This window comes from Mirounga angustirostris, unplaced genomic scaffold (assembly GCF_029215605.1).
Source record: "Mirounga angustirostris isolate CCGP_5_RB_7025 unplaced genomic scaffold, mMirAng1.0.hap1 SCAF_8, whole genome shotgun sequence".
NCBI classification, from domain to species: Eukaryota; Metazoa; Chordata; class Mammalia; order Carnivora; family Phocidae; genus Mirounga; species Mirounga angustirostris.
In genome coordinates this window covers 137,873,972-137,931,704 of record NW_026991716.1, presented here as the reverse complement: position 1 = coordinate 137,931,704, position 57,733 = coordinate 137,873,972, and the positions used below count along the sequence as shown (strand labels likewise).

The 57,733-nt window shown below is 45.5% G+C and overlaps 1 protein-coding gene across 4 annotated transcripts; it reads right to left on the bottom strand.

Annotated features, from left to right (window-relative positions):
• Positions 1 to 22,685: 22,685 nt before the first annotated feature.
• MAS1 (MAS1 proto-oncogene, G protein-coupled receptor) lies at positions 22,686 to 57,271 on the bottom strand. 4 transcript variants are annotated; one of them, XM_064598316.1, is made up of 7 exons: positions 56,307 to 57,271; positions 53,624 to 56,162; positions 33,669 to 34,978; positions 31,945 to 32,254; positions 27,187 to 27,891; positions 24,944 to 25,290; positions 22,686 to 23,794 (listed from the first exon to the last, which is right to left on the bottom strand). In XM_064598316.1, exon 3 carries the CDS (start codon positions 34,940 to 34,942, stop codon positions 33,965 to 33,967), a length of 978 nt encoding a protein of 325 aa, XP_064454386.1. In that variant the 5' UTR covers positions 34,943 to 34,978; positions 53,624 to 56,162; positions 56,307 to 57,271; the 3' UTR covers positions 22,686 to 23,794; positions 24,944 to 25,290; positions 27,187 to 27,891; positions 31,945 to 32,254; positions 33,669 to 33,964. The 4 variants fall into 4 exon arrangements, with proteins under 4 accessions (XP_064454386.1, XP_064454384.1, XP_064454388.1 ...); XM_064598314.1 differs by having other exon boundaries at positions 31,945 to 34,978; XM_064598318.1 differs by lacking the exon at positions 31,945 to 32,254.
• Between the last annotated feature and the right edge of the window lie 462 nt (positions 57,272 to 57,733).

Here is a 57,733-nt window from a genome sequence, read left to right as displayed (position 1 = left end):
TTCCCGCTGAGTAGGGAGCCCAATGTGGGAGCTCAATCCCAGGACCCTGAGATCATGACCTGAGCCAAGGGCAGATGCTTAACGACTGAGCCACCCAGGCACCCCTCAACATCATTAGTCATCAGGGACATGCAAATCGAAACCATCACCAGATACCACTTCACACTTGATAGAATGGCTAAAATTCAAAACTGAGATAACAACAAGGGTTGACAAGGATGTGGAGAAATTGGAAGCCTCACACACTTCCTGGTGGAAATGTAACATGGCACAGCCACTTTGGAAGTTGGCAGTTTCTCAAATGATTACCATATGACCCAGCAATTTCACTCATGGTATATGCCCAAAAGAAATGAAAACATCTCTTCATACAAAACTTGTGTTTGTAACAGTATTACTCATAATATCCAAATGGTGGAAACAACCCAAATGTCCACCAACTAACAAATGGGTAAATAAAATGTGGTATACCCACACAATGGAATATTATTTAGTCATAAAACAAATGAAGTACTGATATATGCTACAATTTGGATGAACCTCAAAAACATCAGGCTAAAGCAAAAGAAACCAGACACAAAAGGCCACATATCATATAACTCCATTTATATGAAATGTCCAAAAAGTGGAAATCTATACAGAAAGTAGATCAATGGTTGCTTAGGGATGGAGAGAGGAATGGTGGGGGGATTGGGGGTTGGTAGCTAAAGGATATGGGGTTTCTTTTTGAGGTGATGAAAATGTTCTAAAACTGACTGCGGTGATGGTGGCACAAATCTGCAAATATACTTTAAAAAAATTGAATTGGACACTTTAAATAGGCAAATTACATGTTATATAAATTATATCTCAATAAACCTGTTTAAATAATTGATTAAAAAAGACCAGGCACTTACAAAATAGAGTTAGAAAGGCTTTCTAACATACCTGTTCTGGATAAAGCAAGGTACCCTTGTATTGTGTCAATTGGAGTCATAGTCCCTTTAGGCCAGAAACACCTTCATCGCCGCAGCCTCTAGGTGACTAATGCAATGCTGTGCAGATAAGAAAAATTCAATAAAACAGTTGATAAATAAATGAACAAGAAAGTACCATTCCAATGAGTGAGGATTATTGTTCCTGAGCACAGAGTGAGAAAAGAGAGATAAATGCCAGGAGGAAGCTTTTAGTTTAGGTGTTTGGTAAAATGGCATAACATGAAGTGTGGGGCCAAACAGAAGAATAATCTGTTATGGTCTATTCATTACAAAATTGAAGTCATTCCAGCAAGTGGTTGGTGACTTTTCTCTGGCAAGAATTGGGAGATTCAAGCCACCATTTACTATCTCCAATCTTCTACCTTTCCTCAGCTATGGTAATCACCATGGAAAGTCAAAAGCATCAAAGAATCAACAGCCTAGTCAGGCAAAAATAACGCCCCCTGAGCAATTAAACACACCCAGCATATTATTACCATTCCCAAAATATTGGTATCTCCTGTTCAAATAGTCTTCCTCTTTCCTCTCTACACTTCTCTGCCCTTATTAATCAGGTGGTGTGGCATTTTAAGTGAATTAAAATTAATTTCATTTTGAGAATTTCATATCCCTGAGATAGAGACACCTTAAAAATTGGGGCTGGAAACTCTAAAACTGGGTGGGGTGTATGATAAACAGGGAAGGTCCATGATGAAAATGCCATAGTTTCCTTAATAGAATATGCTTTACTTACTAATGGAAAAGAAGTATTATACAAAGACAAGATAAAAACCCCATCGCTAATGTTGACAAGCATAAGATGTTAGTTCTGGAGTTGACCCAATTACTCCCTACCAGGCCTGTCGGGGCAAAAGCATCACATTTCTTTCTGTTCCTCTTCTTGTTAGCGAGACAGGAGAATCTCTACTCCCCACAGGCAGCACTTACGGGGACACTTGCAAGGGAGCACAGCTGTATCTCTGCTCTGAGTCCAAACCGTAGGCTAAGTGTTCAACTCCCACAGAACAGGAAACCAGACTCACTCTCTTGCAGCCTGAAGAACATTGCACCTGGAACACTTGGTGAAAGTTGGATAAATAGACCCCAAAAGGGTCCTGGATCTTGGGGCGCCTGGGTGGCTCAGTTGTTAAGTGTCTGCCTTCGGCTCAGGTTATGATCCCAGGGTCCTGGGATCGAGTCCTGCACCGGGCTCCCTGCTCCGCGGGAAGCCTGCTTCTCCCTCTCCCGCTCCCCCTGCTTGTGTTCCCTCTCTCGCTGTGTCTCTCTCTGTCAAATAAATAAATAAAATCTTAAAAAAAAAAAAAAAAAGCATCCTGGATCTATGAGGGGAGAAGCCCTGCTCCCAGAGGAGGGCTGCAGTGGTCACCAAGTCTCCCGATGCCAAGAGATGAGCTGGCAAGAAAAGGATTCATCCTACCAGCAGGGTAACTGATCCTGATCATCAGGAATGTCTGCCCTTTTGCAACGGGGTGAATAGATTTGCACACTGGTGGTGGTCCTCGAGGCTATCTCTGGGCATTCCCCTGCCCAACTCTGATGGTAATGGTAACTATCAACTCTGATGGTAATCTGATGGTAACGAGACATCAGGCAACAGCAACAGTCTGAGCAGGGCATGGTGACCAGGATTTCTAGCCCTTGGAGATGAACATCTGGGTCAGGCTACCAGGTAAGCTACCCAGACCAGGAGAGGGTAAGGGGAATCTAGAATGGATAGAAAAGGAGGGAAATGATGAACAGCCTGTGGCCTCAAGACTACCTGTGGCAAAGGAGACCAGTCTTACTCTTCCAAGTTTCCCCAAGAGACTAACGAGACTCCTAGAGCAGTTTCCAGATGAAGTCAAGTCACTAAATGAAGCAGTTGCCGAGAATGTGGGCTGAGGTGGATGATGATATGCTCTCCACATTCCCTGCTCACAGTCAAGGCCCTAACACATCTCCAGATGGAGGGAATGTTTTCTGCTGAAGGCTCACAACCAGGTGTGGTCCTTTGCTGAAGGAAGCTATCCCACCCGAGGCAACATCCCCTCCCCAGGGGCAGCCCGCATCCAAGGATGAGTTGAGGCAAAGATACAAAGGTTCCATCCTCTTACCTCATTAGGGACACACATGTGTATCCTAGTAAATATTTCACAACCGGTTCTCTAGGAAAAAAGCCCTGGCTTGTCATGTTGGGTGGTTTCCATGGTGTAAATACTCCCACTGTGGCCAATTTCAAGATCAAGCTGACATCACTGAGCGAGGAGCTGGAGGGGATGCACATAGTTGCTCCCACAAGCCAGGAGGAACCAGTTGGGTGCACCACTGCTCATCACTCAAAGGGCTCGTCTGGGTTTTAGAGCTGCCGTGGGTTGGGTTGAGACCCGGTGAAACCACATCGCATTCAACTTGTCCCTCCACCCAGTCCCGCATCCTCGTTCCCTCACAGGTGTTAGCTCTGAGACACTCCCCTGCACACCTGCTGGCGATTCTCCGTCACAGAGGGTATTTCCCAGGGAACCTGCGCTCCAATCATCCCTAGGACTTGGCCACTATGGGAGTCTGTCCTGGTCCTATTCTCTTCTCACTCCGTAGTCTTTCCCTGGGCAACTTCATGCTCTCCCACACTTGGCCATCACCTCTGAATCCGATGACACTACTCCACTCTGGACTCAGGAAAATAAATCTCCAGATCGCTATGGAAGCCAGACAGGTTTCACTGGTACTTAGCACTCAATGTACACAAAACAAACTCATTACCTTCCCCACCAACGTGCCTTTTCTTTGCACCCTCTCTTTCAGTAAATGATTCACCACCACCTTCCCAACAGCATACGATTTAAAAACAAAACAAAACAGGGGCACCTGGGTGGCTCAGTCGGTTAAGCGGCTGCCTTCAGCTCAGGTCATGATCCCAGGGTCGTGGGATTGAGCCCTGCATCGGGCTCCCTGCTCAGCAGAGAGCCTGCTTCTCCCTCTCCCTCTGCCTGCCGCTCTGCCTACTTGTGCTATCTCTCTGTCAAATAAATAAATTTTAAAAAAATCTTAAAAAAAATAAATAAAATAAAACAAAACAAAACAAAATCAACCTAGAACTGCCTTTAACAGCTCATTCACCCTAAACTCTTGCCAGTTCTCTGCTTGTCTCTGAAGGTCTGTCTCTGTACTCACATCCAGCCTCCACCTTACATAGGTCTGTATCCCCTTACCCCTCTTACTGCCCCGTCCTGATGGCTCCGAGGGTCTCTCTGATTCTCTTTGCTCGTCTCCCTGCCCACATGGTCTACACCAGCGACCTCCAAAGTGGGGTGCGCCTGTCAATCCAATGGAAAGCAAGGAGTACTCAGGCTTTTCTCTTTATTTTTTTCTGTTCCTTTTAACATGTGGCTTTTAATGTACATGCAATGCCTGTAAATGCTTATAATTTATAAATACTTTTACTGGAATACCTATTGTTCGATTCTTAGTGGTGCATGAAAGTTTATAGATCTCTCCATTCTTACTCCGGTGACCTTCTTACCACACCAATCCTCTCGTGTCCCACCCTGACTCAAAGATGTTTGGTGACTCCCTGGGCTCAAATGATCTCCCTCATTAGATCTTTCTCAATTTCCCATGCCATCATCCACTTCTTTCCCCGTTTATCCAGAGCTCCTAACACATATATATTTTTTTGCCTTATAATATAGAAATTGATGTGAAATGTCCTTATTCTCTGGCATAATTTAAGCTCATTGAGGATAGAGGCTATATTTATATTTTCCCCCCGGAACTTAGCACTTCTCCTTGCATATGGAAAATGAATGTTGGTTGAATGATTATCTTAAGTATCATATACCTCAAGGATTGATCCTAATAATATAGCTTACATCTAAATAATTGAGGTTTTTTTGGAGAGTGTAATGGTAGTAAATAAGACATCGTTCAGGTTTAAACACTCATCCTTTTTAGGAAAAGCCAAAGTGCTCTCTAGCAGTCGCTAGGCCACAGCAACAAAAAGAATTCACAGGAAGATGTTACCACAAGGTGGCAGAACAACATTACTCTTCAATATATGTATTTTCAGCTTGAATTCTCTTGGAAAATGTTATTAGTTTAGCAGTTAAGCTACCGTAGAACATGGCACATGTCCCCAGAAGAAAGTGCAGTAGGAGCTGAGGGGTCATCCACACCCCTTCCTGATGAGCCTTGACCTTTGCAAAAGGCATTAGATGACAGGAATGCCCATCTCCTGAGCCCATGAGATTCTGACTCAGAGGGTCTGGTCTCCTGCACGGACATGCCTAATGCATCCATCCCAGCATCAATACTTGTGGGGGTCAGGGGGCCAGGGAAGCTTCTAGTAACTTCCCTTCTGCACCAGGCACCTTCATAGACTCCAGAGGACCAAGCAGAAGCTGACATTTGATGATGTGATATGAGTACCCCCTGTATGACCCTGTATTTGTAAGCAACCCACATTCAGTCATCCAGGGTGCCCACCGTGTGGCTCATCACTAATGCTCTGTACCAAGCAGAATGCAGACAGCAAAGGAGTAAGTCTTTGGCTTTGACATTTGAGAGGCTGGTGGAGGTGTTCTTGGATTTTTTTGGAGGGGTTGGGGGTGTAGAATGCATGTGAGGAGTAGCAAGGCATTCTGCCCTTACCCTCTTTCCCCAGGACTAGGTTTCCCCCGGGCCTCTCCAGAGAGGGAAGCCCTGAGTAGATTATAGCGGAGCCCTGGGCTCTGCCCTCTCCATCCCTCAGAACCCCCAGATTGATTGGGGGAGATGAGATCAGAGAGGCCAAGAGCCACCTTTCTTGGTAGAGCCTGGAGGGACCAAGGGCCCCAGCAGAAGGACAGACAGGGCCCCCCACACTCCAGCATGACAAAACAAATGTCACCAAGGTCGAGGCACTGACTCATTGAATTTTCATGGCTACCCAATGAGCGAAATGATTTTAATCCCCGTTATTTTCAGGTGTGAAAACAAAGCTTCTGCCCTGGCTAGGAAATGGTGGGGCTGCGCTTCATGTCCAAGCAGTCTTCACTGCCTCCCTGAACGGGGTAGAAGGAAGCAAAGGAGGGTGGGGTCTGTAGGGAGCTGAGGTCACATGACCTGTGACTCAACTGTGAGTTGTATGGACCATCCCCCAAAGGCCAATCAAAACATCTGAACAACCCTAGCAAAGGTGAGACCCAGACCCTTCACCCCATCCATGCCCTACATAAACCTCAGTTACTCTGAGGAGAGGAACCAACCAAATGGATTGCTTTCTACTCTACAGGCCATGACACAAAGTAGAAATTAAATTCAGTACCAGGAAAGTAAAGAAAAAAGTCATTCCTATGTCTCTCACTCGGTAGACTAAGGAAAAGGAAGAAAACAAACACACCTCGAATACCAGCTCTAGCCCAGGTCCACCGATCCTCCCCACAGCAGCAAGGGTTAATAATCCCCCCTCCGTGTTGTGAACTGAGCACAGCCGGAGCAGAGGTCAAGGGCCGCAAAGGCAAAGGCCTTTACGCCAGAATCCAAACAAGATTTGTTCAGTGAAAGAATCACAGGGTATTTCCACTGAGCTTTGAAACACTGGGTATTAGAGGTCAAGCTGCCCAAGGCCACCATCTTAGAGATGAGGGCACTCAGCTCAGAGACGAAGTCCAGGCTGTTGGCTGCTGCGCATCCCCCCGCCCAGTGCCTCTGACCAACGGCTCCACAAAAGACTCAAGGCTCCAGAATCTCCTCTCATTCCGCACCAGTGACTCCTTCAGTTTGCAGCTTCTGGCACGGCCTTATCTCTGATTCTGATAAAGGGAGCTTTGCTGAAAACCTCTTGGCGGTTGTTCAGTAGAAGAATTTTTAAAATCTAGATAGCTTTATTGGGGTACCATTGGCATGCAGTAAATTACATATTGACATATAATAAACTGTCCGTTTAAAGCAATTCTTTCTCCATTGCATTGCCTTTGCCGCCGCCTTTTGTTTTTGCACTTTTGTCAAAAATCAGTTGTCGGTATACGCGTGAGTTTATTTCTGGACTCTATTCTTCTGATCTATTTGTCTATCATTATGCCAATACCACACTGTTGTGAGTACAACAATGCTTACTACTGTTTTGATTGCAGTAGTGGAATTTAAGGTGTGATGAGAAGCTTAAAAAAAAGGCCCCAAGGTCCACTCCATCCTAGAGAGTCTGCATCTCCCTCTTTCCTTCCCAGGACAAAGAGGAAACTTGCATTCTCTTCCCAGAGCTCAGCACAGTCCACCTTTTGCTTAAATGGTCTTAGAACAGCCACCACACACGTTGCAGCAGAGAATATTCTGGGCTAATGTAGAGAATATAAGTGGTGGGATCTCTGCAGAAAATTTACCTCCAAGAGAGGGAGAAGTGTTCTCCTATAGCAACAAGGACTGTTGGTGTTCCTAGCACCGTGTCACCCAGCTGGACACTTGCTAGCCATTTCTATAAAGATTGGCAGACAGGGAGACTGAAGTTAACCATTAAAATAAAATTTGAGAATTAAGAATTTATTGTACCTGCCGCCTTCTCTCCCCTTTCCTCTTCCAGCGTTACTCCTAATCTCTCTGCTTTGAAAATTTTGACCGAGTTATGCACTAAAAAGGAGGTAGAAGAAAGGACCTCTCTCTTCTTACACACTAGGAGCATGGTATTGAAAACTGTGGGGGCCTGGCAACAGCCACCGGAGAGTTTGAACAAAAAGTTAGGGAAATAGCGTGTATGGAATCTCTCTGTACTATCTTCACAAACTGTAAATATAAAACTATTCTAAAATTAAAATGTTATTTTTAAAAAGCCAGAGTAGCCATTTGAAAGAAAAGTTAGAGAAAGGGAAGGTTTACTAAAACTGCTTAAAAATAACACGGCAGTTCTAAAAAGTAATCATCCTCTTTGTTTATTATCTTCTCAACTGAAAAATGACCATTAACCTTCAACCTTCCAGATGCTCCTATTTGATTGGGTATTTATTTATTTCTTCAAGCTGTAAGATGGTCTTTAGATGCCCCCACGAAACAGCGTGAGAGTGTTTTGGTTTCTCCCCACCCTTCTGGGTGCAAACAGCCTTCCATCTGTTCCTTTTCTCCCCAACCCAGATTGCGTCATTTTTCCTGGTTTAATCAGAGATAAGAAGAATAGATGTTGAAAGTCTCCTCAAAGGAGAGTCCAGAGATGCTCTGCGCTGGTGGAAGGTATGAAACCATGGGAATTCAAAGATGAGAACTTCAGGCTGTCGTCATGTATCACCACTGTACTGACATAATAAAGATGGAGGACATATGAACATCCATTCCATGGCCTGGAAATCAGGGTCTCCTATTGACAAAGGCATTTCACTGAAGAGTATCCTACTAATGGGATAATCCCACATATGGATAAAGACAAAAACACAGGGATCTGTCACCCACTAACACCTGGATACAGCTTTGCCCAGGAGGGAGGCCATCCGGTAAACACAGGTGTCAAAATGAAAGCAAAAGCCTTGGAAACTGAACACAATAATGCCTACTACTGAGCGGAATTCCATTAATGTCAAGTCTATCTGAGATCTCATCATAGAAACCCATTACCAGTAAAAATCACAAGGAGCTAAAGATGAGATGATTGCATAGTGTGTAAAGGGTAGTGTTAGTCCAAGACTTTGAGGTACTTACCAGTACGATGGGGAAGGCATTAAATATTCACTCACAGGTCAGGTTAATCCTGACCCTTGGTGACCCCCATGGAAACCTACCTCCTGGGGTTCACATGTATGTGGGAGCAAGATTTTTTGTAGCCAAGAGATTATGGCAGAGGTGATGGGATATCACTCCATGATTAGGTTACCATATGTGTGTATAAGACTCTGTCTTGCTAGCAGACATGCTGGACTCTTCCTCACTGGTCTTGAAGAAGGCACCATGAAGTCAATGGCCATGGTGGACAAACCCATGTGGCAGAGAACCATGAGTAACCTCTATTTGCGGAGAGCAGCCTCAAGCAAGGAACTGAAGGCTTAGCTCTGTGACAAGAAATAAATCAATTCTGCCAACAACCAAAGGACTGTGGGGGCTGGCCCTTCTCCAACAGAGCCTCTGATGATCCTACAGCCTTGGCCAACACCTTAACTCTAGCCTGGTGAGATGCTGCAGCCTAGAACCCAGCTAAGCCATGACCAGACTCCTAACCCCCTGAAACTCTGAGATTATAAATAAATGTGTGTTGTTTTAAGCTGCTATGTGTGATGATTTGTGATGCACCAATAGCTACCTCATACACAGAGTAAGATATACTTTTATGTGTTAGTCACTTATACTTTAAAATATAAAAATTTTGTTTCCCTTCATGCTCTGAGAGGCATCTCTCCCCACTCTCACTGCCATAGAGGGGACCCTGAAATCCAAGCTTGTGATAGACCCCATCTGAAATACATGGTGGTAGAAAAGGTGTGGTTCCATTCAAAAAACAAAACAAAACAAAACAGGGTCCCATGACTAGAAGAAAAAGAAGGCAGGGAGTGAATACCATAAAAATAATAATTTCCCACCTGAGAGTCCAACCCATTTAATGTGACAGAGGAAGAAATAGGCCCAGAGAGGTGAATGGCTTCCAAAGTCACCACTCCACACAGGGTCAGAAGCAAAACTCTTCACCCATCCTTAATCCAGCACTCTCATCACTAGACCAAATTGTATGACGAATGTTCTGGATGATCTTATTTCTCTGTTCTTTTAAACTATTTAGGAATATTTATTCAGAAAGAAAGCATTAAAATCGAAGTGAAATAATTAGTGAAGATAAACAAAAGTTTTAAAAATCCAACCATGGAATCAAACTTGTTATTTGGAAGAGGAATTCCCATTTGGCTGCCCTTTTAAAACATTTCCAACTGGTTTGTGCATACTTAGGACTTTGAATTACTCCCACAATCAAGAACAACAGAATAGAAAACATGAACCTGTTAAAGAAAGAGAAAAAGAATTCAGTGTTTGGCTTCCACTCCCTACCTGCCCCCACTTTTTTCCTTACATGTATAAACTCTTGGAGGTCTTCTCATATAAAGAGATGGAAATGTAGGCTCTCTCACTGGAAGAAAGCTTTGAGCTTATAGAATCAACCGCTCTCCTTTCCTCACCAATGAACGAGTAGGTGGAGGGACCCGTTCTGGGGGGCTCCGGGGCTGGAACACGGGGCCAGGGGCTCTGTCATGCTTCCTTCCTTCGTCATGTGATGTCTGTCGGGCCCAACTGTGTTCCAGGAGTTCCGGGAGATTCCAAGGGCAGCGGTAGGTGTGTAAGTGGCTTCCTGAGGTCAGAACACAGCTGCTCAGTGACCCCACGGTGGCTCTGGTGCCCTCAAAGCAGCTGCATCATGGAAGGAGGCCCATACAAGTCCTAAATAGCATGTTGCTGGTCAGGGCCTCGGAAAATAGCTTCTGGCATTTGCTTCCTGCATTGCCTTCCCCTTTTTATTTCAGCAGGCAGGCTCTTAAGGATGGCGCCGATTCCACAAAGGCCAAGGGAGCAGAGGAGGACAGAGGTAGCCGACAGAGGAGAGAAAGTACAATGCCAAGTCTTGCTGTCTGGCTCAGAGCTGAGCAAACTCTGTGAGTCTCTGCTTCTCCCATAGACAGCTGAAGTGCCGATGGCTGCCAGCACACTCACCATGGGGAGCAAGTGGAAAGGCGTATGGGTGAGAGCGTGTCCAAGGTGTTCTGTAAATGCATGGGTGCTGGTTTGAGCCAATTCTACCTCCATAACCACTTCTCCCCTGCAGTTGAGGCCCCGAGGGCTTCGATGTCATAACAACTGGCCCCATACAGTGCTTGCCGTGTGTCACAGTCTAAGTGCTTGCCATAGGGTAGCACTTGATTCTCACAACCACATATGCGGTGAACACGATTATAATCCTCCCCGCTGTACGGCTGAGGAAACTGAGTCGTGGAAGGTGAGGCACCAGTTCAGAGTAACTAGCTGGTGTGATCGTAGAGTCAGAACACAGACTCAGGCAAAAGGTCTAGGGTGCATACGCCTCATTGCCACGTTCTCTCAGATCATTGACGTGTGCCAGAGGAAGGGACCAAGCAGCCCAGGGACCCATCCTCCCACTCTTCCTTCCTCCATTCTCCACTACTAGTCCCCCAGCCCTCTTCAGTTCTGGGACTCCTTTGTCTTACTCCCAGATTCCCGGACTCCAACCCTCCCTGAACCCCTTCCATCATCACCTCTGTTGGGTCACCTGCCTTCTTGGTGCCCACTGAGCACCTGTAGCCTTCTCTCAATTGGTCCCAGCCCCACCCAGCAGCCTGCAGATGCTCCACCTGGCCCAGAGCCTGTCTAGATGGGGAGGTGGGAAGATTGCAATTGTTGATCATTTGGCAGAGAAGGTTTCTTGGTGGCCCGTTGCAGCCAATATAGCATGATCAGACATAAAATACCTGACCATGCCAATGTCAGCGTGATGCTAGCCAACGATTGCATGGAACTTACCAAGAGATCTGCAACCCTGGTGGTGAGTTGCCTTTCAGGTAAGCCCCAGGAGGAAAAAGAGACACAGCACCAGAAAAAAATCATACTTGAGTTCTGACGAGCTGTAACAGATTCTGTAAAATGTTCTGATGAGACCGTGGGGGGAGAAGGAGCTGAGGAATGGAGCATTTCCTTTCCAGCATCTGTGAAAGCAGGATCTTTGGCATCAGGTCAAGCTGTGGGCTGCACAGTAGAACCACAGTGCACTCCCTCCAAATCACTTATAGGAACGCATTCTTCCTTTTGTTGAAACAGTCTTTTGAGTTCATGTGAACTCAAAAGACTGTTTTGGAAAAAAAAAAAGGACAATCTCTTTTTTTTCCAGTTTTCAGCCTCAGAGGTTTGGTGCATTTCCTATTGCTGTTCAATACATTTTGTAAGTGGAGATCTCTATTCCTTGCAGCAATGCTTGGAAATCCACATCTGATGTTCCAGTAGCAGTAGCTTCCAGCTCTGTCTGGAGATATTGGCCAGGACACGTCCTCATGGCCTGGCCACACAGCCTCTCCTCATTCCTAACCAGTGAGCCACCCACTGAGATGCTGTGGGTGCGGTTAAGTTTGGTTGTATCTGATGAAGTGGGACCAGAAGCAGCAAGAGATGTGTGTGACCTACACTGGCAAGTAGGGCTCAAGATGAGCCCTACCCCACCAAGTGATGGGGTCCTTGAGCCCCAGACCTAGCTGCCTGGGCCGTCTGGCTGGAGGAGCCACCATGTACTGCAAGGTCACCAGTTGGCTTCCAGTATGGCTGACCCAGCGGTGTCCCTTTCTCCTCCGTGTCCACGTGCATACCTGCAAAGGTATTTGCTTGACTGAAGGGCATGACCTTCTCAGAGAAGATCCCTTCTTGGATCAAGAATAACCTTCAGAGATACATATTGAAGTATCCATGGGGGACACAGTATGGGGATTTGCTTTAACATAAGTACAAACGATGACACTGAAATGAACTGACGTAAAGGAAGATGAGCCGCAGAATGTCGACAACTGTTGCAGCTAAGCATTGACTTCATGGGAATCCACGATACTGTTTTCTCAATGTTTGTCTATATTTGAAATTTCCCATAAGAAAACTTTTTTTTTTTTAAGTAGATGTCAAGTTCCCACATTGGTGTAAAAAGGTGGAGACACCTCTGAAGGACTGGGAGCCCAGCGTTTCCTGCTGACATGAGTAGAATATTGCAGGGAGTGTTCTCACACTACGTGGCATGGTGACTTATTTTTGCCTGAGTAGGTCAGTTGTTGGAGATAAGGATTCACGTTCATAACTTGATGTGGCCATGTAATACAGACAGACAGACCACAGACGGCGCTCGAATCTGGTGTTTTTTCACCCGTGCTCTGTGGAAGTCCAGGGCTTCTGAGGAGATGCTTCAGAAGCTCTGAACCAACCTGCCGTGAGCACCTGAGGCACAGCAGGGTGTGGCAGTGAAGGGGACGCTCTGATCCCTGTCCTCGTGCAGTCCACACCGTGGGAGGAGGTGGGGGTGGACAAAACAGATTCGGACATCCATGGTGACGTGGAGAAAACAAAGCAGGGAAGGGCGATGGGTTACACTAAGGCGAAGGGTCATACTGTCCCCAGCCTCCCTCTAGAGCCCCCCCAGCTCGCAGACCCTCAGAGGGAGCTACCAGCAAAGCAGTATGTGTTTGCAGAGCCCCCGCATCACACGGCTGAGAGCAGGAGGGGGTTGTTGACAGACAACAACGTAGTGATGCCCAGAGGGCTCCCTGTGACCCCTGTACTGGGGCTCACCCTGTTGAATGCATAAGACAAAATTTACTGTTTTTTTTTTAAAGATTTTATTTATTTATTTGACAAAGAGACACAGCGAGAGAGGGAACACAAGCAGGGGGAGTGGGAGAGGGAGAAGCAGGCTTCCCGCAAAGTAGGGAGCCCGATGTGGGACTTGATCCCAGGACCCTGGGACCATGACCTGAGCCGAAGGCAGATGCTTAACGACTGAGCCACCCAGGCGCCCCAAAATTTACTGTTTTAACCATTTTTCAGTGTACGTTCGGTGGCATTAAGAACATTCACAGTGCTGTACAAGCGTCACCCGCCATCCATCTCCAGAACTTCTTCATCTTCTCAAACCGAAACTGTGCCCACTAAGCAACGATTCCCCATCTCCCCCTACGCCCGGCCCCCGCCCCTGGCAACCACCATTCTACTTACAGCCTGTATGGATTTGACTATTCTAGGGACCTCATATACATGGAATCATATAGTATTTGTCCTTTTGTGTCTGGCTTATTTCACTTAGCAAAATGCTTCATAGTTCATCCAGATTGTAGCAGCTGTCAGAATTTCATTTCTGGGGCACCCAGGGTGGCTCAGTCGGTTAAGTGTCTGCCTTCAGCTCAGGTCGTGATCCCGGGGTCCTGGGATCGAGCCCCGCATCGGGCTCCCTGCTCTTCAGGGAGTCTGCTTCTCCCTCTCCCTCTGCCCCTCCACCCACTTGTTGTCTCTCTCTCAAATACATAAATAAATAAAATCTTTTTTTTTAAAGATTTTATTTATTTATATGACAGAGAGAGACAGCGAGAACAGGAACACAAGCAGGGGGAGTGGGAGAGGGAGAAGCAGGCTTCCCGCCGAGCAGGGAGCCCGATGTGGGACTCGATCCCGGGACTCCAGGATCATGACCTGAGCCGAAGGCAGACGCTTAACGACTGAGCCACCCAGGTGCCCCTAAATAAAATCTTTTTTAAAAAGATGGGGCACCTGGGTGGCTCAGTTGGTTAAGCAACTGCCTTCAGCTCAGGTCATGATCCCGGGGTCCCGGGATGGAGTCCCACATCGGGCTGCTTCTCCCTCTGCCTCTGCCTGCCACTCCCCCTGCTTGTGCTCTCTCTCTCTCTGTCAAATAAATAAAATAAAATCTTAAAAAAAATTTTTTTAATTAAATAAATAAATAAATAATTTAAAAAAAGAAATGACTAAAATTCCATTGTATGGATATACCACACTTTGTTTATCCATTCATCTCTTGTTGGACATTTGAGTTGTTTCTACTTTTTGGCTCTTGTGAAGAATGCTCTTATGAACTGAGTGTACAGATACTGTTTGAGTCCCTGCTTGCTCTCGTACTCAAATCCAATTGGGTCGGGGCCCCGCATCGGGCTCCCTGCTCCGCGGGGAGCCTGCTTCTCGCTCTCCCACTCCCCCTGCTTGTGTTCCTGCTCTCGCTATCTCTCTCTCTGTCAAAAGAAATAAATGAAATCTTAAAAAAAAAAATCGAGCTGGGTAGATACGTAGGAGTGGAGCTGTGGGATCCTATGCTAGGTCTAAGTTAACTCAGGAACCACCATGCTATTCTGCACAGTTGCTGTACCATGTTGCATTCCCACCACCAGTGCAGCAGGGACCTGAAGCCAGCATCCATCTCGTCAGTTCAGATGAAAGAATGAACGCTAGTGGTCCTATCGTCCCAAGCACAGCTGGACTGGGCAGGAAACATGCAGACCTAGGCCCAGGAGATAGGAATGCTTGCTAATCATTCAAAGGAACATGAAGGAACACAACCCCACTAGCTTATGCAAATACAAGTGGTCAGTTTAGGTACATACAAGCAGCTGACAAGCACTATCCTAACCACATAATCACCAGGTGTACCTAATGAAATCTCTAACATAGGAAATACAGATATTTTTCATATTCCAAGCGTCTTGACATAGAACAGAGCTCCATGGGACGAGACAGAGTGGCACCATAAGTAACTAAGTAACATCTGTTAACATGACTTCATGAGCCTCCAACCAATGGCACCCACCTTCTCTGGAGACCCCTCCCCCAGATTTTGCCCTTACTTGTAAGCCCTTGGGGAGTTCAGGACCTTGAGCATTAGCTCTCATTCTCCTGGGTGGCACCACACCAATAAATAGCCTTTCCTCACTGTAAAGCTCAGTGTCGGTCCTTTACCAGCTTGCTTCACATCGGGCAGACAAACTCTTGCTGGACTCATTCCAGTTCTAACTTCTCCACATCCCTGCCAACACCAGGTAGTTTCCATGTTTTTTACAACAGCCATCCTCGTGAGTGTGGAGTGACCCATCATGAATTTTGACGTGAGTTCAATGTGAAAACACATCTTCAAAGTGTTCTTGTCAAGATGGTGCCTCAGTTGTCACCCCCACAAGCTTCCGGTTGTCCCAGCTCTTCTCTCCTTTCCCAACCAGTTTGGTTTGTTGGCTTTGGCAGCTTTGGCATTTCTCAGAAGAGGGTTTGTACCTTCTTAGTAGAATGAGATCCACAAAACGTGAGATGAGAGATGAAGAAAGAAACGAAGAAAGCACTTTCTACCTTCTTCGATGTCTGCAAATATGAACGCTGACAGCAGAGAGAGCCCTTCCCAACCTCATCTGAGCCAACACTAGAGGGGCCCTGTAGTGACTGAACCTTGTCAGGAACCAACCTGAATGTCCAAAAATCAAATTGTGCTACAACCACAGAATATCATTTTATGCTGCCATTACAAATTATGCTTCTAAGACATATTTAATAACACAGGAAAATTGTATGATTTAATTTAAGGTGCAAGAAGGTGAATACAAAACAATAATGATGCTAAATATAAATATGCCTTAAAAAAGACTAAGAAGAAGTACATAAAAATGTTAATAGTTATTTCTGGTATGGGTCACTTTTAATTCTCTATATTTTTCTACTTCTCAGATCCTCTATAATAAGCATTTAATATCTTTTAATTAGAAAAAAAACATGATTAAGCAAACACACCAGTGGCTGCAGTAGATGCACCAAAGTGGCTGTTAGCCAAGGGGAGCACGTGGAACAGACTGGGATTTGGCCAGGGAAAAGTAAGGACATAGACAGCGGCTGAGAAGATGCAACTATTTTTGTTACTGTTGCCATGGTTACCTGAGCCCTTGTTTGGCTCTCTGGGCTGGTGTGGTGTGGACAGGCAAGGCAAGGAGAGTTTGCACGAAGACCCCCAGCTCACTGCCATCCTTAACAGAGAAGGCTCCAGAATTAGGAAAAGCAACATTAGCTATTAAGAGGTTTACTCATTAGGGACCCTCCTCTTTTCTCTCTGCAGTTGTCATATAAATGGGCCTAAAATGGTCCCTGTTTTGTTTTCTCCTTCACAGAAACCAGGACTGTTAGCTCAAAGCCCAAACTAAAATTCTTATACTCAGTTGCTTTGCATATAGTCCCAATAAACATTAGTTTTCACCATTCAGAGCCTACCCACTTGATATACTCTTTGAAACTGAACCCAGCATCTCCTAGCCATGGATAAGAAAACCATGTAGCTATAAAAGAACCTGCATCAGTCAAGGTTCTCCAGAGAAACAGAACTAATAAAAAGATTTTATTTATTTGTTTGTTTGTTTATTTAAAGGAATTGGTGCATGCAGTTATGGAGGCTGAGAAGTCCCGGACCTGCAGGTGGGAAGCTGGAAACCCAGGTCAGACAGTAGTGTAACTTATAGGTCAAGTGCAAGTCCAAAGGCAGGAGAAGACAATGTCCTAAGCTGAAGACAGGCAGAGAGCAAATTCTCCTCCAACAGATTGACTGAGGTCCACCCACATCAGGGAGGGCAATCTGCTTCACTCGGGCTATCGATTCAAATATTAATCTCATCCAGAAACATCCTCAGAGAAACTCCCAGAACCACATTTGGCCAAAAATCTGAACATCTTGCGATCCAGTCAAGTTGACATATATAATTAACTGTAAAGACCCCAAAATGCTATTGCCCTTGGAGGCTCTCCCACCCAGATTCTCCCCCACCCCTGCTGCTGAGTGATATTACCTGGGCATGTAAGTCCCCTCTCTGATTCCCCCTGCCCTGTGAGTTCCCAAGCCCTCTTCTGGGTGGTGACACAGTGCCTGCTGTCCCTGGAGGTTCTCCTGCCCAGAGGGACCACCCTGCAAGCAACCTGACCAAGTGCCACCCAGTAAAGCTAGTTGTGCAACACTGCCACCCAATGGTCCTGTCTCTTCCTTGATCAGCCTAGAATCCCTCAAGCTGACAATAATCATTGTATCGTGGAAGAACTTTTGTATGACCCTTCCTGCCCTTGTGCAAACTCTTGGGAAGAGTTTGACATCACCATGCTTTCCTGCATCAAATCTGTCACCATGTTCCTTGAATTTCTTATCCCTAGCCCAAGGAATTCTGAAGGGTGTGTTGGGGAGAAGCAGGCAAGTTGGATGAAGTATTCTGTCTCCACCTTCTTAGCTTCTCTCAATCAAATTCATAAAGTCAAAGCTTAAACTCAAACTACACTAAGACCTTTAGTGGCCCCCAGCACTGAGAAGGTTAATGTGCCCACCACCTGCCCTCTATGCACCTCAAAGTGAGAACAACACTAAACCATAAAACTCAAAACTTATATGTGAGCTGAAGTTAATAATTTCTAGATTTTTCTGACTTTTTTGCAAAATGCTAAATAATTTTATGAAAAATAAATGTTTTATTCAAAAAATATTTTGTTGGGGTGCCTGGCTACCTCAGTCTGTAGAGCACGCAACTCTTGATCTCAAGATTGTGAGTTCAAGCCACATGTTGGGCATGGAGCCTACTTTTTTTTTTTAAGATTTATTTATTTTATTTTAGAGAGAGAACACAGTAGAAAGGGGCAGAAAGAGAGGGAGAGAGTCTCAAGCAGACTCTACACTGCGTGCAGAGCCCAAAGCTGGGCTCGATCTCACCACCTGAGATCACGACCTGAACCGAAACCACCGAAACCGAGAATTGGGTGTGTAACTTACTACACCACCCAGGCGCCTGATGGAGCCTACTTTTAAATATATATATTTTTGGGACACCTGTGTGGCTCAGTCAGTTAAGTGTCTGCCTTCAGCTCAGGTCATGATCCCGGGGTCCTGGGATGGAGTCCCGCATCAGGCTCCCTGCTCAGCGGGGAGCCTGCTTCTCCCTCTGCCTCTCTCTTTCTCTCTGTCTCTCATGAATAAATAAATAAAATTTAAATATATACATTTTTTTGTTTTGCTTTGTTTTTGATTCCTGACTTATTGATACACTTAGCCTATGGAGAAATCTTGTACTGCTTACACTCGAGCATGATACAAAATGTAGACTCTCTGAGGCAAGACCATATTATTTATTTATGTTTACCATGGTACATGGTTTGTAGAAGATACTCAATAAATGTTTGAATTGATTTGAATAGATAAGGTAGAGAATTATAATGACCATTTTAAAACTACATACTATAGATGACTGTATTTTTCTTCCAACTGACCTCAAGAAATTGGAATAATATGGAGAGTATTGTACTCTACTCATTGTTGTATCTTTTTAATAAGAAAAAAATTATAAAAAATATCAGAAGGGAAAAATTCTTCTTGCACAATCCATGAAAGAAATGTTTGGTAAACTGGACATCATTAAAATTAAAACTTGCTTTGTGAAAGACAATGCCAAGAAAATGAGAAGACTAGCCCTAGAGTTGTGGAGGAAATATTTGCAAAAGATACTTCTGACAAAGAACTATTATCCAAAGTATAAAAAGAACTCTTAAAACTCAACAATAAGAAAACAGACAACTTGATTTAAAAATGGGCCAAAGACCTTACCAGACACCTCACTAAAGAAGATATGCAGATGGCAAACAAGTATATGAAAAGATGCTCTACATCATATGTCACCAAGGAAATGCAAACTAAAACAACAATGAGATGCCACAGCTATTAGAATGTCCAAAATCCAGAACACTGACCACACCAAATGCTGGTGAGAGTGTGGAGCAACAGGAACTCTCACTGATTGCTGGTGGGCATGCAAAAGAGTACAGCCACTTTGGAAGACAATTTAGCAGTTTCTTACAGAACTAAACATACTCTAACCATACAATCCAACAGTTGCACAACCGTGGTATTTACCCAAAGGAGTTAAAAACTTATGTCCACACAAAAATCTGCAGTATGTAGTTTTACTCATAATTTCCAAATCTTGGAAGCAACCAAGATGTCTTTTGGTAGGTGAATGGATAAATACATTATGGTACTTCCAGACAATAGAATATTATTCAGTACTAAAAAAAAAAAAAAAAAAAAAAAAGAGCTTTCAAGCCATGAAAAAACAGGTAACCTTAAATACAAATTACTAGGTGAAAGAATCCAATATAAAAAGGCTATATACAGTGTGATTGTGATGATACTACATTCTGGAAAAGGCAAAACTGTAGCTACAGCAGCAGAAGAAAAAATGGTGGCTGTCTGGGGCTTGGGGGAGGCAGGAAGAGGCAACACACAGAGGATTTTTAGGACAGTGAAAATACTCTGTATGATTCTATAATGATGGGTACGTCATTATGCATTTGCCTAAGCCCATAGAATGTACAACACCAAAACTGAGCTATAATGTAAACTTTAGACTGATTAGGATGTGTCAATCTAGGTTCATGAGCGCTAATCAATGTACCCTATGGTAGGGGATGTTGGTAATGGGGAAGCCTGTGCATGTGTGAAGCAGGGGGCATATAGGAAATCTCTGTACCTTCCCCTAAATTTTGTTGTGAACCTAAAACTACTCTAACAAAATAAAGTGCTAAAAAAAAAAGTCCTTCTTAACCAAACATTCAATATTTCTAAATTTAAAGAGTGAGATTTTTTTTTAAAGCTCAGATCTCTATTTGGTAAAAGGAGGCTGCACTATTATATAACACTTTCTGTTGCCAAAACCCAATGTAAGTTAACTACCAGGTCAGAATTGTACCTTTAAAATATCTGAAACAATTTTTGGATCAGTGAAAGGACAGAAGGCAACTGAACTCTAATCTTTCATTTGTCTTGTTATTTGGTAATTAACAAATATATTTAGAAATGCTCTTTCCTTCAGAAAAATATTATGCTAGAGGAAGAGTTAGTATTCCTCATAAAAAGATGACAAACAGAACTTGTAAAATCTATTTACAGCATTTTCAGCAGAAAACTAAAGAATAATTTATTTGGCTTATTAAGCCCAGCCTATCTCTGAAAGCCAACAAAACTCTAAACTCCTGAGTTTTTAAATGTCAGAACCCTGTGATGAAATGTCTTGATATCTACAATCTGTCTGAGGTTATTATCTGCAGAAATGTATTTGCTTCTGCCAAATATATTATTCCCTAAAACTCTGGGCGGTTGGGATTTTCTCTTTGTTGGAAGTGACACTAAAATAAGTTCTGATCTTGGGACTCCTGGAGGGGTACACCCTGGCAGGGGAGAGGAAACCTTCCAAAACTGCAGTTTAGTCTCAAATCAGCTCAATTCATGGTTGGATAAAGGTGATCAGATTTAACTCTATCTGCCTCACCAAAGTTTGCTGTGAACCCCCTCTGGAGGAAAATAACATCATCCAGAACTTCTATACTGTTCTTAACCTGGGGTCCATGGACCCCAAGATCCTTTGGGTTGCAATTAAATATAATTGATTTCTTTGTAATTCCATGCATGTTATTTTCCTCATTTAAAAATATTCTTCTAAGAAGGAGTCCACAGGCTTCACTAGACTAACAAAGGGGTCCTGAAACACAGTTCTCATGTACAATGTCCAGAACTCAGCCAAAAATTACCGGGCATACAAAAAAAAAAAGACCAAGAGTAAAATTCTGTTGCATTTTTATACACTAGCAATAGTTAGGAAGCAAAATTAAAACAAAACAAAACAAAAACCCCACCATTTATGAGAGCAATGAAAAATATAGTGTACCTAGAAATAAGTCTAATAAAATATGTTTAAGGGGCGCCTGGGTGGCTCAGTTGGTTAAGCGACTGCCTTCGGCTCAGGTCATGATCCTGGAGTCCCGGGATCGAGTCCCGCATCGGGCTCCCTGCTCGGCAGGGACTCTGCTTCTCCCTCTGACCCTCCTCCCTCTCATGCTCTCTGTCTCTCATTCTCTCTGTCTCAAATAAATAAATAAAATCTTTAAAAAATAAAAAAATAAAATAAAATAAAATATGTTTAAGATCATCACTCAGGAAATAATAAGACCTTTGTTGAAAGTTATTAAAGAAGACCTATAAGTGGGGATGTATTTCATATTCATGTGTAACAAAATATAATATCACAAGGGTATAGGTCTCCCCCAAATTTATTATATATTCTATACAATTCCAAACAAAATCTCAACAGAATTTTCATGTAACCTGAAAAGATATTCTAAATGTATGTGGAATACCAAAGTGTTAAAATAGTTCCCCAGAAGACTCTGAGACAGGGATACAGAGGGACGCATCTAAAAGTGACTTATTAGAAAGTGTTCCCAGGAAAAACTGGTAGTGAACTAGAGAATGTAAAGGAATCCAAAGGGGTGTGGGCAGATTGGCATCATTTGCTATATACCGTGCCCAAATAAAATGAATAGGGCAGGGGAATTTTCCTATTAGATATCAAGACTTATATAAGGCTATATAGTAATTAAAGACATTTAAGTAAGTAGGGCAAATTAAGACTTGCCAGAGAGATTTTTAAAAATTTAACCCATGGAAAAAATTCAAGGTGCTGGTAGTGCCGTGCTCCTCTGAAAGCTCTCTAGAAGAATCCTTCCTTGTCTCTTCCTAGCTTCTGGGTTTTGCTGGCAATCTCTAGCCTCCCTTTACTTGTAGACATATCTCCAATTTCGACTTCTGCCTTCACATGGCCATCTCTCCTCCATACATATCTGTTTTTTGCATGGCCCTCTTATAAGGACACGTCATTGGATTCGGGATTTATCCTAATCCACGATGACCTCATCGTAACTTAACTAATTACATCTACAAGTACCTCATTTTCAGAAATGGTCAAATTCTGAAGTTCTGAGTGGACACGAATTTGGGGAGAGGAGGGATGCAGCCTGAAGGGCCAAGAATCATAACAAGATGCTCATCCTCTTTAGCAACCTGGTAAGTGCAAATCAGGTCTACAACAATGTACCATCTAGACTGGTGAATACTGAGAAGTGTAGAGGGGGTCAGCTGTATCCAGGTATTTTGGAGGAGTGTGAATTGGCTCACTCCACCTGATCCAGCCAACTTCAGAAAACACTATGCCATTGTTTTGTAAATCTGACCCAGCAATCCTAATTCTAGGTACATACCCAAGAGAAATTTTTGCACAAGCATACGAGGAGATGTGTATAGAAGAGCTTCTAAACAGCAATGTTTTCAGTTTAAAAAAGCTAACAAGCTGGAAACAGTCCATTGACAAGAGAATAAGTAAAATGTGGTCTATTTGCCCATAGGCAAATATAGGACTATATTTCAGCAGTCAAAATAAATGGAGTACACTACACACAACAGCGTAGGTGAATTCCCTCAACATAATGCTGAGGGAAAAAATTTTGCAGGAAACCACATAGAATATGATATAATTTTTATACAAAAACACACCAAATAAACTATATATGATATAGTACACATATATTATGTAGCATGAGTGACAAAATATTAATTGCAAGAGTGTGGTAAAGTGAAAATGCAGGGTGGTGGCTGGTAGAGGTGTCAGTCGGTCAAAGGTGGATGTCATGGTTGCACCAAAGGAATTTTCAAAAGCAGAGAATCTGAGCACACAGAAGGGGAAAGAGTTTATTAGTTTTTTATCTGAAAGCTTTCTTTGTTCGTTCATCCAACAGTTCTTGAGGGACAAAAGCTGTTGAAGATGAGGCTTCGCCAGAGGCTTGAAGATAGAACAGTGGATGGGCCTGGTCTGGATCATTCTGGAAAAGGAAGGCACTCCAAAAACGGGGAAGAGAGATGGGGTCCATACATTTTTTTAATTTCATTTCAAATCATTTAAGCTTTTTGATGAAAGAAGATATAGATTCCTGCTAATTATTACAGAATTCATTTTTTTCATAACTTTGTGTACTGTTAATTCTTATCTTTCTCAAACCAATGTCCTTCTTCTTAGTTCATTGCTCAAGTATTTTGTCACGTCCTTTAGCCTTATGTTTTATGGTCTAATTTCTCCCCTACTCTCAAGATGCCATAGAACTGCCCTTCATGTTTCCAACCCCATCTGTCATATGTTTTCATGCTGTACCCTCCAACTTGTCAGGTTCTGCTCTGGAACATTTATGTCATTTGCTTCCTTCAAGGGACAGGACTATAGGACTCATTTTCAGGAGGAACAACCACCAGGTGAAAAATGACCCTCAAGCGGGAATTTCCAGATGCTCCCTAAAAACAGGATCCAGGTCCCAGCGTTATGTTCTCCACTCCTTGGGATCTTCTTGTCTTGTTTGTAGGCAGGGGCAGCTCAGTTTAACGCAGAACCCTCCTTTGAAACCTGAAATGGGAACATTGGCATGGTCCCAAGTTCATTTCTTCCATGAAGTTTAACTGTAACTACCGAGCTATGGCAGCTGGGCTGGAGGAGGAAGACAGGGATGATGAAGGAGCCAGAACACCGAGGTTTCATTTTCTTAACCCTAAACTCTGCACTACTTATCTCTGTGAGAGATATTAAGCTTGAAGGAACATCTTCATCTTTCCCCAGTGGTTCCTCATGTCATCCACATGACATATAAATTTCTCAACTTCCTCTTCAGGATTAACAGTGAAAGCAGGTCTTTGGTCAATATGAGAAATAATCGAATGTTTGAGTAACATGAAGGGTAGAGGCTCTGGGGTCAGACTGTCAGAGTTTGAATCTGGATCTGCCATTCACTAGTTTTAGGAGATGGGTCAATAAAATAGACATAATAAAAGTATATGCTGATGAGGTTGTGAGTAGTACATGAGATACGTATGTGAAGCCCAAAGAGAAGTATCTGGCAAATAGCTATTCAAGTTAGCGGTATTAATCTCTACTTCTCATGAAGTAGGTATTACTGTTGACACAAATAAAGTCTCACAACTCTGGCCAGTTGGTCTTACTTCTGAATTCACGTGCATTCCAGAAAAGAATATTGCGGGAAGAGATGTGGAAAATTCGCTGCACAAAATCAACTCTCCCCTTTCTGTTTAAAACACAAGGAGTCCAGCACATACACAAACATAAAACTGCTCAGCGTTCTAGAAGCAATACAGAAATTTGTTGCCTTAGCTTCTTGTGAAAAATCATGGAGTTGAAAAAAAATCCAGCGGCCTGTCATTACATAATTTTTTATTAGCAACTCGTGCACAGGTAGATCGTGCAAAACACTATACCGTAGAACTCATTATCTCAGGGGTGTGCAGATTGATGTTCAACAGAGGGTGAATGGAATGAAAAATAGCCCAGTTTTTTAGAGGCGAATTACCCAGATGATGAATATTTGCTACGCTGTGATTTTCTCCCTTTCAGCGTTTTCTATTTCATTGCTTCTCTCTAAACCCAGATGAAGGATCCCAGGGCCGGAAAAAGGGAGAGGAAAGGGTGCCACCTGGACGCCCCGGACTCGGAGCTGGATGTGTTCACTGGAAGTGCTCTGAGCTGGGGAGGGAGGCACGTGTGGAGGGCGTGGGGGGCTTACAAAGGGGGAAAGGATGTGTGGAATGTTGGGCAGGCAAAGGCATGGCCATAGCAGGCACTTACCGGTCTTGAGTGTCCCATTATGTGTAGCATTTTTGGAATGTAGCAACTCGGGTCCCACAAGGGAAGGGAGTGGCGCAAAGGCAGGATGTGAATATGTACATGGTGTTTCCAGCTGTGCTCTCGCCTTGGACTTTGCACAGACAAATCTGTGACTGAAGCATCATGGTAGTGGCGTGTGGGGGCAGCAGGCAGCGGTAGCTCAGCGTCCGGGGGGTGTCCAGGTGATAGGGGTAGGGAGCAATGTCAATAGCAGCAACCTGGCCAAACTCCATCTGATGTGGAGTCTCCTCCATAAAACCCCAGAACTTTCCATTCCTTACACCACTGACGACTGCTTTTCTTTAGACCTAGCATCACACGACATAACACAACATTATAACGCTACAGTTAAGCACAAGTCCCCAGAAAGAGAAAGAAAAAGAAATAGAATCTAAGTCATGGGCCTCCACCTGGGCTTCCTCATGACCCGTGGCAAGGGATGTTTCCCTCTGCTTTTATTTCCAATGCTTCGCAGACTTTTTTTTTTCTTCAAAATATCGTAAAAATGACATGACAAATGAAATGAAAAACAAAGTCATACAAAACACAAGTCCAGTATTTTAATTATTACATTTAACAGACTCTTCCATTTAAATGGAAATTATTCTGTTGAAGTACCACACAATTTTCTCAACGTTTCCTCTGAGTCTGGTCCCCCTGTAGACCAGGACCCTATCAGGGAGCCTCCTAGCGTAGAGTGGGGAACATTCTCTGAGTCAATATCAGTCCCCGTCCAGGCTGTGAATGGAGGCGGGGGCCGGGGCCTCTCTGGGACCCTCCGGAGAGAGCTTACCCTGTGGAGGTCTCACTGGTGCAACAGACACTGCTGAGCTCCTAAGACTTGGATGTCCTGCCTCATCTTCCCTGACAGTCCCTTCACTGAATCCAGCAAAACTTCGATGAGCACCTCCAGGCACTCAGGCTCATCTCTTATCACCCAGGAGACAGGGCCCAGGTTCCTCAGGTGTCCCAGGCCCTTTCCCGCGTGTTCTCCTTCATTCCACAGCCAGCAGTGCTATCCCCTGTGTGGGAGTGGGCAGGGGGTGCACCTCTAGTCTGTCTGTGGCCCTCCCAGATGCTTTGCCCTCACCAGCATGCTCTTCTCCCACCTCAGTTCACCCCCCTTTAGGATGAATAAGCAGAATGATTGGAAGCTGGGAATGAGGTCTGTAGGGAAAAGTCAAAGCCAGCAGGAACCGTCTATGAATGGTAATACTCGGAGTGTCATTGTGGAGAGCGTGCCGCACATCGTCCTCCCCCTTCCCCGAGACAGGCCCGGAGAAAACAGCCACACATGGAGGACAGCCCACCAATGGACCAGCTCTATCCACGTCAGACTAACACTGACGTCCCTACTTCACGTGTCTGACAGCAGGCCCTTCGATCCTGACATTCGCCTGGAAAATAACCCTTATTCTCAGTCTGTAGAAATAAGAGGCAAGATTTTAGGTGCTGAGCTCTCCCGGAACACGATCAATACTGTGACACACACGCTCTGTTAGTGAGTCCCTGGCTCCTTCACGCAGAAAGGGAAAGGGTCGCTCTGTCCCTGGGGTGTCATCTATCTCCTCTCCCTGGAAGAAGAAAGGTAGGAAGCCCTCAGGACCTCTCTCTGATTTCCCATAAACATTCGACTACACTCAACCAGGGCTAATGAGGTTGAAGGACTTTTAATGGTGTTTCATTGTGCCCTTATTGTGTTTTAAGGAATCTTTTTCTCTTTCTACACTTGCCCAAGAGCAAATTACTTTAAGGGTACACTTTGATCAAAAGCATACATCAATATATCAGTGTGATAATGACCTTTGCATTAATAACATCCTGAAATATTTACCCCACAACTCTAGGCAGGCTTATGTTCCTTGTTTAAGATGGTGACAGTACAAAGCTTGCAAGTGCTAATCAACCCAGTATTAGGAATGTTCTGGTTTTCAAATTTGTCAGCAGTTAGAGTTTATTCATGCTGTACCCAAAAGCCATATGTGAGTTCTTTATCTTTCTAAAATCCCAACATGAATTCTTACACATGAACATTTCATTCCTAGTCTCTGAAAAACTCCAATAGTTTCTTCTGAATCCAGAGCATCTAGTTTGGTATGACTGAATAAAGTGATCTGAGTACAGAAAAGAAATTTATTTATAGCCAAGTTAGCTACCACCAGAAATCTTTCCCTCATTTTCTAGTATCACCTTATGTTTCTCACATTTATGCCAATTTCATCCATCAGGTTTGAGTCGAGGTGTCTGCTGGTCCTTTTGCAAAGTCAGATGCTCAGGGCACAGTGAAGATTTGCCACCACTGAGGTCAGGATTGTAGATGGCTGTGCTTCGGCCGCATTAAAAGCGATTCCAGAAGAGGGAATCCCAGAATACTCTAGGTCAGCCGTGGCAAAGCACCGCGGCCACCAAAGCCAGCTGCCACTTGTTTTTTATACAGCCTACAAACTAACAGTAGTTGTTTACATTTTCAAATGGTTGAAGAAAAAATACATTTTTATGGCACTTGAAAATTACACGAGATTCAATTTTCAGTATCTGTAAATAAAGTTTTATTGGAACATAGCCATGCTCACTCGTTGACATATCATCTGTGGCTGCTTTCATACAAAGAGGGACGGAGTTGAGTCATTGCAACACAAACTGTATGGCCCACAAAGCGCAAAATGGTCTCCCTCTGGCCATCTGCAACGGCTCCGCCGAGATCGTGTAGGGCTGCTGCCGGGGAGACCACACGGATTGTGAGAGGGCTTGTTTAATGAGCCCCATGTCTGCGCTCACACAGAAGACGGTACCAGTGGGACACGCCCCAGAGCAACGAGTTTGTCTTCATTCCTTGTCATCAACACCATTGGCTTGGGGCCCATCGGTGGGCCAGACGCTCAAGCATACTGAGAAGCACACCTAGTGTCCTGAAAGTATAAGAACTCATTGTTTTTATTGTGGCAAAGTATACATGACATAGAAGTTATCATTTTCACCATTCCTAAGTGTCCATTTCAGTAGCAGTAAGTACATTCACAATACTGTGCACCCATCACCACCATCCATCTGCAGAGCTTTCTCACCTCCCCAAACTGAAACCCTGTCTGCACTCAACACTAACTCCCCATGCCCCTCGCCCTAGTCCCTGGCAGCCACCCTTCTCCGTTCTGTCTTTATGAATTTGACTGCTCCAGGCATCTCATGTCCTTTTGTGCCTGGCTTATTTCACTTAGCACTATGTCCTCAAGGACTTTTTTTTTTTTTTTTTTAATTTTTAAGTGATCTCTACACCCAATGTGGGGCTCGAACCCACAATGTCGAGATCAAGCGTTGTATATTCTACTGACTGAGCCAGCCAGGTGCCCCAAGGAATAATTGCCTTTTGATTGATGTTTCCCAGTTTATGCAGAGTTTCACACACATTATCTCACTTATATTTGGCACGGCTGCTTTGTGAGGTAAATGCTATTGTTTAGTCCTAAAGCCACCCTGAGGTCACCTGCAGGCACATCCTGCACCTGCCCAAGGTTTCTGAGCCTCTCTGCCTCAAGGTGTTCTCACAACAGGCTGTGCTCTGCCTGGGCACAGGGCATGCCCAGAGGAGCTGGGAGTTGTCACTCTTAAGAGCAATCTTTGCCTTGGGGCACCTGGGTGGCTCAGTCGTTAAGCGTCTGCCTTGGGCTCAGATCAAGATCCCAGGGTCCTTGGATCGAGCCCCACACCAGCTCCCTGCTCTGCGGGAAGCCTGCTTCTCCCTCTCCCACTCCCCCTGCTTGTGTTCCTGCTCTCGCTATCTCTGTCTCTGTCAAATAAATAACTAAAATATTAAAAAAAAAAAAAAAAGAGCAATCTTTGCCTACAAGAGGCAGGAGTTGGTGGCTCAGCACCGTCTTCACCCCTCTGGGAGGGCAGTTCTGAGTGGGTTACATGTGTCTCTCAGGAGTGTCCACTGTCCTGGGCTTCTACTCACTAACTCACTCTATATTGGCTTCCTCTCTTTCTTGTCTGAATATCTCAATCCCTCCGTCGCTGCTTAGGGTGACCTCCTAAATAAATAATTTGCATCAAATCCTTGCCTCAGGATCTGCTTTGGGAGGAAACTTGCTGACTCTCACACAGCTGGTGTTTAAGACTAGGCTTTAAGTCCTAGTCTTCTCACTGCAAGGGCAGGGTCCTCCTCTCTGCCTGCCTTGCAGTAAAAGCAGTCTCCGCCTCAGACATTCACAGTCCTGGTGTTGGCTGAGGCCTTAGAAAGGAAGCGTAAGCAGCAGGTGTAACTTGCTCCTTCCCTACAGGGAGTGCTTTGGGGAATGAATGACCTCAGTGAGGGCTCCTTGCAAAGACACTCATCTCATTCAGACTGCTTTATAAAAGTGTTATACTTGGGAAACTCGTCCTATTTTCAGCAGGATAGAGCTGATCTGTCAAGATTGGTTATTGTAAATAAATTTGGAATTTATAGATTTATGGGACACAGAAGACTAGAGAAGAAGGAATAGTGACACACACATTTTCTGGGTGATAAATAGAATTTTATCAAAAATGGACACACCCCAAACCTAAATGCCTTCCTCTGAAAACAATGTGTTCACCTACATTGCTCAAAACTCATCAGCTTAAAGCTAAACTACATTCTCAGGTAGGAAAAGGGGATGTTTTGGGAGCTTCATCTCAGTCTGGGGTTCCTCCAGAAAAGAGGGTTTCATTTGTGCCTGCACTTGCCCGTGACATTTGAATCATTACCTTTCCATTGGGTAAGATCTATAATTCACATTGAGTCTGCTTTGACAACTCAACCCTTGTGTTAACACTCATATGTACACATTTAAAAATAATTAGCGCAAGAGGATCTCCATATCCAAGGATGACTAGTTTTTGTAAAAGTTTGTTAGAAGGGAATCTTATTAAAATGAGGACCAAGATTTCATAGTAAATCGTGGGGGGAAATACATTATCTTGAAAAATGAAATTAGAATTATGAGAAAGTTTTTCATTGTGCCTTTATCAAAACTTATTGTAATGTTGTACACCTAAAACGAATACAATGTTATATGTCAGTTACATGTGAATGAAACAAGAGGGAAAAAACTTGTAATTTCAACCACATGCTAATTCATTCAAATAAGTGAGAAATTAACAGTTGATTTTTGGCCTCTTGGAAAAGCACATTCTCAGCAAATTTCCTCTCAGAACACAGTTGCCATGTTGTAAAAAACTCTAGCCACATCAAGAGGCCAAGGGTAGGACCTCTGGACAATCTCTCCAGCTGAGCTCACAGCCATCTATCAACCCCATGAGTGCACCATCTTGGATTCCCCACCCAGTGCAGCCTTCAGACCCCTGCTGCCTCAGCCAACATCTGACTGCAGCCATAAGAGACCTCAAATGGGAAGTACCCAGCTGAGTTCAGTCAACCCATAGATCCTTGAGAAGCAACAATATCTTGCTTTTAGTCACAGAAAAAGGTTAATAATTTTTGGAATAATTTTTCAATAATTTTTCAAAACTGTACCTACCAAAATTGTACCTAGCCCAGGTATGAAGGCTCACCTTAGCCAAGGGCACAGTGAGTTCCCTCAGAATAAAAAGGGAGAAGCCTATGTGCAGAAAGATGCAGCTAGATCCATGGATATGATGTTGGTAAGATGTGGAAGATTTCTTCTAGTTGCTTCTATTCTTGTGAAAAAGAAAGCAAACTGTGAAATTGTCATCCAGGTACTCAGGGTCCAGGAAGGCACTCCTGAGTGGCTGATCCATGAGCTGGATATAGATGGATAAATGGAGTTTGCTAGATTAAAAAGAGAGAAGAGCAATCTGTGCAAAGGGAATAGGATTGCTGGGGTGACAGTGTAACTAGTGGTGTCATTCACTGAGAAAGGAATAGAGGAGGAATGGTGGGGAACTGGACAGGTTGCACTTGAGGTGTTTGCAAGGCATCAAGTCCAAATGTCTTTTAGGTGGTTGGGTACACAGGATTGGAGCCCAGCTGAGTCTGGTAAGTCAGTGGGGGTCAGGAAGTGAATGATGTGAAGGACGGGAGAGCATGGTCAGAAGGCAGCCCTGGGGGATTTTTGTTTTCAGAAGTAGATTGGTGTGAGTTGCCGTAAGGCTCAGAGTGTTGCCCAGAAAGGAGAGGAGCTGAGGTTGCCTGGTCACCTGGCCACCTCAAGGAGGCCAGTGGATGACTTGTGGAGATATGAAATTGGGCCGCCACCCATGGCAAGGCTGGATGTCAGTGAGAAAGGATGTGGAGAGAAGGCCTGGGAGCTATAGTCCAGGAATCTTGAAGAATGTGAGGCCAGAAGACCAAAGGCAGAGCATCCAAAAGAGAGGAGTGGGGTGGTGAGCAGGACCACGTGAGTCTCTAAGGTCCGCTTCTCCAGCCAGCCCGTGGCAGTGACAGTGACTGGCTCTGCTTCTCCCTGGTGGCAGTGTGTGTGCCCTTGCTTGGGCCTCTCCTACCTGCAAAGGGCACCTCCATGGCACGGTCCCTTTTTTTTTACAACAAAAGATGGGATTTTGCCTTCCTCTTGACTGCAACACAACTTTGTTTAGAACACTCCCCTATCGTTGATTTGTGTGCAGTGTGGAGCTGTAGGTACACGTGTGCGTTCTGCTACTATTCTAGACCATAGGGGGTTTCCACATGCTCATCCTGGCCTTGTTCACGTCATGGAGTCTGGCAGAGAAGACCATCCTTGAATATCTGTTCCCTTCATCAAGAACAATCATTATATCTGAACAACCTTCTCCCTAGGCCCAGGGAAGTCGCAGAAATGGCACTCCCTTAGCCTATGATGACTCGGGCAAAGTGTCTCCATGCACAAGGGGTACAAATCATTTAGTCGACTCCCCTCCATATGTGCGCATTTACTTAACTCTTCCTGTTTTAGTTTTAACCTTATAGTTCACTTTGGGGAATGGGTTTAGGTAAGAGAAAGGAATTTGTCCTTACAACACTGCTAAACTCTGAATCTTACCTGTTTGGAAGGCATTGTTCTTTAAAAATCCAGAAGAATTTTTATATTTATGATCACATTCAATTTCCCCACTTTATCTGCAGGAAGGCAATCAGTGGAGCTTCTCATGAGTTCACTGTATTTTCCATGGGTGAAAAGTCCTTGTTTCCCAGGAGTCTTTAGGTTCCTCCTTGAGACCAAAGATCCCTTTGAGATGAGATGAGGCTGATTCCTTTTTCCTACCTCAGAGGCCAGCGCAGCACCAGGGGGATGGTGGCAAACAGAGGGCCGCTCTGACCTCCATATTCTGTTCTTTCCCAAGGAAGATGCTCTGTTTTCCATCAAAAACAAGATCATTCTAAATGTCAGCACTCCACACCCATCTGGGCTCCTGAAAGCAAGCTGCCTGGTTTCTGAATCAGATATCATCACCCACTGAAGAGCCGCCTGCCTCCAAACTCGGCTGGGTGGGAGAGACTTGCACATCTCCCTCAATGAAGCTGCCCCCCACCCTGATCAGTGCCCCCCCCCACCCCGATCAGATCACAGGTGATCATTCTTTTCGAAAGTCAGGATGGAGAAGAAATGGACATTACTTCTAAAAAGTCTCTGGCCCTTTGGAGACAAACGGTTAAGATAAATCCTAATGGGTTCATTTATAGGCATGAACATTTTACTCCCCTAGGACCACACAAAGCATTGTCATTTTCGTGGAGCACCTAGAAGGGGCAGAAGGAAATGAAACATAGTAATATGGTCTATGGGCCATGATGTGTTTCCTAGGGAAGACCCAGGACATGCTGTCTGAAGACTCAGACATAAGTCATGGCAGGCGAGCAGCAGAGCACTAAGATATTGACCAAGTCCGGCACAGATTTTCTTGGGAAAAATGCCCGGGTCCCCTCCAAGATGTGACCAAAACTCTCATCAGCCCCTGCTGCGTGGCCTCCTCCCAGGACTACCGCGAAGAAATGCTCATGAGGAAAAAGGGTTCAAGGCGCAGAACTTTGTGGCTGTAAATAACCCATCACTTCATGGGGGCAGGAGGGGAAACTCCAAAAACACAGTCACCCTCACAAACTTGGGAATTAAGTTCCATTCATGAAAACTTATGTCAAGCAAAGGATTTCCAAGCAGACTTTCATTACACCAAGCATTCCGACAGAGGGAAGGAAGAGCCATGAGAAACTCCTCTACTGGTGGCCAAATGTTTTTCTTCACAACCTGAAATAATGCTCTGACACATGGATGGTTGGATGTTGTAACATCTGCAGATGCTTCCAGCAGAGGTGTTGTTCCGTGAAAAGCTTTCATGCTTCAAGCAGAAAGACCTTCATAGATGTACATTCAACATTGGAAAACACATAACAATATTTGTACACGGTAGAGCTGTGTGTGCATGCATGCGTGCACACATGCGCAAGTTACAAAACAGAAGTATGTCTTTCTTCTTGCACTTCAAGGAGGAAAGACTAATGTTTATTGAGGGTTGACAATGTGCCAAGTGCTCAGCATACCGCATCTCCCCATTTCATCCTCACCACAAGGCTGGGAGGGATGGACTATTACTATTAAACATTTTATAAGTGAGGACAAGAGGCTCTTAGAGGTCAAACCACTTGTCTGAGGTCCCCAGGCAGCAAATGACAGAGTCGATCTGACTCCAAAGCCCATGTTCTTCCTGCTACGTGACTCCACCTTCTCAAGTTCCAACAAATGCTTTTGTTACCTTTTCCAGTACTCACCTGCACACCTTCCTGCTAGAGTAATTTCTACAGTTTATGGGAAATGTTGCTGGAAGAGCTGAGGAGGAACCAAGATTTTTTTATAGGTACAGAAATGAGAGAGGTCCAACACATTTTTAGGCTTTTTCAGAAGATACAGTACAAGGATACGGTCTTATCGTTAATGAGTATCTCATGCATATGGGATGCGGTGTCCTTCTGTGTCATATTTAGGACATACTTAAGCAGTATTCCAAGCACAAAGTACAAATTATCTGTGCCCCACCATTTTTGTCCACGGTTTTCCGCCACCATCCTCAGACCACGGTCTCAATTGTGGTGGTGTTGCCATTGTCTTCCTGGTGCCTGGGTTGCATTTCATCTTTGAAAGCCCTGGTCAGAACCACTTTTAAGGACTCCTTGAACCGCTTCTTCCTACTGCTGCCCACGAAGAAGTAGATAAAAGGGTTGGCGCTGCTGTTGATTGTGGAGAAAAGAAGAGAAATATGGTGCAAGTTCCCAAAGGCTGACCAATACTCATAATAGAGCAAGTACAGGAGCCTCATGGGCATGGCGAAAATGAGGAAGATAATGATGGTGACCATGATGACTATGTACAGCTTCGAGGAATGGGCCGTCCACGTGTTCTTTCGGATCTTAATCACCAGGATGGTGCTAGACACCACCATGAGGGGAGTGAAGACCAGGAAGCTCAGAATGGCAATGAAGATGATCACTGCCCTGCAGTCACTTCGAGAGTGACTCTGCCCTTCACTGTCAATGCACATGACGTACTCCATGGTGGTCACCAAGCACGAAAGCGCCCACAGGAGGGCACAGACAAACGCCGACTGGTGCTTGGGGCGATGACATCGGTACCAGATGGGGTACAGGACAGACAGGCACCTCTCCACACTAATGGCCGTCAACAGATAGAGGCCCGTGTTGTAGCCGAACAGAAACGTCACTGATAATGTGACAATCGTGTAGTAATAGCCAGAAGAGAGCTCATAATCTAAAGCATAGTCAACAGACAGAATAAAAATACAAAAGAGCAACGAGATGTCTGCAATAGACAAGTGGGTGATGTAGACCGTGAAGGGATTTCTTCTCATCCGGAAGCAGAGGAACCAGAGGAGGATTCCATTTTCGACAAAGCCCAGAGGGGAGATGCTCATAATTACCCAGTGCACAACTGGGATTTCCCGACGCAGGTCCCCGGCAGAGGTATTCCTGGCGGTGGAGGCGTTCGTGGACCTCTCATCAACGAATGACGTCACGTTCGACTCATCCATGAGGAGGCCTCAGGCAGGGGCTCTTTAGGTAATTTTCTATAAATAGGTAAAACAAAAACAAAAAAGACAGCATGAAAATTGTACTAGGGGAGAAGGGAAAATTTCAGCAATGGATCACGAACTTCATGTTATTAACAAATATGTTTGACTGTACAATTCTTTTTCTGACAATGACAAAATTAGACATTTCACCAGAAAAGAGAACTGATTTCATGATTTTTCGGTCCAGCAATAGCCCTTAATTCTGTATTATTATTTGTTTGTGGCTCAGTGCCAAAGGGATCCAGCGAAGCAGGAGGGTCAGAGTGCCTGGCGTCCATGTCTGGCCTGGCCCAAGCTTTCAGAATGGCATCTTGAAAATCATTCATCTTCTGCACCTTTGTCTCCCGTTTTGAGGAACCAGATTAATTGCATTCAGGTGCCAAGACAAAATATATGTTTGGTCAGTGTTATTGTTGTCATTTTTTTTTTTTTAATGAATGAAGTGCCGTATAGGATGGATAAATGAGGGGAAATAGCTAGCAAAATTATGTTCAATTGTGTACCAATATTTTTGCAAGTGTGAACAATGAGAAGGCATTTGTCTTATGTGGTCTCAATATCTGTGACAAAACTGGGCACCTCCCCAGACTAGGTGAGCCAGGGAAACCAACGCTCTGAGTGACAGATGGTGAGGTCTTAACGAGGTGTGGTCACATCGCCACAAAGCACAGGCCAGACCATGCAGGAAAACACTACTGACAGACAGTCAACAAAGCACTAACTGGATACCAATAGAAACACTGAATATTTGAGACTGCAAAGCAAAGATTCGCAGAAACTTTCTATCACATGTCTATGAATTGCAAAATAAATATATGTGCAGTCTCCGCCCTCTTCCTGTTATGTAACAAATACACAGATGCCACTTTCCCCACTGGAGAAAGGACGAGGTAGGCAGCGGCAGAGATCCTCCCCCTGGTGCCAACTTTAACTTGTCCTTGACTTTGTCAAGTCGTTGTTGTTATTGTCATTTTGATGGTGGCGGTAAAATACTATTCTTTATTTTTGAATTTTGACCTTGTAGACCAGGGTCCCTCCGTGTGCAAAATAATTAACCTGTAGGAAGTTGATCAAACCAATATTTTATTTTATTTATTTTTTATTTTTTATTTTTTTAAAGATTTTACTTATTTATTTGAGAGAGAGAGAATGAGAGAGAGCACATGAGAGGGGAGAGGGTCAGAGGGAGAAGCAGACTCCCCGCCGAGCAGGGAGCCCGATGCGGGACTCGATCCAGGGACTCCAGGATCATGACCTGAGCCGAAGGCAGTCGCTTAACCAACTGAGCCACCCACGCGCCCCAAACCAATATTTTAAATTAATAGGTATCTGCCTTTTCCTCACAAGCTTCCCTGAAGCAGAACAGTGCAGAGATGCAATATTTTATCAAGGTTGCACGTCTCGATGATATTAGATGTTTTCAGGATTGAGTCAGCAGAAGCCCAGCATTGGCACAACTCTGCTTGTGGGGCTCAGTACAGCTGTGCGTGACACCCAGACTCGCAGGCGGCCTGCTGAGAAGGATAGTTACCTCTCCAGTGGTGTGCGCCAGGAGCCCAGGGGACCTCTGCCTCCGCTGTCCTGATGCCCATCTCCTGACTAACACTTCCCTCAGCTGCTCTGATGAGGTACTGGCAGTTATTTTCACTGGGGCAAGTTCTCCTTCCATTTCATAATTAAACAGAAGAAATAGACCCCAATACCTTCGGGAGCCCAACACCAGGACCAGAATTCAGAATACTGTGGCATGGCTGACCGAAGATCTGCTGTAGAGACCAGCCTTTGTTAGAAGTCTGTAGGTAAAACAGTCGCATTCCCCACACTCACCCATCAAATATTTATTCAGAGCCAACTTCCTGCCAGGCACTATTCTAGGTGTTGGGACACGGCAGTGAAGGAAATAGATCAAGCATCAACCTCTTGGAGTCTCTGCTCAAGTGGGAAGGCAGTCAATAACCAAACAACAACCACAAATAAAAAGATGTCAAGTCCTAATAAGTGCAACACAGAAAAAACACGGACCATGCATGAACTAGGATGTGGTTATGGAGGCAGCAAGACATGGTTGGATTCTGGAGGCCATTTGGTTTGTTGGTGGGTGAGATGTGTTATTGTAGAGAGAGAGAATGAGTTTTTCAGCCATTTACTGAATAGACAATGTTCAGTTGGAGTGGGTTAGGAGAAGTATATTGAGTTTGCAAAGCCTACGCTTGGAGTGCCTGGTTGGCTCAGTTGGTTAAGTGTCTGACTCTTGATTTTGGCTCAGGCCATGGTCTTGGGGTCGTGGGATCGAGTCCTGGGTCAGGCTGCACTCTCAGTGGGGAGTCTGCTAGAGATTCTCTCTCTCCCTCTCCTTCTGCCCCTCCCCAACTCTCTCTCTCTCTCTCAAATAATAAATAAATAAATCTTAAAAAAAGAAAAGCCTATGCAAATTGGAATGTCTAGGAGTGTCAGGAGCTAGGGAGACAGGTACAGGCTGGGCATATAAATGCAGGTATTGTACACAACCAGGTGGGATTTAAAATCATGAGGCTAAATGAGATTATCTATGAAATATAGGCAATTATAAAGGAAAAGAGGTCCAAAGACCAATCCTTGGGGCATTTCAAAGTTTACAGGTCGTGGGGAGATGAAGAGAAAGAAGCAAAAGAAACTAAGAAGGATCTGGCAGAGAGGTAAGAGACAACCAAGGGAGAGTGATGTCCAGGAAGCAGAAGTGTTTCACAAAGGTATGATCAACTGTGCTAACTTCTACTCCAAGTTCAAATTAGATGAGAATTGGAAATGGACCATTAGAGTAGAGTTATTGTTGACCTTGATGAGAGCTGTTTAGGCAGAGTGGAGAAAATGAAAGTCTGATTAACCAACATGGATTCCATGTAGAGATGGTGAGTATAGACAACCCTCTTGAGGAAATTTAATGTAAATTCAAGCAGAAATGGAGCAGTAACTGGAGAGGGCTGCAGGGGTTTTGGGAGAGTTGATAAGCTAATAAGAATTTTCCAGGAGAGAAGAAACAGTTGATGATTCATGACTTAGGGTTCTAGAGCTTGGTGGAGTTGCTGGCTTTTGCTGATAGCATACTTTATTCATCAGAGCAGAAGGGAAGGCAGAGTGTGTGGTTAAAAATGCAGTTAGGCAGGTAGGCTGACAGCAGGAGTGTTAGAAGTTGGAAGAAGTTCTCTTCTGAATGCACAGTTTCTCCTTTTTCAGAAAGTAAGAAGCCAAATCATCAGCTAAGAGTCAAGAGAGGCAGAGGGTTCTCCTCATGTGGGTAGCATGTGAAATAATCAAGTGAACGAGGGAAAGGACCAGGGAAATACACAAAGAGCAAGTTTTGGGGCAAACATCAGAGCCCACCAGTGGGTCTTTAAACCCCCATGAATTTAAAAATTCAGCATGACACATGTTTTTCTCCAGCTACAGTTCGGCTGTCCAGGTGTGAGCACGGTGAAGGAGGGAGTTGGATTTAGCCAGGCCCGGGGTTTTCCCAGGCTGGTGCAACAGTGGACAAGAGGCGCCAATGGGATCAGACCACATGGAAGGGAATGGGTGCCATGATGGACTACAGAATTCAATGGGGTTAGGAGAAAGGTGAGGTCGTGAGAGAGATGACAGTGAACAGGACACAGGAGCCATCTGATAGAGCCTGGTGTTATCAGACGACTGAGGAAGTCCAAGTACTGAAGGTAGGGAACCAGAAAAAAGGAGGTGGGGCTGGAGAAAGGGTTGCTTGCAACCAAGATTGTGGCAGTGCAGATTTGGGGCTATCACTGTATGACCATGGGAAAGAACGGCTGAGGGAGGGTGGAGGACAAGGTCATTTGAGGTGAGATCAGGACCTGGAGCCAGGCTTCGGAAGACTTATCTACATGAACATTGAAATGACTGGGGAATAGTGGAATACAGTTAGAAAAAAAAAAAACTGTGAACTAGGTGCTAAAATCCTCAAGGAATATGGGAACGCATCCCAGGGGTGTATAAATAGTCACAGTGAGGAGGGTCATAGGTAACATAGTTGGATGGTAGGTGCTTCAGAGCTGGGTATTTTGTTGTTGGGGGTGGTGTTTTAGAGGCAGAAGAGAGGAAACAGAATAGTCTGGAGTACAAAGAAGTAGAGGGTAAGAAGGGTCTCAATCAGCACTAGCCAGTAGAAAGATAATGCAAGCCACATGTCTTAAATTTTTCTAGTAGCTACATACAAAAAACTAAAAAGCAACAGGCGAAATGAATTTTGATAACTATTTTATCTGACCCAGTGTGTTCAAAATATTATTTCAACACGTAATCAATATAAAAAATATTAATGAGATATTTTACGTTCTTTTTCCCACAGTGAGTCTTTAAACTCCCATGTGTGTTTTGTGGCCATATTTCACAGACTCCGTAGCCCCACGTGGCTGGTGGTTACCATATTGGACAGCCAGGTCGAGAACCATCACAAAACGAAAATACCTTGTACAAGGAAGTCAAATGCTCTCACCTTTTCATAACAAACCTAAATTAAAGACTAGATATGTCAAATCAGAACTTCCTAGTTTCTAATTGAATTCTGATCAGAATGTTTAAGAAAGCTGGCAAGAACATCTTTCTGACTCAGACTTGCATCCTTGGACATCTCACAGACCACAGCATCGTTCGGCTACTCGTTACGTGCAAGAGAACTATCATGTACTCCTCATAAAAGCCAGTTAGGAAAGGTGTTTCAACACATGAGATCAAACTGTGTTTTTCTTTTAAAGTCAAACCAAAGTAACCAAATTCACTTTCTGGAGCGAGATCACCCTCTGTCCATTTTTCAACAGACGTTTAGATGTCAGTCACCGTCCCAAGTGTTAAGGATGAAGAAATAAGTAAGACACGGTCCTCTGCACAGTTTTGTAGGGGAGACAGACAGGACTAAACCTAATGCAATACAGGAAATGGAAGGAAGGGGTCTTTGACCGCGTGCCAGGCAAGCACGCGGTAGGAAGCAACGTCTCAGGCTTTCAAGGAAGGCTCTACAAGGCTGGGCCTTGAAGGGTCAGTAGGAGTTTGTTAGCCGAGGGAGGGAAGAAAGGCATTATAAGAAAAAGGAACAGACGGACTGACACATGGAGGGAGGAGGGCACAAGATGTTGGGGATGAGGTTCAAAAAGGTGGGCGGACCCTGGGCGGACAGCTGGGCTGAAGCATGACGGCCAGGTTATGATGCTTCTCTAAATATTACGCTTCTTCTATAGACTGTGCTTATCCAGCTTGGTGCTTAAAAATTACCTGGGATTGCTTATGAAAAAATGCAAATTCCGAGACCCCACCGTTTCAGAAAGCCTAGGAATGGGGCTCTGGAATCTGTAATTTCACAGCCCAGGGGATTCTGATGCAGGTGGGCCAGGGGTCATGGTTGGAAAACCTCTGCCATTTGCACTGGGGGTGGGGGGGGCATGAGAGGTTTCGGCGCAGGGTTGGGATATGCCCTGAACTGTGTTTTAGAAAGGTTACCCTGGTCCTGGTCTACAGGCTGGATGGAGGGAGATGCTGGATCGAGCAAAGAAGCCAGCAGGGGGCTGCTGAGAAGTCCTGCTGAGAAATAATAACGAGGATAATGGCCAAAGGAGGGGATGGATTCCAGTTCTGAGAAGAGCAGTCAGGCCTCCGTGACTGTGAGGGGACAGGAGAAAGGGGGGGTCAGGGGACCCAGCGTTCCACCTGCTGGGGCTGCGTCAATGAACTGCCGGCGGCTGAGAGCGGGACAGGAGGGTGGCGGCTCAGACAGCCGGGGAACAGAGAGCTTGGTTTGCCGCATGAAGCATGGGGAGGGCACATCAGGGCAAGATCCGGGTGTGCGTGTCTATGCGTGCCCTGCTCCCCTTACTGTGTTCTCCAGTAAGCAGAACTTCATTAAACAAAAGGTAATAGACACATGCGAGATCTTTAGAACATTATTTACCCCTGTGCATTTGCCTGATTGTGAATTTCAAATGCAGGAGCAACCCACAGCATGCCCCTCTTCCGTTCCCATGACTCTGGCCTGGACCCTCGGGAAGTATCTCCTCGCCTCCTGGCCTCCCTGTTTCCTGCACCAACCATCCAATGCTCCCTTCGCCCACTCTGGTGTTCTCTCTCCATGACATTCCTCCTTGCAGCAGAGTTAAAATTGCATCTCCCCTACTAACCTGCAAACTCGTGGAAAACAGGGCTTTATCTTATTCATGTCTGAATCTCTAGCACTTGGCACATCGTAGGCATCCAGTGAGTACTTATTGAATTATTCCAAGAAATAAAGCCCATCACAGTGGTCCAAGAGAGAAAACAACCACCTCCAGCCCAGGACGTGCCAGTTAGTAGAAAGTTCTGTCACAAAAATGCCAAGGCAGATTTTGATCAGGATGTGATTGGAAAGCAAATAAAGATCCCATAAAAATTAATTCTTATTAAAAACTAATGATAACTCAGGGTGTCCGGGTGGCACAGTCGGTTAAGTGTCTGACTTCAGCCCAGGTCATGATCTTGGGGTCCTGAGATTGAGTCTCCCTGGGCACCCGGCTCAGCAGAGAGTCTGCTTCTCCCTCTCCCTTTGCTCCTCTCCCTGCTTGTGCTCTCTCTCAAATAAATAAATAAAATCTTTAAAAAGATTTTATTTATTTATTTGACAGAGGGAGACACAGTGAGAGAGGGAACAGAAGCAGGGGGAGTGGGAGAGGGAGAAGCAGGCTTCCCGCCAAGTAGGGAGCCCGATGTGGGGCTCGATCCCAGGACCCCGGGATCATGACCTGAGCCGAAGGCAGACGCTTAACGACTGAGCCACCCAGGCGCCCCTCAAATAAATAAATAAAATCTTAAGAAAAAAAAAAAAAAACTAATGGTTACTCTCCACGTTGTTTTGTTAGAGTAGGGTTTTATTTAAATGACGCATTGCTAAAAATCGCATTCCCAGTCTTACCAAACTGAATTTCAGCCCCTCCAGGGAAATAGCAGGGGACACAAAGTGCCTTGGACGAAGCTGGTCCAACACGCTCACTGCCCACCCCCTTCCCCAGGGCTCCTTGGTCATTCTGTCCGTTATTCCCCCTGTCGGTGGCTGGCTAGGACATGGGAGGCTGGGCAGGAGGAGGAGAGAGGGAGGGTATCTGCTGCTGGTCTGCAGAACACCTAGCTCAGAATAGCACACAGCTGAGTTCTCAGAAAGCCCTGAGGACGCCGGGAAGCAATCACGATTAACACTGAGGGTAACTTGTCTCCATATCAGCGCAGGTCTAGTGCTATGCACTCTGACCAGACATGCAAATCTTTTTTTTTTTTTTAATACAGCTCATCTTTAGAAAGACATCATATCTGCAGTGCTGCCTGTTACCTGGTGGTAACCATCTGGGGAGGAAGGAGAGCTCGTCCCTACAGCCCTCTGTGCCCTGATGTGGTTCATACCCCAACACCGCCTAAGATCTGGGTCAGAACAGCCGGAGAGTTGAGTGGGGGATAGCACCCGGATTTGGCATGAACCACTGGCAGCCTCATAGAAGCACCTTCCTACCCTCTCTTCCTTCTCACTGAAGAACTCCGATGGAAAAAGCAATACATCAGAGCAGGAAAAGGCCCCTGGGGCGGACATAACCGTCCAAGGCATCTTCCCTTCAAGTTAACTTTGGATCCTTCAATCAGCTCCAGAAATGATAAGGAAGGTGTTATTGCCCCCGTTTTTATAAGGGAGAAAGGAAGGGTTAGTAAGCAGGCCAAGTTCAGAGTCGCTGTGTCACACCTCCCCAGGGCCCCACCCCAGGGTGCTCCCGGGACCCTGCAGGACATCGGGGCTGAAAGCTCCCGTGGATCCTGATCCCAGAGCCCCAGAGCCGGCCAGGGCAGGAGCCCAGATCCCGATCCTAACTGAACCCTGAGCCGGTCTCCCACTTAAAAAAGAAGTCCGAAACCACGGGTCTGACCAACCCCCCTCATTTTACAGACCCGTAAATGGAAGCCCACAGTGGAGACATGGTGAGAGCCCCTCTCACAACCAGGTGGAGGGAGCCCTGTGGCTGGGAGCTCCTGAGGCTGACTCCCCACCTCCTACTCTGCCCTGGGGCCGAACCCTATTTTTAAGACTTCACCTTTTATAGCCTGTTCTAGTCTGCCTCCAGTCTTCCTACTGGAGGAATTGAAGGCATCAGATTCCCTAATGTTATAGGGGATTTTTTTCCCCCAAAGACTTGATGACTTTCTAATTGTGAGTTTGCCAGAGTAGGACGGGGGGCGGTGTGCTCTCTGCATCCAAACCCCACTGGGGGGGAAGTAGCCACAGGCGTGCGTTGAACTGCCTCGGGGGAGACAGGGCTCATCCACCACGAGACACGCACCCCCACACGCTCATTTTATACTGTCTCATCCCAGCCCCAAATGGGGGTATTTCTAAATGTTATTGCCTTTTTCTCTAATTATAAAACAGTATGTGTTCATTGAAGAAGATTTGGAACATTTAGTGGGGAAAAAAAAAAATCACAAGTAAAACCACTAATCAAAATTAACCTGCTTTCACGTTTGAGGATATTTTCTTTTCGTCTTGTTCCTACGCCTCACACATGCTCCTTTTTAAAATTGAAATTGCTGGGCGCCTGGGTGGCTCAGTTGGTTAAGCGACTGCCTTCGGCTCAGGTCATGATCCTGGAGTCCCGGGATCGAGTCCCACATCAGGCTCCCTGCTCAGCAGGGAGTCTGCTTCTCCCTCTGGCCTTCCTCCCTCTCATGCTCTCTGTCTCTCATTCTCTCTCTCTCAAATAAATAAATAAAATTGAAATTGCTTTTTTAATCTGTTTTGGTAGGCTACTTTTTTTTTTCTACTCATACTCAATACCATATTGTAAACATTTTCTCTGTCAGCATGGTCTCTAAAGAGATTTTCCTAGTCACTATTTGGACGAACCATAATTTAGTTTTAACAATCCTCTAACCCTGGACATACCCGTTGCTTCTTATTTTTCATCATTATTTCTAAAAACAAAGCACTCTAATGAACTTCCTTGGATATAAATTTTGTGCCCATCTTTAATTATTTCCCTAGGACATATTTCTAAAAGTGGAATTGCTGGATGAAAGGGTATAAATATTTTTGAAGATTTTAAAGCATATTAACAAATTGTCTTCCAAAAAACACCTGGACCGATTACAGGGACATCTACAGTATATGAACGCTTTTTTTCCCCACAGCATACACATGCATATACTTTCTACCCCCCAACACAACATCTCCATTTTTTTTTTAATTTGCCAATTTAGTAGTCTGATTGCTAATGAGTTTGGATGTTCTTTCCTGGTTAACATTCACTTGTCTTTCTTCTTTGATGAATTATTTTTCTTCTTCACACCACCTCCTTACTGCTACTAGTCTGTCTGCTCTGTGTTGGTCATAGACATTTGGAGCTTGGAGGAATCAGGTATTTCTCAGCCACAAGCAGCCCAAGATCACATCTTGAGTTAACAGCAAGGCCAGAACCAGGGCCTACATTGCCCAGGTCCACGAGAGCACTGTTTCTACTCCCCACGCCAGTTCTGTGTCAATGGGTCATGGACGTGGGAAGTTCATTACCCATACACTTGGTCAGTAAAACTTTTGGGACATTTAATAACGGCCTTAATGTCATCAGAAACCATTGCCACCATCAACTTGATTGTCAGTAATGGTCTTTATTAAAAGCCTCAAAGGATGGACTTTTATTAAACGTTATTTAATAAAAGGCAGGATTATGTATTGTCATTGGAGGACAATAACTGCTTATTAAAAGATGAATATTATTTATTAGAGGATGGACTTTTATTTATTAAGGTGCCTTCTACCCAATGCCAAACTCATAACAACAACAACAAAACAGGAATGAGTTGCTTTCAGTTTCTTCTGATCCCTGTTTCTTCTGTGAAGGGGCATGACCCAGAGTCATCACCACCATCAAAAAACACTTCTATTGGGCGCCTGGGTGGCTCAGTTGGTTAAGCGACTGCCTTCGGCTCAGGTCATGATCCTGGAGTCCCAGGATCGAGTCCCGCGTCGGGCTCCCTGCTCGGCAGGGAGTCTGCTTCTCCCTCTGACCCTCCTCCCTCTCATGCTCTCTGTCTCTCATTCTCTCTCTCTCAAATAAATAAATAAAATCTTAAAAAAAAAAAACACTTCTATTGATGAAGGGCACCATACTTCACCATTTTAGGTAGTGATAATTGAAGTCAGAAGGGAACTTCAGGTTATGTCCTTTCATGAGGACAAGTAATAAGAATGAGCTGCATCCACTAGTCAGCATTGAGCTTTTAGATGAGTCTTCCAAAAGGGAGGTGATTTCGCCCTCACCCTACCCCCCAGCACACACACAGAAGGTTATGGACTCTTACTCCATGTCTCTGCTGTGGGCTTCATGATGACACCATTGCCTAGACACGCTTTCTTCCCTCTGGCTCTCCTCCTGGCTGCCTGCAGCTTCTTCTCCATCACCTCTCCTGGATCTCTTCCTACAGAGCTCTTGGGCTGCTGGGGTCCCTTGCTGACCCTCTGCCCTTCCTACTCTACAGACTCCCCCTGAGTGGCCTTGTCCAACCCCTCATTCAATATTACCACACTCTGGTGACACCAAAATCTCTAGCTCTAACTTGACAGCTCCCCAGAATATCAGACCCTGTAACCCCTAGTCCTGGATGTCTCCAGTTGGGCGGCTCACAAAAGCACACCAGCCCCAGCCAACCCAAAACAGAAATCAGACCTTCCCAGCTGTTCCATGCTTGCTCTGGTATTCCTAGTCTTCTAAGCCAAAAAACTAGGTATTTTACCAGGCTTTACTCCTCTTATATGTTCCCTGCACCAATCCCTTTTGTATGTTAATATGTATTATATGTGGTATTTTATTTAAGTTTATTTATTCATTTGAGAGAGAGAGAGCAGGGAGAAGGGGCAGAGAGAGAGGAAAAAACCTCAAGCAGACTCCCCACTGAGCGCAGAGCCCAACTCGGGGCTCCATCTCATGATCCTGAGATCATGACCTGAGCCAAAGTCAAGAGTCTGACACTCAACAGACTGAGCCACCCAGGCGCCCCTTATATGCTGTATTCTTATAATGAAATAAGCTGGAGAAAAGAAAATATTATTAAGAAAATCATAGGGAAGAGAAAATACATTTACAGTGCTGTACTGTATTTATCGGGAAAAAAAACCCGCATGTAAGTGAATCCAAGCAGTTCAAACCCGTGTTGTTCAAGGGTCAACTGTGTGTGTGTGTGTGTGTGTGTGTATGCAATGGGTTTCCACCAGCATCCCTGATTTCAATCCAACACCACTGAGTACAGTTTTGTTTCTTTCTCTCCACATTTCTAACTCCCTTCTCTGATGGTGAGAAACTTGACCCCCATTATCCTCGACATATTTACTTATTTGATCCATCCACAGTTGGTAAATCACCTCCCATCTCGGCCACTGCCCATCCCCCACCCCTGCCCCGATTTTCCCTGACGCTGTCAGGCCACCGCCACCACTGGCCTCTGCCCTGGGACCCGCTCCTCACCCAGCAGAAGCTCTGACCCTGGTCCCCCCACCATCCCCTGCAGAGGCCCTCACCCTGGCTGGGCTGCCCCCCGCCTCCCGTGCTTACAGCTCAACATCTCACACACACCACGGTGAGCCAGGCTGATGGTGGTAGAGAGTATACTGAGCACCCACCTACCTCTCGCAAAAATCAAAAGAATTACTGGCAATTTGGCATCTGAACGCAAAAGAGATGTTTGAGAAGAGAGATTTGATGTTGTTCAAATCACACTGCAGAGATGCCCGTCTATTCTGCCTCTGCCTAAGGCTACTTTGCCTCAAAGCCACATTTTCAAAGTGACCACTAGGTGTGAGTGCTAAGCAAAGCAGTCTGGCCCCTTGACCCTCAGTTGCTTCACATAACTGGCATGTTAATGTATTTCTGGAAGGCTGGCGTATAAGGAAACCTAGGTATTGAAAAGCACGTTGCCAATATGAGTCTCGTGGAAATGCCAAATGGAGATAATGAATCAGCAAGCAGGGAAAACAAGTGTGGTGGTTTCCATAGACATATAAGGATGTGGGCTTTGCAGAGCCCGTGTCCTGGCAGGTCTCCTTGAAATTGCTACCTGCATTTGCCTCTCCACGAAAGGGAGAGGAATAGATGGACAGTGGAGCTGATGGACAAGCAAGGAGACTCAAAGAAGGCTGAGAGTTGTGGGGTTTCTTCAGCTTTATCAGGGCATAAGGCAGAGAATTTTAAATGCTATACATTTTGCTTCCTGACGTTTTCTCTAGAGATCTAAGAAGCAAACATGCTCTTCCACATTCCCATTCAATGGCCACAGTCCTCCTATGGTCCTGGATTCCCAGCCTGCCACATCACTCTTAGAAGAAGGAAGGAAGGAAGGGAGGAAGGAAGGAAGGAAGGGAGGAAGGGAGGAAGGGAGGAAGGAAGGAAGGAAGGAAGGAAGGAAGGAAGGAAGAAGAAGAAGAAGAAGAAGAAGAAGAAGAAGAAGAAGAAGAAGAAAAAAAAGAAAAAGAAAGAAAGAAAGAAAGAAAGAAAGAAAGAAAGAAAGAAAGAAAGAAAGAAAGAAAGAAAGAAAGAGGGGAGGGAGGGAAGGAAGGAAAGAGGGGGAGGAGGGAAGGAAGGAAGGAAGGAAGGAGGGGAGGAAAAGGAAAGAGAAAAACCAACAAAACTAGGGCTCCATAGTGGGTCTGAAGCCTTTTTCTGTTCCTCCGCAACCAAAAAGAGAGGCCTGACCCTAGGCTGGACCTCCCAGGTGTGCAGGTCCAGAGGAAAGGGCAAATTCCTCCTTCTGTGTGTGTGCAGTAACCTGGACAAACAGAAACCTATTTGTGAGATGGAATTTCCATGGCAGGTAAGGGATCTGATGGCAATGTGTAGGGCAGGGACATCTGTCCTGGTATTAAAAGCCTCGCGTCCAGCTTCCTACCACTTGAGCCATCTGCACAGAGAAGCAAAAACTTTCTGCTCCCTCTCCAAGTGTACAGCAGGATCAGCTTACAACACTGGCCTCAGGGCAGGGGGATGCAAGGGGCTGATCCTGTCCCCTAGAAGTCATTTGGCGTGCCTGGAGATTTGGGTTGTTACAACTGAGAGGAGGGGTCTCTCAGCATCTAGTGGTTGAGGCCAGGGATGCTGCTGAGCACCCCACCATGCACAGAACAGCTCCCCATAACAAAGAATGATTTGGCCGGAATGTCATGGTGCAAGGCTGGGAAACCTTGCTCTAAAGGGAGCCTTGTTACCACCTTCTCGTTGCTGCTTACAAAGGAATTGAACAACATCTTATACGTTGTTTCCCCAAACGACCCCCACCCCTGTCCCGGAAATAATTGCCAAAGGACATCAAAGAGAAGATGGAGCAGGAGATTTCTTTCGGTTGAGCCTTGCCACCCATGGGCTTCATGTCCGAGCTTATAAGCGACAGAAGCTAGGACTAATTCTGGTACCCACTAAGGAAAGGCAAAAAAAAAAAAAAAGAAAAAATCAATCCAGCTTGCCTCTGGCCATGCCCAACTGCTCCTAGTCCAGAGATTTCCCCAGAGGAATCAAATATAGTAACACCCCTTTCAGACCCCAACTCTTTTATCACTTGTAGCAACAAATTAAACAGTCTTGAACACCCCCACGTCCACATCAGACTCATGAATCGATCCTCAGGTTCTTAACCCCCATCACGAGTCAAAGAGAAAAAGCGAACACAGAAGTTTCAACCCCGAAGTTGAAAAACAGCGTCGGAGGACAGTTCACCCGGCAAAGAAGCGAATTTTCCAAAACAAAGACAGGAAGGAAGATACAGAGGTTTTGGCCAACACACAGCGAATCTCTAACACACCATAAAAACAGCGGGCACAGAAAGGGTTGCCCGGGCAATAGGTTTTTGAAGAGGGAAAATCTTACTCTGGTTGCCAAGGGCAGCTGAACAATTAAAACCTGGGGTGCAGACTCACTAGCTCCATTTGCTCGGGGAGGGTCAGAGGTGGCAGCAGGGACGGCACCCCTTCGCATCCTGGGGCCCCGCTGCCCCGCCAGCCTGCAGGGTCTCCGAGGGTCCCCACATCTCCGAGGACGGCTGCAGCCTCCTTCTCTGAAGAAATCAGAGCTACTCTCCCACTGCTGAAAATATTTGAGATGTGCCAAGCAGATGGTCCCACGCTTATCAGCAGAAGCCATGCTTCAAATGGCATCATTCAGTGAAACGCTCAAGTGAAAATCTTCACGCTGATCCAGAGTGGGAACGAGCTGGTGAGAATGCGGGGTGGTTGACCCCAGGAGCCGTCGGGGCCAGCCAGGGCTCAGGAGAGAGGTGACCCCGAGAAATGGTCTACGGAAGGGGAAAAGCCTCGTGGGTAGCAGACAGAACCACTCCCCTCCCTGACAGCCTGGAACCAGTCGACTTGTCTCTGCAAAGCTCTGTAAGACCCTGTTTTCTCGCCTGTAAAATGGGGCCAATCCTATTACCACCAAAAGTTGCAATGAGGAAATGAGATGTAGGTGTCGATGTCGACCTGCATAGTGAGGGACACGCCGTTCGGTAGTTGAGTACCCGTTCCGTCCCTACAGCCCATGTTCAGGGTCACAGCCCATGTTAGCGCGCGAGCATGAAGCGGGGGAGAGAGCGCACCCAGGAGATGGGTGCCCAGACCGCTTCTCCGCCTGGTTCGGACACTCACCCCTCCAGCAGCTGTTCCTGTGACATGCTTTCTCACCCCTGCCGTCACGTTACCCTTCCCGCCCGACCCCTGTCCCCTCTCCAACAGCCCCAGTGTAAAGGCCTAAAGTCCCAGCCGGAAAGTTCTGAATGGTTTGACTCGCCCAGCCCTGGCACGAAGACCCACCCTCCACTTGTGGCCGTATTTCTTCCTTGTCAAAAGCATCCGGTCATGGTTACTGTGTCAAAGTAGTGATGGACCCGGGGGACCAATTAGATCGAAACAGGACGAGAAGGCGATTTCAGATTCTGTGGGAAAGCAGACTTGGGAGCCCATGCATGAGGCTTTCCTCTGACTGTTTCCATAAGCAACAGGACTGAAGTGAGCCCTACGGCTCCTGTGGGAAGCCCGACCTGTGGCTCTGTCCCCCCGGGGGGGAAGAAGAAGAAAAGGGAGAGCAGGAGCTTTCCCTGAGGACCTCCAAGCCACGGGCAACACAGGTGAGGTTCGGGGCACCCACGGGCATGCAGCTGCTGAGCAGCTCGGCCCCGGGGAGTCCCAGTGCACTCGCGTTACCTGGTTTTGACGTTCCAAGGGAGGAGAGGGGCAGCCTCCTGAAGGACTTTACGTCTCCCAGAGGATCATCAGAAACTGGAAAGAGACCCGGGACTGCCTAAAACAAACCACAAGGCAGAAAAGAAGGAGCACTCGGTGGGAAGGGGATCAGACAGGCGCAAGCAGAGGTAGTTCGGAGAGAAGTACCGGGCTGCTGAGAAGGGCACAAAGTCACAGTAGGGAAGGAAGAGACGCCCCGAAGGAAGAGAGGAGTGAAGGAGAATGGGGATGGGCAGAAGGACCCACTCTGTTCCTCTGCTCCACATTTGCTGCTTCTCAGAAGCTCAGGGACTGTCCAGATTTTATGAACGTTTCGCCCTGTCCCTACGGGGGCTGTGAAACCCTGAGCAGAGTGACCAACTGGAAGGAAGACTCCAACGTCATGATTTAAGTCAACAGAACACAGGGCCTCACCAGTTGGCTTTTTCCAGCTCCTCACAGAACAGAAGTCTGTCCATGCTGACAGAGAGAACAAGTTGCCCAATTTGTAAGTTGGTGACAGTCTCTGGGTGAACAGGGACCAGGCCACCAGGATGGTGGAGAGGCCAGGGGGTGCCCAGGTGAGGGCAGAGTGGGGCAGGGGCTGGTCAGGGGGAGCCTGGAAGAGAGGGCGCTCTGTCCCCCTCAGACTGAGTGGGTGGTAGGAGGTGCCAATTGTTTTGTGACTAATTGGCACCTCTAACAAAAGCAGGAACCACTGCAGATGGAGCTGGGGTTTCATTTGTGGTAGATAATGATTTCTACTTAGAGAAAATACAGCAACTCTCTGTAAAAATAAAACTGCTTGCATTTAAGCCACAAATAGGTTGGCTATTTCTGTGCCTGGCTTGTCTTTGTGAGTAATCATCCTCCTCTTGAGAGGTAGGGAGAGTTTGGGGGGAGGGAGGTGTAGAGAGAACGGGTAACAGAGCCAACAGAGCCTGGGGAAGTGAAGTCTGTGGTTCCCAACGTCCACTGTGGAAGGAAGTTCTAGCTTTCACCTCCGTGAGCCAAGTCCCACCTTCCAAAGTTCCCTAGAGAAACACCATCCCTCTTTTTCCCAACAAACAACAGGGAAACGTGGCAGAGAGGCCCTTGGGAAGGGTATTAGAGGAACAAGGAAAGTAAAATTTAGTAACCCAGAAGGCCAGAGAGTGGACCCATAAGTGGTAGAACCCAGAAGAGGTAGAACCCATAAGTAGACCCATAAGTGGAACTCACTCAAATTCCAAACCCTCTCAATGCCACGGAGCTCCTGCTCAGTGCTAAACCCAGGGATGCCCTGTCAATTCCACTCACATCCTAGAATGTATTCCTCATCTGGAAGGGAGTCCTCTTTACCCTGGATGTTGAGCTCAGGATGGTGGGGAGATGGCTATCAAGTGCTTCCCCAGAGCCCAGCACTCCCCTTAGAGTTAGAAAGATACAAGAGGGAGACTAACAAGAGGGAGGGTCACTATGCTGAGAGAGAATGGCTGGAGCTGGGGCAGGTGGGAGGGCTCATTTTCATAGGAAGATGACAGACCTCAGAGTCTGCGTTGGAAACAACAGATCTCAGAGTGGCAGACGACTCATTCTGTACAAATTGCCTTGGTTCAGCATTTGGGGGCAGAGCAACTTCAGGTACACTAGAAATTTGGACTTGCAACCTTGACCAGAGTGATGAGTACAAATCTTTACCCCATCTGTTTGATTGACAGGGCTGGCCCCGCCCTCTGCCCTCCAGTCCTGCAAAGGAGACTTCAGATCTCACTGGCCAGATAAAAATCCAAGATAAAGCCCTGAGAACAGAACTCTCCCAGGCTGATCTGAATCCCATTAGCCTCAGGGAATGTTCTCCAGGCTTCTCCTAGCCTGCCCTGTCTGGGATTGGTTGGGTCTCTCCCAAGTAATGATCTTTACTTTCAGTACACAGTTCTTAAATATCAAATCTTAAAGAAAAATGGCTTATTTCTCCCCCATGTCATTTCTTTTCCTGCAAGGAGACAGGCCCATGTGGTGAGGCAGAGACCACAGCAGGTATGACAACAGGGGGAAGCAAACCCACGAGGAAGTTACGGAGGTTGCCTTCCTGGATGAACCTGGGAGGATTAGACCCAGCTGTGGCAGGCGAAGTCCCCAGCCCTGAGTCTTCCCAGACCTCCCACCGCTTCTGGAATCTGCCAGAAAGGAGACTCCTCCCCCTCCACACCACCAGCACCTTTGCAAGGTGATAAAGGAGAATGTGCAGGACTCGAGATGAGGCTGCGTGGGGACATGGGGACACTCCTGTGTCGCTCTCCTCCACAAAGACACACATCTCAGGCAAATTCCCTAATCTGAATAAACGGAGTATCTCCTCATCCTCCAAATCAGCACCTAATTGGCTACACAGACACTTTGCCCTCTAGATTCCTTACCTAGATTGTAATCATGTGCTCTCCCTTGTCCAAACATCATGAAAAAATCCAGTTGTGAGAAAGAATATTTTTGGAAGATTGCCTTGGGACATGGAGTCTATCCACTCCTCTAGATGTTCTAAATATTACCCTGGGTTCAGCCCTGCATACTTGGCCAGCATTGTCTTGGCCCTTCATAAAACTCTAATTTCTAAATTATTCTTTGGAGATATTCATCAGCTAGCATTTAGAGGCTCTATAAAAAAAAAAGAGAGAGAGACATAAAAAGATCAAAACTGTGTTCATGTAGGATCTGGCTAGCAGCCTTCCCACCAGACCTACAGTCTCCTCCTAGAGCTTTCTGCATCAGGAATAGCTGAGCTTCTCCTAAGCAAGCAACCAATTTGTTTATGTTAATAGAATACCATCAAGTGTGTGATTGGGTTTTTTTTTCGTTTCCTGCTGGAAAGCCTGAAGACACATACTTGACCTGCTTTTAAAGTGGACCACAGGGCTACTTAAAAGAAAAAATGTTTGAAATCACTAACTGAGTCGGAGGTCCACGTGGGCACCATTAAACTTGCATTCATTATCCCTTTTCTGGTCCTGACTGCAGATTTGGACGATGCTTTTTTACCTACAACGTCCTGAAGGAGACAGAAACAAGTCACTTCCAAATGACAGTAACTTAGGTATTGGGATACCACAGGTAGCTAGCTTACATACCAGTGACTGGACCTGTGCAGAGAAGTGTTCTCTAAATACTGTGGTCGCACCTATTAAATGACATTTTCCGAGTGACTTGTTTACGTGTCCATTCTCCCCACAAAACTTAGCTCCTTGAGGCAGAGGCGATGCCTTACTCATTTAGTATTAGCTGAGCAAAAGAACAAACTGAATAAATCAACTCTGTTTAGAATTGCTACCACAATTCCAAATCTTGGTTGTTTTATGATTGCTTTATAATGGTTATAAATGGTTAAAATGGTTATAAAATTGTTTTATAATTTCTTGGGTATTCACCTAGTTTTCCCGATAGACTGCAAGTCACTGGGGAAGGAGCTGGGCTTCCCTGTGTGGGCCATACGGGGCTGAGAACACTCCAGGTGAATGCTGTCGGACAGTTTGACAGGTACTGGGCTCCGTGTGATGCCGGTGGGGCCCCAGGTTGATGTTTTGCTGAAACCGTATCAGACAAAAATAAGTATCCAGCCTACGACAGTGTAAAGAGACAAAATAAGTAAAGTCAACCTTCTTGATTCAGGCCCAACTTTAATCATTGTTCAGGGTAAAGGGGAAAGTACAGTCAAGTTCCAGTGATTCAGACTGGATCCCTGGTACGTGGCTCTCCAAGCCCTTGACCTGCTCTAGCCTTTGGTCTGTCCTCGTCCTGCAGACCCATCACCATATAAAGCTGAGCCGGAGAAACAAGGGAAGGGTAAGCCCACCATACTCTTAGGAGAATGTGCGGGAGAGGGAGGTTGTACTATTGGCCAAAATGAGATTGAGGGGTTTTCAGTATGTTCCATTGAACATTCTCTCCTCTCCCGGCGCTCTGATGACATGGACATGTGGGTGGGTCACTATCCTCGAGTCAGAAGATGCAGGGGTGAATGGAGTGGTACAGAAGGGGATCCCTGAGTGCTGAGAGGAAAGGTATGGATAATGAAGGAAGCAGAAGGCGTCCAAACACAAAGCAAAAATGAGTGACCACTGAGAAGTGCACCTCCATCCCCCAGGGACTCCATGCAGCCCACAGGGAGAGGTCGGGGCAATGGGCAGAGACCTGTTGATATAGGTCCCGTTCAGCCCAACCTAGGTTTATGTCATCACTAATCTGTGTTACCTTCAAATCCCTTAAATGGGCTGATACTCTGAAACTGTAAAAAGGAATAACCTGAGGTGAAGTTCTGGAAAGTTCTAGGATCAGAAGTCTTTCCTGACCAACTCCACAGACACAGATCCTCCGATACTGTGTTCTCCCTGCACCTGGGCACACGGTCTCGACAAGATGCCATGCTGTTTGACTCATTGCTTCCCCAGGGACGAGGGGCCCTCCCTGGGATCTGCCTTGCTAGCGACGAAATTTGAGGTGTTTTCTCCTTTAGCACATCAGGCAGCCTCAGAGCCAGTGACACCTGACTGCCTGCCATGGCCTGAAGGTGGGTCTTCATGTGCTGCGCTCTGGAGGCTGGCCTGCTTACGCTGTTTGAACCCCAAGCTGCATCAACAAACAATCGGTTACACATACAGGGAAGCCTTGCTCCCCGTATCCACCTCCAACCAGACCTTAACATGGTGAGTTCCTGCAGGTAAGGTAGGGGCTGGGTAAACGTTTGCACAGAGCAGGGGAAAGGGAAGGAACGGTGGGGACAAGCAGGCCCATTACCACCACAGGCCTTGTGTTCACGCTGTCCAGGGTTTCAATTTACTTCACCTGCAGAGTCCTCAGGCAAGTTTCTTAACTTCCCAAAGCCTCAGCTTCTTCACCTGTAAAATGGGGACAATGTCATACCCCCTTCATCAGGCTGTGTGGGCATTAAACCGGGAGATGCAGGAAGTCTCCTGGAAGTGTTCATAACTCTTAGCTGTTTTGTTCTTGTTGCTTCTGCGGCCATAGTGGGCATGGTCAGTGTGGCTCAGAGGATGTGGCATTTAAAATTCAACCTAAATTTTCAGTAAGTCAGTTAGTTGTTCTTGAAATACAGACTATAAAAACTAGGGCTTAGCAAAGTCTTTTTAACTGATGGGATGCAGCGAAAACAGAATGGGAAAGCATGGTAGGTGGCATGGTTTTGGGTCCCTGGGGCCACTGTCACAAAGTACCACAAACTGGGGAGCTTCGAACCACAGAAATGGATTCGCTCGCAGTTCTGGAACTGGGAGTCAAGGTCAAGGTGTTGATAGTGCCATGCCTTGAATCTCTGGAGAGAGAATCCCTCCCTGCCTCCTCCAGCCTTCTGGTGGTCCCTGGCGCTCCGTGGTGATCCGTGGGGATATGTGGCGATCTGTGACTGTCTGTGGCTTATAGCTGCATCATTCCAATCTCTGTCTCCAGCGTCACATGTCCTCACATGGCTGTCTTCTTACGGAGACACCAGTCACATTGGATTCCGTCATCTTAACTAATTATGTGTACATTGACCCTATTTCCAAATCAGGTCACGTTCTGAGGTACTGGGGCATTACCACTTCAATATATATTTTGGGGGCCCACAACTCAGCTTGAAACAACTGCTATCCAGAGTTGAATTTTACTGCTCTGCCACATTCCGGGATGATATTGGAAAGTGTTCTTCGGCCACTGCTTCGGTAACTCCGGGGCACCAACACCTCTGTTCGGGGGTACAGCGTGTCCTGTGTGCCGTGAGCAGCCGTCCTTGACACCGGGACGCTCTGAACCCCAACCCAGCCCTCCGCAGCTGTGTGCTCAGGGAAAACAAAGGCACTCTAATATTATTGAAAAATCTCACGTGTGTGGTGAGGGCTGGTGACTAGGGAGAAAAGGGATTTGTGAAGAAAGAAAGTTGTCCTCCTTTGCTGCCATCCTTTTAAGCCGTTTCTATGGAAATGATCATCGATGGATGAGTGGATAAAGAAAATGTATATATACACCACATTTACATACATACCACATTGATATTTATATATGTACACACACACACACACGCACACATATACACACACACAGTGGAATATTACTCACCCATAAAAAAGAAGGAAATCTCGCCATCGGCAACCGCGTGGATGGACCTCCACGTGGGCATTATGCCAGGTGAAATAAGTCAGACAGATAAAAACAAATACTACATGATCTCACTTATGTGTGGGGAAAAAAAGCCAAACTCATAGAAACAGAGAATTGGTGATTGCCAGAGGCTAGGGGTGAAGGGTGGACAAAATGGGGGAAGGAGGTCAAAAGGTATAAACTTCCAGTTCTGAGATAGTTAAATCCTGGGGATGTAAAGCAGAGCAAGGTGACTATAGTTAACAATATTGTAGCATACATTTGAAAGTTGCTAAGAGAATAGATCTTAAAAGTTCTCACTACAAGAAAAGAAATTGTAACTACGTATGGTATGGATGTTAAGTAACCTATGGTGATGATCATTTTGCAATATATACATATATCAAATCTTACGTTGTACACCTAACACTAACTAATGCAATGTCATGGGGCACCCAGGTGGCTCAGTCGGTTAAGCATCCGACTCTGGATCTCAGCTCAGGTCTTGATCTCGGGGGTTGTGAGTTCAAGCCCCACACTGGGCTCCACGCTGGGTGTGGAGCCTACTTTAAAAAAAACAACAACACTAATGCAGTGTTAAATGTCAATTATATCTCAATAGAAAAGTGTCTGGTGGTCGCCAGAAGGGAGGTGGATGGGGGGATGGGTGAAATAGGTGAAGGGGGTTAAGAGGACACTTATCACGATGAGCACTGAGCAATGTATAGAATTGTTGAATCATTATACTGAACACCTGAAACTAATATAACACTTCATGTGAATTATACTTGAATTTAAAAAAAGATGACTTCACTAGCCTTGGATTTATACATAAATATAACATACTTACAAAATATGTATATATAAATATAATATAAATCTAAGCAACTACTAAAACAGCTATACCAAAACACTACATATAAAATAAAACGTAGTTCTGGGCGCCTGGGTGGCTCAGATGGTTAAGCGTCTGCCTTCAGCTCAGGTCATGATCCCAGGGTCCTGGGATCGAGTTCCGCATCGGGCTTCCCGCTCCTTGGGAGCCTGCTTCTCCCTCTGTTTCTCTCTGTCTCTCATGAATAAATAAATAAAATCTTTAAAAATAAATAAATAAATAAATAAAACGTAGTTCTAAAATGTGTTCAAGGAAGTCACATGAAGGGACTAAAGAGAAAAAAACAACTATAAGAAAGTGAGGGAGAACAAAGAAAGAATGTTTGCATCTACATCTTGAATAGGGTGGTGGTTATACAGGTGTGTGCATTTTCTTAGCAGTCGTCAAGCTGTGTAACTGTGTTATTTTTTTGTATGTAAATTATATACCCATTAAAAAAAATTTTTTTTTTGAAACTAACACAAAAGCAAAATGTCCTGAAATGAGAAAGAGTGAGAGGATAGAAAACTCA

Coding starts and splice junctions, on each gene's coding strand:
- MAS1 (XM_064598314.1), bottom strand. CDS start 34,942: ATGGATGAGTCGAACGTGACGTCATTCGTTGATGAGAGGTCCACGAAC.